Below are 72,089 nucleotides of genomic sequence, written 5' to 3'. Positions count from 1 at the left end.
TTTTGTATTCATCAAGCATAGTGCGAGCCATCTCAGCAAGAGTCCTGTTCTTGCGCTCCACGACGCCATTCTGCTGAGGAGTGTAAGGAGCAGATAACTCATGAGTAATACCAAGTTCATCAAGATAGTCATCGAGACCAGAATTCTTGAACTCAGTGCCATTCTCACTTCTGATGTGCTTGATCTTCACACCAAAGTTGGTTGAAGCCCTCGAGGAAAATCGTTTGAAGACTTCTTGCACTTCATGTTTGTAAGTAACAAGGTGTACCCATGTGTAACGAGAATAATCATCAACAATAACAAAGCCATATTGAGATGCTTCATTTGAGATAGCAGAATAACGATTAGGACCAAAGAGATCCATGTGAAGCAATTCAAATGGGCGAGTGGTGGTCATGATAGTCTTCGCTGGATGCTTGGCCTTGGTCATCTTCCCAGCTTCACAGGCTCCGCATAGGTGATCCTTGAGGAATTTGACGTTCTCGATGCCAATGACATGCTTCTTCTTCGCAAGCGTGTGCAAATTCCTCATGCCTGCATGACCAAGTCGTCGATTTCAGAGCCAGCCTTCTAAAGCTTTTGCAAGTAAGCACACGGCTGGTTGTGGTCCTGTAGATAAATCAACAATATACAGGACTCCTCTCCTAAAGCCTTCAAAGACTTTGGAATTGTCAGCTTCCATAACCACAACACAACGGTACTTGCCGAAGACAACAACCATATCAAGATCACAAAGCATTGAGACAGACATAAGGTTGTATCCTAAGGACTCAACAAGCATGACTTTGTCCATGTGTCGATCCTTTGTAATCGCAACCTTACCTAGACCCAATACCTGACTTTTTCCTTTGTCAGCAAAGATGATATGCTTCAGATGCAACGGTGATAATGGAGCATCCATCAATAGATTCTTGTCACCAGTCATGTGGTTTGTACATCCACTATTGAGGACCCACTCAGTGGCTTTGGGTTGATCATCCTTGGCACCCTTTGCCATGAAGCAATAGGTGGGAGCGTAGTCATCATCGCCTTCATCAGCCTTGTTGGTGAGGTCATTTTCTTCAGTGTTGAAGATAGACTTGCTGACGAATGCAGTAGCGAGAGCAAGGCTCGCCATGCCGGATTCGGACTCCTCAGATGACTCCTCTTCCTCATTTTCTTCACATTCAGCCTCAGAGTCCATTTCCTTGCCAATGAATGCACTGGCCTTCTTGGAGATGCTCTTCTTGTGATATGAAGGCTTGGAGGATTTTGATGATGAGGATTTTGTGGATTTCTTCTTTTTCTTCGCATCATCAGAACTATAATCCTTGTATTTCTTCTTCTTTGATTCCTTTTCCCACTGAGGACAATCTTGAATGAAATGTCCAGGTTTCTTGCACTTGTGACAGAGCCTCTTCTTGTACTCACTGGATGAGGAATCATTGCTCCTTGAGGATCATCCAAGGCGACCACGTCTTGAGAACTTTTGGAACTTCTTCACGAGCAGAGCCAGATCATGGCTCAGTTCTTCGGGATCACCAAGGCTGCTACCAGAGTCTTCATCTTTGAACTCAGATACTGCCTTGGCCTTCAGTGCACATGTTTTGCCATAGCTCGAACCATAGAGATCTCTCTTTTCAGCAAGTTGGAACTCATGAGTATTTAGCCTCTCGAGAATATCAGCGGGATCAAGTGACTTGTAATCAGCACGTTCTTGTATCATCAATGCCAGAGTGTCAAATGAGGAATCAAGCGATCTCAGCAATTTCTTCACCACCTCATGGTCGGTGATGTCAGTGGCACTAAGTGCTTGAAGCTCATTTGAGATGTCAGTGAGGCGATCGAAGGTTTGTTGAACATTTTCATTGTCGAGTCTTTTGAAGCGGTTGAAGAGATTGCGAAGAATATCAACTCGAGAGTCACGCTGAGTTGAGACTCCTTCATTCACTTTGGACAACCTGTCCCAGATAAGCTTCGCTGTTTCCAAAGCACTCACTCTGCCATACTGTCCTTTGCTCAGATGGACACATAAGATATTCTTCGCTTGAGAGTCGAGTTGCTTGTATCTCTTCACATCGGCAGCATTCAGAGAAGGTGTGACTGAGGGAACACCATTTTCCACAACATACCAGAGATCGTTATCAGTTGCTTCAAGATGCATTCGCATCTTATTCTTCCAGTAGGGGTAGTCCGTCCCATCGAAGGTAGGACACCCAGCAGAGACCTTGATCATACCTGCGGTCGACATAACTAAAACTCCAGGCGGTTAAACCAAAATCACACAGAACAAGGGAGTACCTTGCTCTGATACCAATTGAAAGTGCGTTATATCGACTAGAGGGGGGTGAATAGGCGATTTTTATGAAATTCTTCACTGAGGAATTTGCCGGTGAGGAAATTCCTTAGCGAAGAACTACTAGCAGCAGAATAAGTACTCAACAGTAAACACAACAGAATACAAGCCTAGTCATCATGATGAAATGAAGACAGGCACAGAGTACAAGAAGCGTAATCACAGGATAACACAGGATGAAGACAACCAGACTGAAGAAATTGAACTGAGGAAATTGAGAAAGTCTTCAGTCAAAGTCTTCGAACACAGATATGAACAAACATACAGCACAGTTATGAGGAAATGAAAGGGTTGAGGAAATAGAACCAGTAAGCTCGGTGAAGACAATGATTTGGTAGACCAGTTCCAACTGTTGTCTCAGTTGTACGTCTGGTTGGAGCGGCTGAGTATTTAAACTCGAGGACACACAGTCCCGGACACCCAGTCAAGGACACTTAGTCCAAGACACCCAGTCCTCACTGTATTCTCCTTGAACTAAGGTCACACAGACCTCGTCCAATCACTCGTGGTAAGTCTTCAGGCGACTTCCAAACCTTCACAAACTTGGTCACCCGGCGATCCACAATTCCTCTTGGATGCTCTAGACCATGACGCCTAACCGTCTGGAAGAAGCACAGTCTTCAAAGGTAACAAGCGTCGGATCCACTCAGGATCAATCTCTTTAGTGATGCTCAATCACTTGGGGTTTGTAGGTGTTTGGGTTTTGGGTTTTTGGTTTTTCCTCACTTGATGATTTTCGCTCAAAGTCCTCGGAGGATGGGTTGCTCTCAAATGACAAGTGTCAGTTTCTCTCAGAGCAGCCAACCAGCTGGTGGTTGTAGGGGGTGGCTATTTATAGCCTAGGGAGCAGCCCGACATGATAAGACATAAATGCCCTTCAATGATATGACCGTTAGGTGGATAGATATTTTGGAACAGCTGGCGCAAAGCACAGCAACGGTCGGAATTTTGAGTAGCAAAATCCTCAGGGCTATCATGTTCCTCACTGTGTAGGCAATCCGCACTGGTGAATTCCTAACTCCTTAGTCAGGACAAATTCCTCAGAGACCAGAAGAACTTCGTCTCTGTCACTGAAGAAATTGACTGAACTGTATGAGATTTCCAATGGCTTCACTCGAAGGGATTGGTAGGTGTAGGATTTTGAGTTGAGCATCACATGGAAATTTTTCCTTAGTATTTCCTCGACCCCCTTTAACAGTACGGTGTTTTCTATGACTCAAGAAAGAGAAAAACAAAACAATGAAAACGAAAGTCTTCAAGCTTCATATTCCTCGCATGAATATCAAGTCTTCACGGACACACCAATTTCTTCACTTTCAAAGTCTTCATGAAAGTCTTCAGAAATACCAAAATCTTCAGTCGAAGATATTCATTTTTAGGGGTCGACTTGTCCTGTAAATATCAAACTCCTCATAGACTTATAGACATGTGTACACTAACACACGCATTAGTCCGTTAACCTATAAGTCTTCAATACACCAAAGTCACTAAGGGGCACTAGATGCACTTACAAAGCCTCACTATTAATTGCATATTTTCTAATCTTTCTAATCTTCAAGCGTATTTTCTCCATCTTAATCTTGTGATCATCGACGACATCGGCAAAATGCAACTCCAATTCCATCTTCTCCCCCTCAATTCTTTTCAATATTTGTTTCAAATACTCGTTTTCTCTTTCAACTAAATTTAACCTCTCGACAATAGGATCGGTCAGAATTTCCGGTTCGCATACCTCCTAGATAAAAATATCTATGTCAACTTGATGGGCATAATTTGTCAGAAACACGAAATGCAACAAAATAGTTATAAAAGAAAATATACCACATCCGAATCATAACCCGGACGAGGGCCGGCGGGGACGGATATCAAAACGATCGCACTATGAATAACAAACAACGTACGGGTAAGATAATTATACAAGTAACTATATATCTAAATCACACAAACATGATTTTTTTCATATAAAAAAGATAGGAACAAGAGGCTCACCCCACAAGGTGGTGTTGGCGACAAGACGGTGCGGACGATCGACGGTGGTTAGGACAGAGACGGGAAGGCACTAAGTAAACCACACCTACATATGCAAACTAAGAGTTATTTTGAGCTCAAATTGCATATAAATCAAATAAACTACCACATATAATTCCTCCCAAATTACTAAAACATAAAAAATTAATGACTATATAAAGCATTGCAAAAGCTAATCTAGCAACGAGAGATGAAAGGACAAAGTTTCTTACCTTTGTGATCACTTGAATGGATGGGGGCCTTCAAATCTTAACAAAATTTGGGCAAAATGTGAGATGAGCTCGAGGTAGGAGGGGAAGAACAGAGAGGAGAGGGGAAAGGGGAAAAGCAGAGAGAGCTCGATCGCGAGTGGATGAAGGGTTGATATAGGACGACCTTTAGCACCGGTTCGTGCCACAAACTGGTACTAAAGGTGCTAGAGGGGCCCCAGACTGATAACATCCTGCCACCACTCTCTTTAGTACTGGTTCGTGGCACGAACCGGTGCTAAAGATTCGCCATGAACCGGTACAAATGAGAGCGGCCCAGCTAGCCGTTGGAACCGGCACTAATGGTCACATTAGTGCCGGTTCAATTACAAATGGGGACTAATGAGCTGAATATTTGACCCTTTTCTATTAGTGAGGTCCTGGGTTCCCCACAGCTCCACGTCCATGAAGATATGATCTGGCAGACCACCGATGAAGAGCTCGGCCCGCTGACGAGCCGTCACACCAGGGGCGTGGCACGCCAAGGCCTAGAAGCGGTCGGCGAAGTCCTACGCCATGGAGGCGAAGGGTAGGCGGCCCAGCTCTGCCAGCCAGCTCCCACGTATCGGCAGCCCAAAGCGAAGGAGGCAGAGCACGCGAACACACTCCCATGGAGGCATGCCGCCCTTGTCCTACTCGAGAGCGTAATACCAAGTCTATGCGGCGCTTCGGAGGTGATATGAAGCGAGCCAGGTGCGGTCCGACACGAGCGTGCATTGTCCCTGGAAGAACTGGTCGCACTGATTAACCCAGCTGAGGGGGTCTTCGTTGTCGTCATAGGTGGCAAAGTCGAGCTTGGCGAAGCGCGGCAGTGTGTGTATGGCCGCCGTGGGAGTACGTCTTGTTGGGGAACACGGTATTTCAAAAAAATTCCTACGATCATGCAAGATCTATCTAGGAGATGCATAGCAACGAGAAGGGAAGAATATGTCTACGTACCCTCGTAGACCGAAAGCGGAAGCGTTTAGTAACACGGTTGATGTAGTCGAACGTCTTCGCGATCCAACCGATCCAAGTACCGAACGTACGGCACCTCCGTGTTCAGCACACGTTCAGCTCGATGACGTCCCTCGGGCTCTTGATCCAGTTGAGGCCAAAGGAGAGTTCCATTAGCACGACGGCATGGCGACAGTGATGATGAAGTTACTGACACAGGGCTTCGCCTAAGCACTACGATGATATGACCGAGGTGTGTAACTGTGGAGGCGGGCACCACACACGACTAAGACAAATCTTGTGTGTCTACGGGGTGCCCCTTGGCCACATATATAAAGGAGGGGAGGGAGAGGTGGCCGGCCCTAAGGGGGCGTTCCAGGTGTGGGGAATCCTACTAGGACTCCCCAGTACAAGTAGGATTCCCCTCCTCTTTCCTATTCGGAGTAGGAGAGAAGGAAAGAGAGGGAGAGGGAGAAGGAAAGGGGGGCCACGCCCCCACCCCTTGTCCAATTCGGTTTGGGCAGGGAAGAGGCGCGCGCCACCTCTTGGCCCTTGTCCCCTCTCTCCACTAAAGCCCAATAAGGCCCATTACTTCTCCTGGTGAATTCCTGTAACTCCCCGGTACTCCAAAAAATGCCTGAATCACTCGGAACCTTTCTAATGTCCGAATATATCCTTTCAATATATCGATATTTACGTGTTGACCATTTCGAGACTCCTCGTCATGTCTGTGATCTCATACGGGACTCCAAACAACCTTCGGTACATCAAATAATATAACTCATAATACCAATCGCAATCGAACGTAAAGCGTGCGGACCCTACGGGTTCGAGAACTATGTAGACATGACCAAGACATATCTCCGATCAATAACCAATAGCAGAACCTAGATGCTCATATTGGCTACTACATATTCTACGAAGATCTTTATCGGTCAAACCGCATAACAACATACGTTGTTCCCTTTTGTCATCGGTATGTTACTTGCCCGAGATTCGATCGTCGATATCCTCATACCTAGTTCAATGTCGTTACCGGCAAGTCTCTTTACTCGTTCCGTAATGCATCATCCCGTGACTAACTCATTAGTCACATTGCTTGCAAGGCTTATGGTGATGTGCATTACCGAGAGGGCCCAGAGATGCCTCTCCGACAATTGGAGTGAAAAATGCTAATCTCGATCTATGCCAACTGAACAAACGCCATTGGAGACACCTGTAGAGAATCTTTATAATCACCCTGTTATGTTGTGACGTTTGATAGCACACTAAGTGTTCCTCCGGTATTTGGGAGTTGCATAATCCTATAGTCATAGGAACATGTATAAGTCATGAAGAAAGCAATAGAAATAAACTAAACAATCATAGTGCTAAGCTAACGAATGGGTCTAGTCCATCACATCAGTCTCTAATGATGTTATCCCATTCATCAAATGACAACACATGTGGCTAGGAAACTTAACCATCTTTGATTAACGAGCTAGTCAAGTAGAGGCATACTAGGGACACTCTGTTTGTCTATCTATTCACACATGTACTAAGTTTCCGGTTAATACAATTCTAGCATGAATAATAAACATTTATCATGATATAAGGATAAATAATAACTTTATTATTGCCTATGGGGCATATTTCCTTTAGTCTCCCACTTGCACTAGAGTCAATAATCTAGTTCACATCGTCATGTGATTTAACACCAATAGTGTTACATCTTTATTTGATTAGTTCACATCTGCATGTGACTAATACCCAATGGGTTTACTAGAGTCAATAGTCTAGTTCACATCACTATGTGATTAACACCCAAAGAGTCATCATGTTTTTCTTGTGAGAGAAGTTTAGTCTACGGGTCTGCAACATTCAGATCCATATGTATTTTGCAAATTTTATGTCTACAATACTCTGCACGGAGCTACTCTAGCTAATTGCTCCCACTTTCAATATGTATCTAGATCGAGACTTAGAGTCATCTAGATCGGTGTCAAAAGCTTGCGTCGACGTAAATCTTTACGATGAACTCTTTTATCACCTCCATAACCGATAAATATTTCCTTAGTCCTGTAAGGATAATTTTGACCGCTGTCTAGTGAACTAATCCTAGATCACTATTGTACTCCCTTGCCAAAATTATGCTAAGGTATACAATAGGTCTGGTACACAGCATAGCATACTTTATAGAACCTATGACTGAGGCATAGGGAATCACTTTTCATTCTCTTTCTATTTTCTGCCGTGGTCCGGTTTTGAGTCTTTACTCAACTTCACACCTTGCAACATAGGCAAGAACTCCTTCTTTGACTGTTCCATTTTGAACTATTTCAAAAACTTGTCAAGGTATGTACTCATTATAAATTTTATCAAGCGTCTTGATCTATCTCTATAGATCTTGATGCCCAATATGTAAGCAGCTTCACCAAGGCCTTTCTTTGAAAAACTCCTTTCAAACACTCCTTTATACTTTCCAGAAAATTCTACATTATTTCCGATCAACAATATGTCATTCACATATACTTATTAGAAATGTTGTAGTGTTCCCACTCACTTTCTTGTAAATACAGGCTTCTCCAAAAGTCTGTATAAAACTATATGCTTTGATCAACTCATCAAAGCGTATATTCCAACTCTAAGATGCTTGCACCAGTCCATAGATGGATCCCTGGACTACATCGCTATTAACGATCGTAGGAGCCATCAAGCCTGACGGCGGCGACACAGAGGAACTCTTAGTGAAAGCACCAATGTCGGTGTCAAAACCGGCGGATCTCGGGTAGGGGGTCCCGAACTGTGCGTCTAGGCCGGATGGTAACAGGAGGCAAGGGACACGAAGTTTTACCCAGGTTCGGGCCCTCTTGATGGAGGTAAAACCCTACGTCCTGCTTGATTAATATTGATGATATGGGTAGTACAAGAGTAGGTCTACCCCGAGATCGGAGAGGCTAAACCCTAGAAGCTAGCCTATGGTATGATTGTTGTTCTGTATGTTGTCCTACGGACTAAAACCCTCCGTTTTATATAGACACCGGAGAGGGTTAGGGTTACACAAAGTCGGTTACAATGGTAGGAGATCTATATGTTCGTATCGCCAAGCTTGCCTTCCGCGCCAAGGAAAGTCCCTTCCGGACACGGGAGGAAGTCTTCAATCTTGTATCTTCGTACTCCAGAAGTCCGGCTGAAGGTATAGTCCGGCCATCAGGACACCCCCTAATCCAGGACTCCCTCACCCCTCCCGATGAACAGGATCCCGTTTCGAACGTGGAAGGTCAAACACAAGACCGTTTCCTCCGTTCTGCGGTACGCCAGGCCTCATTTCCATCGCATGTTCCGTCCAAGCCCTCCCGATGAACACGACGCATTCCGTTGCCTCCCCATGAACATGACGCATTCCATTTCCTCCCCATGAACACGACGACGACGCTGTTTCTCCGTTCCGACCCAGCCATGTACACGAGCCCTGGCCGTACGTATGCGCGAGTAGGCGTTCGAGACCCCGCCCGTATGTACACATACGTGGGCGTATTTTATTTCATGCACCCTGGCCGATGTACGTACGTGTAAATGCTACGTGCGCGCCTCTACATCGACCAGTATGTACGTACACGTTCGCGACCAGAATGACAACGCTACGTACGCTTCGACCAGGTGGGTCCCGACTGTTAGGCACTTCCTTGCCTGTGAAGATGTAGCTGGTCAGTCCCAGCAGTCAGGGGGCGAATCGTTTTTTTTGCCCGGACGCACTTCCTTGCGTGCGAAGATTTAGCTGGTGGGTCCCAGCAGTCAGGGGGGAACGTTTTTTCACGAAATACAGTGGCCCGTCTGGTGTGTCCCAGCTGTCAGGTGGAGGAATCATTATTTTTCGCGTAATAAGGAGGCACTTCCTTGCTGCGACCGTGGACCCAGCTGTCAACCTCTCCACGTACAGTCCACGTCCGATGGAAGTCATTCCTTGACCACGTTGACCACGCCGCGCCGAGAGCACCAAGGCGGTGGACGACGGCGAGGCCTAGGAAGGGGACGACACGGAGGCAGGGAAGACTCGGCAGTTGTTTCCACGCGGAGGGGAGTACGACTGTACGAGGGTTTACTGGTTTGTCTGTCGTCGCTGGAGAATAATAGCATGTGTGGGTGAGTAGAGGGATGGCTAGGCCAGCGATGGGAGTACGATCGGGCGGTGAGGCCTGCGCGGCAGCACAGCCGGCCACGAGGAGGAGGGAGCAGGCAGTCCCGCCGGCGCTTGTTTGAGCGGCTGGAGCAGGAAGAACAGAGATTGAAGAAGCACGACGGCCGTTGGATGGACATCCAACAGTCAGTGCTTGTGCGTCACCCTTTTTTTAGGAAAGCCTCAAATCTGTGGAAAACAGCATACAGCCCATCTGCCATTATTTCTAATAATTTACAGCCCATTTGCTAATTCTTAAGGTTTTTTCGAGCATATATTCTTTTTGTTAGCATTACAGCCAATATTGTGGGAACGGTTAAAAAATTATACGAAATTTTGCATATTTCGGTGTGGTCCGAACTGTTTTTAATCCCGAAATTTCGACTCACATTCAAACTGATTTTAAAAATAAATGTATATCAATATAAAATCCAACAAATTCTCCACGCATAAAAATTAATGTAATTTAAAATCTTGAAATGAAAAAAAAGATATTTGAAACTAATTGCCGTTTTGATGTGTTTTAAAAATGTACAGCCCATTTCTCATTACTGATGGGCCATTTTCTCGTCCAGCCGAATGAAAGCTCTCCTCGCCTTGAAAGATTTGCAGCCCAACAGGTCTGACAAAGCGACTTTCTTGGCAAATCACAAAAAAACTGGGCTGTGGCCATGGACCCAGCTGTCAGCCTCTCCACGTACAGTACTCTTCCGATGGAAGTCGTTCCTTGACCACGTTGACCATGCCGCGCGGAGAGGACCACGGCGATGGATGACAGCGAGGCCTAGGAAGGGGACGACGCGGCAATGGAAGCCCGCGCGGAGAGGACTACGAGGCTTCACTGGTTCGGCTGCGGTGTGGGGCTGCCGTCGCCGCAGGGCCTGGCCAGCGGTGGGAATAGTAGGGGGTGGTGAGGCCTCTGCGGCAGCACAGCCGGCCACGGGAGGTAGGAGCATGCGGCACGACCGGCGCTGCTTTGGGCGACTTGAGCAAGAAGACCAGAGGTTGAAGAAGCACTACGGCCGTTGGATGGACATCGTACGGTCACTGGAGCTAGAATCGTTCATATTGACTAAGTTGACAAAGACCTTCGTCCCCATCAACTTAGTAGGCCCACAAGTCAGCCTCCCAGCAAGGTGGGTCCCAGCTAGCCGGGGGAGTATTCATTTTTTTGTGCGTAATAAGGAGGCACTTCCGGTGGTTCCGAGCTGACAGCGGGGGGAACATTTTTTCGCGAAATACGATGGCCCGTCCGGTGGGTCCCAGCAGTCAGGGGGAATCAATTTTTTTCGCAAAATACTGGTGGCCCGTCCGGTGGGTCCCCGCTGTCAGGTGGAGGAATAATTATTTTCCACGTAATAAGGACGCACTTCCTTGCGGCTGCCGTGGACCCAGCTGTCAGCCTCTCTACGTAGAGTACTCTTCCGATGGAAGTCGGTCGTTGACCACGTTGACCACGCTGCGCCGAGAGCACCAGGGCGGTGGACGACGGCGAGGACTAGGAAGGGGACGACTTGGAGCCGGGGAAGACGCAGCAGTGGATGCCCACGCGAAGAGTAGTATGACGGTTCACTGGTTCGGCTGCAGTGTGAGGCTGCTGTCGCCGCAGAATAACAGGGGGTGTGGGTGAGTAGAGAGATGGCCAGGCCAGCGGTGGGAGTAGTAGGGGGCGGTGAGGCCTCCGCGGCATCACAGCCGGCCACGGGAGGCAGGAGCACGCGGCACGATCGGCGCTGGTTTGGGCGGCTGGAGCAAGAAGACCAGAGGTTGAAGAAGCACTACGGCCGTTGGATGAACATCATACGGTAACAGGAGCTAGAATCGTTCATATTGACTAAGTTGACAAAGCCCTCCGTCCCCGTCAACTTGGTAGGCCCACAAGTTAGCCTCCCATTATGCTGGGTTCCAGCTGGCAGGGCGAATATTCATTTTTTTGTGCGTAAGAAGGAGGCACTTCCTTGTGTGCGAAGATAGCTGGTGGTTCCGACATGTCAGCGGGGGGCACTTTATTTCGCAAAATACAGAGGCCCTTCCGGTGGGTCCCAGATGTCAGGTGGAGGAATCATTATTTTGCGCGTAATAAGGAGGCATTTCCTTGTGTGTGGCCGCGGACCCAGCTGTCAGCCTCTCCACGCACAGTCTACTTTCGATGGTGTCGTTCGTTGACCATGTTGACCACGCCGCGCCGAGCGCATCCAAGGTTGTGGACGACGGCGAGGCCCCGGACAGCAATGAGCCGGAGATGGGAAGACGCGGGAGTACAATCGCAGATAGAGAGGTGTACGAGGGTTAACTGGTTCTAGTGCGGTGTGGTTCGGCAGTCGGTGGAGAACAACAGGAGGTGTGGAGGGGTGGGGGGATGGCATGGCCAACGGTGGAGTAGCGCTTCACAGCGAAGCGTGCTAAGCAAAGCTGGCAGCAGCAGGAGGCGGGAGGTGGTCCCGGCGGCGCTGGAGGAAGAAGACGAGAGATTGAAGATGGATGTCGGTCGTTGGATGTAAATCCAATGGCTAACATGTCAGAATCATTTGTTGACTAAATTGACAACGACTTGCATTGGCTTCGACCTATTGGTCCACATTTCAGCCTCCAAAAATGTGGCACGTATTCAACCCACTTTTTCAGAATTTACAGTCTTTTTTTCCGCGGTAGAATTTATAGTCAATTTGATCTTTTTTTTGAATTACAGCCAATAGCTGGGCTGGGTGAACAAATAATGTAGCGTCCATGCGGCCCATTTATTTTATTTCCTGAAAAATTACAGGCCATTTGCACTTTCTCGAAATACACGATTTTGCTGGGCTGATTCTATTTATAATGTTGGGTTGGGCCAGCAATGTTATCAAAAATAAAAAGGGGTTGAGCATTTTGTTATAAATATATTTAAATAATAAGTGATGTTATTACATTCGTCCTTAAATCTTACCAAGCTTTTGTACACAATCACTAGGATTTTCGTGCCAAAACAATCCAGGATTTTATTTGTTAAGAAATTGTTTTTATAAGTTAATAAGATGTGGGATATTGTTTTCTTACATATGTAAGTATATGTTAAATATATGATGACAATAAAAAATAATATATAATAACATATTAAATATATATTTTTAGAAAAACAGGGAGCATCTCCCCGGTTCCATTGCTGAGAATGAAACCACAACATATTCTGATACAACAGCTCAAAGAGCAGTTCGAAAGCAAAGGTAGAAAAGCTACAAACTAGGGGGGTGGATGAACAAGTTCTCTGAATAACACAAATCACCCAAGCGGTGCCAAAGGCAGAGCGGATAGAGCACTCAAATGACACAAGGAGGGTCCAGCGAAGCCTTCATGGTCTTCAGCCGAGGGGCCGTGTCAGCCTGCGGCGACCAGTAAGCAAGCAGAGACACCGGGCTCGAAGGCGTAGCATGGTGGATGTCCCTCTTTTTCGGCACCAGGTGCCCATCATCTTCATCAGAGATCTTGAGACGAGCCCACAGGTCCAGCCCCAGAGCGGGTCGAGCCTTGTTCAGCCACAAGTGATCGCCAACGGTTTCTGGAGGGATGTTGTTAGGGTTTCCATGAAGCTCATCAACTTGTCCTTTCTGATCCGGAGGAGAGAATCGCCCAGTTCCTCACCATGTTCCTGATCAATCTCGAGACCTGTGGAATGGAAATCCAGGAGGTGTTACTGAAAATCATAGCATTTCTATATTTCCAGAGGCACCAAGGGACAGCTGAGCTAACAGTGTTTAAAAGTGAGCACTTTTTGGTAGCAATCCAGAATCTGGCGACAGATTCAAAGGATGAGCCAATCTGACTAGAGAAATATTCCTCAATGTGGGCCTAGAGATGTTTAGCAACTATACATTCAAAAAATAGGTGAGAACAAGACTCTTGTTCCAAGCAGTAAACACAATCAAGGGGTTTGATGATGTGTCTCTTTCTAAGGTTATCCCTAGTCATCAATTTGTTTTTGGAGAGAAGCCAGAGAAATACATGAATTTTAGGGGGGAACTCTCAATTTCCAGACAGCAGGGATAAACACGGGTTGAACCCCTCTAAAGTTGATAACATGATAGAGGGAGCTGGAGGAATACTTCCCCTTATTGTCCAGCTGCCAAATCAGGGCATCGGGCTCGGCAGTAAAGGTAATGCTTTTGGCAATTTCCTCCAAGTGGAACCATTGTTCCATGAGACTATCACTAAAGTTCCTTCTAAAAGAGAGTTTTAGGCATTGACCGTCCCAAACTTCATTGACACTTTTGTTAAGCTCATTGCGGATAGAGTAAATAGGCCAAAATTGGACTGCTAGGGTGGATGTGCCAAACCAAGTATCTTCCCAGAACCTGGTTCTACTCCCATCCCCTATGTTCCATCTGTAGCCAAATTTCATAGCATGCATAATAGATTTTAATCCTTTCCAGAATCTAGAGGTCTTAGGGTTGGAGGAAGGGACAAAAATATTAGGTTTATTTCCTAGGTATTTATGGGCAATAAGAAGCTTCCAGGGTTTCAAGTCTTCCTCATAGAATCTTTTAATCCAAGACCCTAGAAGACAGATGTTAATTTCTTGGAGGTTAGGTATGCCTAGGCCTCAAAAATCTTTTTTCATAGAAACTAGGGCCCAATTAGCAAGGTGTAGCTTCCTATTTCCCTCAAAATCATTCCACAAGCAATGAGACATCTGAGAATTGATGAGGTTCACTGCCCATTTAGGGAACTTGAAGAAGGAGAGGAGATACACTGGAATGCTAGCCAAACAAGCTTGGATGAGGATCAATTTACCTCTGTAAGAGAGAAGTTTGCCCCTCCACCCAGCAATCCTTTTAATAATTTTATCCAGAAGGGGTTGGATATCCTCTCTCCTCAGTTTATCATAGTGGAGAGGGATACCTAGGTAATTAATGGGGAAGTTACCTTTATTACAGACTACAATAGAGAGGAAGTCAGCTAACTCCTGATCATCCATGTTGATAGGGATGATTTCACTTTTAGAGTAGTTGATTCTCATGCCTGAGACTTGTGCAAACCAGGTTAGAACAGTTTCAGATTGCTAGCATGTGTGGAGTCATTATCTAAGAAAAGGATGGTATCATCTGCATATTGAAGGCAGATGATGCCACCAGGGCAGACCTCGGGACAGAGCCCTGCAATCATACTATGATCGGCAACTTTGCTCAGCATTTTTATAAGAACGTCCACTACTAAATTAAACAAAAGCGGGGAGATGGGGTCACCTTGCCTAAGGCCTTTACCAGCAAGGAAAAAATCACTTTCACAGTTATTTAACTTGACTCCAATAGACCCCCCATGAGTAAGTTGCTGGATCCAACTCTCCTCTATGAAAGGCTTGGAAAAGATCTAAGAGATCATTTTTCACCAAGTCCCAAAAATGCTGGTAAAACAAGAAGGGAATCCCATCAGGACTAGGAGCCCCATCAGGATAAGAGCTAAAAATGGCTTCCTTCACCTCTATCTCTGAAAAGGGGGCTTCTAGCAGCTCATTTTCAGCAGGATACACTTTTTCAGAAGCAAAGAAAAAATTGTTTTGTAGAGAGAATCCAAAAGGGTTTTCTTTCTTAAAAAGGTCTTTGTAGAAGTCACTAGCCACTTTCAGCATCTCATCTACCTCAGTAATATGGCCATTAGGGCCATCAAGGGAGTGAATGAGGGTTTTCCTCCTCCTCTAGTTAGCTACTGCATGGAAGTAAGCAGTATTTCTATCACCCTCCTTGATGTTCCTATCTCTAGACCTTTGTTTGGCTTTGATTTCTTCTTGAAGCCAAATTTTCTTGAGCTCTCCATGGACAAAGTTTAATCTATTAGTCTCAGCCTCAGAGAGGTCAGTGGTTTCTGCCTTATGTATCTTCTAAGATTAGCTTCCTCATTGGAGTTCCACCATTTGGTAGTTCTTCTAAATCTCCTGATTTTGATCAGCCAATTTTCTAGGGGGCAGCTGCTCCCAGTAGGCTCATTCCAGATTTTCCTGACTAGCCCAGTAAAATCTTCTCTAAGCAACCACCACTTTTCAAATTTAAAACTATTGCTCTTTGGAGTTTGGTTAAGACCAAAGTCCCAGAGCAAAGGAGTGTGGTCACTACCACATCTGGGCAGAGCTCTACAACTAGAAAGGGGAAAGAAACTATCTAATTCTGTGTCACAGAAAATTCTGTCAATGGTGGACATAATCCTGGAGCAGCACTTCCAACATATCTAGCAAAACTGTGGGTTTTCCTTCTGACAGGGCAATTCTCAACTTTATGGGTAACCATTTTGCAGATAAAACAACTCTTAGGCTTGACACATTTATCCAAATGATGCCCTGGTTCCCCACAGTTGTAGCACATCACCTCAGAGTATGCCATAAGGCCCCAAGCAGGGGCAGGAGCAGTTTTCTGGATGTCCTATCTCTTCTTCTGCTGATTTTGCCTTGAGATTTCCCACTGATCTGAGAGTCAGAACCACCAGCAGATTGATCTTAGGCAATTACAGGAGCCTGCCCAGATTGTGCCCCCATTTGGGGCGGAGGTGGGCCGTACCACTAACCAACCGGCGCTCCCCCCATTGTGATAGGGGAAATTCATCGGAGTTCCTGGTTCCTTCTCATCCTCCAGCCAAATGTTGTCTCTTAGGAAGCAGAAATAACCACCAGACGGCTCAATTGAAGCAGATTGCAAGCCTAATTTCAATCTTCTGCAGGTTTGGGGGAGAGGTAAGGTAGGGGATCCACCTGCTCCGGCTCCGGTGGCGTGCTGGTGGGCAGGAGTCCAGTCAAGCATTCCCATCTTGCAGCACGGTGTGGATCTCCTGAATTCACTTCTCCTTTCGCCCATCGAACGAACGCAATCGGCGGCTCACTGGGGTGGGGCATCCTGTGCTTCTCCGAGAAATCTCCTTCGAAGTAGATCTGCAGGGCTAGATTCAGCAGCTCCCAATCCACCTGATCATTGCACATCCGAGCATACCTACGCGAGTGAGAGAACGGATTCGGTCCCTCCTTGGCTTCCTCCCTCGTAGCTTCCCTACATTCGTGCATGCACTGGGTCCAGGAGAGAGCGTCGTCGCGGATCCGCATGGCTCGCTCCCTCCATCTCCTCCCTCGAGTCTCCCGCAGCACCGCTGGCGCGACGGAGTCGAGCGTCTAGAGCATCCGCGGGAAGGCTTTGTAGACATGTGGGATATGCATCTTGTACATCTGCCTGTCTTCCAGTCATTCCCCCATGGATATGGCCGGCGACTCCATGGGGCACGCGAGCAGACTTGCTGAGGGGGGCAAGCGCGCCCGGAGTCAGGAGGCGGGGGGTGGCAGCGAGATCTATTTGCCAATTACTCCCGCCTTTCGGTTTATAGGGCTCAATTCAAAAATCTCACCAACCAAGGTAGATGATGAATGGTGGAATACTTTTTGTAGTTTGCAAAAGCACCTAATTAATGCACTTGTTTTCCTCAAAAAATTATGTTTATCAATGCATAAATTGCAATGCATGCATGCATAAAATACATGCATTGGTCAATTTTCTCTTAATACTTGCATGCAATGATTTAATGCACCTTGGAATCTGAACATGTGATGGAAAACAACCAAATTGAGCCTTATAAAATGGAAAAACTAAAATTTTGAGATAAGCCCTATAAACCGAAAAGGAGGGAGTATGTGAACTAAACAGTCAACATATAAAATAATTTAAATATATATAATATAGTTAGAAGGGAAACATAAGTTGGACCTGGCATTCCTATTCTTATATAGAAAAATAGAACAGACCTCTGCGTTTTCTTCAGAAAATACATAAATTGGTCTGCCAAAAATAAAACCTCGGATGGGAGGTCCATAGGCCGGTCGATACATGACGGCCCTAAGAAAATAGAAACAGGCCTATGGACCTGCCATCCAAGGTCGTGGGCTGCGCATGTTAAAAATGAAAGCCTAGACGGGGCAGCCCAAAACCATGTCCAACACTTGTCAAAACTCCGTCCCTCGTTTTCTCTGTGTTTCGCAAACTCGACATTGTGTGGGCATTTTGACTATGCATCATATGAAGATGTGCTATGCATGAATGTTGATCAGCATGATGTTAACTGGCTGGTAGTTCCATTTTCGACCATGAATAAAACTTCCAACATGATGTTAACCCTGTTTGAAAAGGCCGTGTTAATATAAATGTTCTGCCTCTGAAAGTTGCAGTTTCTTATCTGAAACTGAACTTGCAGTTTCTTATCTGAAACTGAAACTTGCAGTTTCTTCTCTGAGAATCACATTGTCTGCACTTTTATACTCCTATGAAACTACATTTTTAAGTGCTAAAAATAGATCTCTAGAATTCATAAAATACTTTATATGCTCAATACTGCAAATCTGAAATTCAGAAGACATTCATATCTGAAAGTACTCTCAAAATACACAACACAAAACACAATTCACAACCTGCAAATACTAACAACCCTAAGCTCCTCCTGACAATTCACAACCTGCCCGACTATTGGGATGGGGGGAGCCCCCTCCTATTCCTCGGTGGCAGACAGCCGCCCCGTGAGAGGATGTGAACGGTGAGGGAGACGATGGCAGGGAAGCGTCGCCGGGCCAACTGCTTTTCTCCTCTTGCAGTTGGGTTCGGTCGACGAAGACTCCACCGGCTCGCTCTGGCAGGACACCCTCACAAACGGCACCCTGTAGATGCTCGATCCTTCAATCTCTGGTGGATGCTCCATCTGGGATCGATACTCCCACCACCGCTCCCTCACGATCGGGTTCGGTGAATCTGTTTGCTCCATGGCCCAGAGGAGCAGCTCTATGTACTCCGGCGCGACTCCCTCCGGGAGTATCGCCGCCTTTTTGCTCTGTTGCAGATATTTGGCAATGGATGTCGCCGTCGACGCTAGTTGGCCCTTGTTGTCAAACCAACACTGTATCTCCAACATCCTAGCTAGCTTCATAGGGTCGCCGTCTGCGATCCTCATGTATCGGTTGTACTCCTCCATCGATCTACTTCTCCACAGCACCTTCACTCGCCGGCGGTGGTTTTTGAATGGAAGAGGAGAGGAGCAGCGCTGGTTTTGGATTAGAACGGGAGAGGAGCGACGCTGGTTTTGGACTGGAACAGGAGAGGAGGGGCGGTGGTTTTGAAATGGAAGAGGAGAGGAGCGGCGCTGCATTTAGATTGGAACAGGAGAGGAGCGGCGGTGGTTTAAGAGGAGAAGAGCGAAAGAGCGGCGCTGGTCTTGGAAGTATTTTTTTGTTGTTTCGCGTATTTTGGGTCAAAGTTTGACCACGTACTGCATTTGACAAGCAAAATGTGAATGCATGTCACCAAAAATTGTATCGGTTGGTTCGTATCTAAATGTACTTTCAAATTATACTCCCTCCATTTTTGTATACAAGGCCACAAACTCATATTATAGGTACCAAGGTAAAAATCAATGCTATGTTTAAGTCAATGTTGCAAGCTAGCTTTGTCACCTTGATTTTCATGTTAATTAATGTGGTTTTTCTCTCCCAAGCACAACAAGCCAACCCTCTTACTCCTCATTGGTTGATTAATGCTGGGAATGCAAGCTAACCTTCCAGCTCCCGCATGCACACAAGGGATATTAATGTCCTTGTGTGCTAGTACGAGGCAGACGCCATCAATTTTGCCTCGATTAATGTTAGTGGCCTTATATAGTTGCAAATTGTAATTTTGAGGCTGGTTGTAATGGGGAGTATCATATACTAGTATAATGCATATGATACTAGTGCATGATACTACCTTCCTAATGCATAGTATCATATATTAGTACCATGTAGTACTTTATTTATTATCATGCATGACACATAGTAGCATAGCATTAATTATGATACGGTATCATGATATGATACTCAACCTCCTCTTTCTTCATTTAATTCTATGACACCTCATCAAAATTGCCTAGTTGGCATGCATGATACTAGCATTACAACCAGCCTGATAGTGGCCTTGTATACAACGTATAACATATATTTTATGTGCGAAAATCATGGTCAATTATGACCCAGAATAAAAGGGAGACTAGTTAATGTGGGGTCGCTTTCTTAATTGAAGGGTAAATTGATTTTGATTTTGATCCAGTCAGAGCGTGCCGGCCCTCTCGTCCAATACTAAATCGCTGCCGCACGCTCCTCTCCCTCTTCTCCATTGCAAAACCACCTCCTCTCCTCTCCATCATCTCCATTCCAAAACCACCGTCTCGCCTCTCCCTCTTCTCTATTGCAAGACCACCATCTCTCCTCCATTTTCTAGACGCTTTGCTCCATGGCGCGGGTGCAATCCATGGATACAAAATTAGTATACTGTATACTATTTAAAAGTCGAGGGCGGGGCTTTTCCTGCGCGGTAGGCGGCAGGGCATTTTCGCCTAGTCGGTTCGACAAAGACGCGAGAAGACGAGGGAGTAGGCTGCTGCAAACGTAGGGATGTGTGATTTGACAGCGAGTTACTGCTGGACAGGTGGGGCCCCGTGATTTGACTTGCCATTATCATTTTAACTGCGGCGCTACGACCGGCGTGAGTCTCCCAGATTCCTGACCACCTCCATACAGGTGCCTCTCCGAATGCTCCACCATGTAGTAGATGATGGCTCTTGCATGAGAGCCCACTTCTCCACTTTTTCCTTGCCTCTCTTTCCTCCACATATGCAAAAATGCCATGTAAAGCGCACTATTGTACTTACTTTTACTTGCTCCTACAGGTGCTTAAGCTTGCCACATAGGCATAAAGTCTGATGTGGCAAGTTAATCAAGAAGAGACAGACTAGTTTGGTGAACCAAGGAAGAAACGGTGCTAAGCGCGTGTACCTAGGTGAAAAGACAATTTTGAGTCTATAGCTAATTAAATGAAGCAAACTTAGCAACACCATTTCATTGGAAGAGGTCACTCCTTGGCAAATGCAATAAATACACGCGCTTAGCACCGTTTCTTCCTTGAGTACGAAGAAAGAGATAGAGAGGAGTAAAAAAACACTTATAGCCAACCTTGTTGTAGTATGAATGACTAGGTGATGACTATGTATGACATGCCAACATCAGATAGCCTAACACACCATGTTAAATCTCCAAGGGCGCGACCGCACGAGAGACGCGACGGTCGTGGTAGGTGCAACCATGATACGGGCTGCTGGCAACCCTTGGATCTGAGATCAAACGGTCGCATGCTAAGTTGCTGAAAATTTGCAGAATAACCCTCCAAGATAGGATATTCACCCATAGGTCTAGAATCACGCCATGCAGCCGTTCGATCTCAGATCCAAGGGCTCTCGGAAGCCCGTATCATGGGAGAATGGAAAGCCACTACCCTGCCGTTCGCACGCTGGCAGTTCCCTCCTACTCGTCCCCGCACGTCCTTCAATACTACGGCGGTTCGCTCCTAGTCGTCCCGTCCATTCACATTACGGCAGTTCCACTAATCCTAACCCTCCTCCCAAATCCATGGCGTCCCAAATCTCCACGATCGGCAATGAGTACAAGGTTAGAACCATCACCGGCGATGAGTTCGACGTCATCTACACCCGTTCTTCCGCGACTGTGAAAGGATGCCTTTCTCGCTTCAGACACATGTTCAAAAACTCAGATGATGAGTGGGTCGTTGGGCTAGATGTTGAGTACACCACAATCCTGGAACGAGAGAAGGATCTAAAGGACGAAGAGAGGAATAAGCCCACCGTGATCCAGGTTTGCGTACATAACGTTTGCTTGGTCTACCACAATGCCATGCCGACGTTGAGTGCCAGGATTTTAAGAACTTCCTCGAGAGCAACCTAGTCAAATTCGTTACTGTAGACTTTGGTAACGACAAAGAAGTCCTGCGTCGCATAGGCCTCGTTGTAGGCAACAACTTCGAGCTCCAGAAGAATCGGCTGGTGTCCTCTCGTCAGCCTTCAATGCTGACCCTGGCAAGAGCCATGGTTCATCCTTCGTACGGTAAACTGGAGAAACCTCATTACACATTTCATCGTCATGCATGGCAGCGGAATGTACTAGATATAGACCACATCCACTATGCTGCAATGGATGGCTACCTTTGCTTCAATATCTACAAGGGTTGGATGAAGAGCAACAGCCAAGTGCGCGGTTCAAGCAAAGAAGTATCGGCCAAGTGGAAGAGGGACAAGGACGAAGTCGAGGACGTGGACGAGGACTCCGAGTAAGGTGGCAGTGTCGATGCTCAAGGTGGTTCTAATGTAGTGTCTACCAGAATAGTTGCAAAGTTTAATTTCAGGTGTGTTTAATTTAATTTGAGGGGTGTGTTGTGCTGAGGCCCCAGCAGAACTATGTTATGTTTCTTCTCGTTACTTTAACTCTTCAGTACGTACATACTAGTATTTCTTACATTTCATCTTTTAGTTGGTATAGTACTACCACTCGTTTCTTCACATTATATACGTACAATATATATGGCCAACATCATATAGCCAACAGTTTAGTTGTCAAAGAATTTCAAGGTGCTTAGTTTTGTCAAAGAATTCCATGATGCTTAGAGGGTGCTTGGATCCAAGGGACTTATTTTAGTCTGACTAAAAATAGTCTCTTTAAGAGGCTAAAGTTCCAAGCACCCCTGACTAAAGAGGAGCTAAAACTAGTATTGAGACTAAAACAATTTAGTCAGGGGTACCCCTACTAAAATGTGGATTAGTCCTCTCTCTACTCATTTAACTCCTCTCCTTTAACACAGGCGAGTTCTGGATTCGAGGGTTTGGAGGATAATAAATGCTCATTAACTTGATTTTAGCCTTTTTAGTATTTGGATCCAAGCATGGGTGAGGCTAGCATGTTTTAGTCCCACTACTTTTAGTCATGGGACTAAAACGTATCCAAGCACCCTCTTAGTTTTATTTGAGGGGTGGGTTGTGATGGACACCATTATTGTGACTAGCCTTTTTAATAGTACTATATGCATATTTTGGCGACGAGCGCTCTCTATATGTACCACCTTTTTTTTAATTTCAAGTTTTGCTCCATGGCGCAATCCATCGATACTACTGATGTACAAAAGTATACATTTTTTAAAAGGCTAGAGGGCGGGGCAGTCTAGCTTGGTCGGTTTCACGAGAGGCGAGGGCCTTTCTGATTTGACGGCTCATTACTGCTGGAAGGCGGGGCCTTGTGATTTGACTTCTCGTATAAATGCGCCGATGACCTGATCGAGGAGGAGCAAAGAACCGTGCGGTATACTCAAGTTTTCCACTGGAGTAGTACTGCGACGGAGGAGCACGAAGCATGGCAGCCCAGTGCCATATGGCAATAAAAATGATCTAATTTGCTAGTCATCTCAATGTTAGCATTGTTCTATTCATTCCCTCAAAAAAACATTGTTCTATTCATGCCTCGCAGAGAACGTGACACATGCGGCGAAACACCCGAAGCAAAAGATGAAACACAGGAGCAAAAGAAGAAGGAAGATTATCACCCCCAAATGATCTAATTCGCCGCGGAGTCGTAACTGCTTCTTCATCGCCTCCATGACCTCCATCTCCTTGTGCGTCTCCTCCGCCATCTTCATCATTGTGTCCATGACGCGGCATTTCTCGACGCGAGCCTTCATCATCTGTTCCACGGCCATATTACGTACCTTGACAGCAGTCGGGTGCTCGATGTGGAGCTTCGCCAACTCTTCCTTCTGTTCCATGGCGAGGGCCTGCAGCATCTTCATCAAGGAACTACTATTCTCATGCAGCTTCTTCCAGCCGGCGTTCTTCTCCTTCAACAGGTTGATCTCGTGGCAGAGCTTCGCATTGTCCTCCCGAAGTCGCAGGATTTCACCGGTCGCCTTCTTCTCCGAGGCAATGCTCTTCTTCAGCAGCATCACCAAGCCGGCGGTCAACTCCCCCTGCTGATTGAGCTCAGCGAGCATGTCGTCGAGGCTCTTCTTTAGCAACTCCATCAAGCCTTGGATGAACTCCTTCTGCTTATTGAGCTGATCGGGCATGCCGTCGAGGGATAACGACTCTAGCTCCGCCGGCTCGCCATGTTCGCCTCTGCGGCTAGGGCGCTCCTGGGAGCCATCGCCTGCCCGTGAGAGATCTTTTGAGGTCTCTGCATGGCGGTGAGCCCTCTCTTTTTTTCCGCAGCCTTGGTTGCCGCTCCCTTGTTACGAGTAGTTCTCGACCTAGAGCTCTGCTCACCGGCCATGGCAACGACGGACGAAGAAGAAGCACTTATGAGGAGGAAAGGTAGAGTGATTTTCGGTTAGGTAGTTCCCCTTTTTATAACCTAAGTACTAGCACTAGTACTAATACATGCATAGTGGGAACACGTTCCGGTTTGGTACGTACTACTAGTAGGTGTGAGCAGGCTTTCGAATGTGATGGGAACAAGGTAAAGATTAATTGATGGTTTTGGTTTCGAGGCCCAAAACGGCTGCTGATGACTTTAGCGGAACATAAATTTCAAGTACTACACTGCTCAAATGTGTAAACATTATGTTACTGTCAAAAATTGGCACAAAATACGAAGGAGACCAATGGAAGTACTACTAGCAACCCACGATTTAACTACTCGCATGCGCGCAGTGGAGTAATAATGTCTTTCTTCTGCCCTCACGTCCACTCAATTTGCATGCCCTGTATTAATTGACCATCAATGAAGTGAACGACTTTACACGCGTCAAATTATCACATGGGGCGGATCTTGGTACAAAATTGCATCCGCCCGTGTACCCGCGTGTTAGTGCGAGGAATGAGTGCGTGCATGGCGTGCGTGCACATCTTCGCTTCATGCATGTACCGCCAGTATGGCTCAGGGAGGACGAGTACATTCTTCTGGAACCAGCAGCACGTCACTGTGATCAATCCACGCAAGGAGGTCGCGACAACGCTTACACATGTGCCACGTGGCTTCATGAACTGTAAGAGAGACACTGTGTAGCGTGCCATTGGTATTCTAATTTACGTGTTTTTCACATACTCGAAGTACTAGTAAGGTACACGTGCATTGCATGCATCAGATTTTGCAACCAAATTATGAATAAATACCACACTACAGCATGTAAGCTCTGAGTCATATATGCCTGATGTAGCCCTTCGTTTATTTCTTATAGTTCATCTCATTCAAAAAAATTAGTTTTTATAAAAAATCTAAGAACACGGAAATAGGAAAAACATGGGATTATAGTGGAATGTCGTCTTGAATCCTACAGGATTGTACGAGTGTTTGATTGTGCATAGAAAAAACGCAAAATTCTTTCAAAGAGGTTTGAGTGGATGGGATGTTTCCTATCAAATCTAGTGCAAATGAATCATATGGAAAAATTCCTATGGTTTACAATCCTACGAATCAAACAACCAAGATAGGAAAAATTCCTAATGATTAGAATCCTCCAAAATTCCTTTGAGAATCCTTTGAATCAAAGAAGCCCTTAATCTATTTTATGATTTATGGAATTTTGCATTGTAAAGCATAAAGTAAAAACAAATAATGGCAATTCAACTAGAAAAAAGTTTGGACAGTTATGATACGGAAGATTCTAGAACAAAAGAGAACCACTGTTGTTTTGAGGTTTGTGCATTATGCTTAAGTTCAACCATGGAGTCTGCTCGATTGTACATGTGGCAAAATCCGGTGGGGGCTAGAAGATGGTGCGAGGGGCTGAGTGGAGGGAGACTATGAAGGAATGCACAAGTGCGAGATCGATATTTAGAGAGAGGGGGCGAACACATGCACTGATGCGCAGTGGCGGAGCCATGAAAAATAAATGAGCTAGGGGGCCAAGCATTGCTAATCCTTTACGAGGAGGGTCAATTCATGAAATTAAACCATTTTTAGCAGCAATTGTCTAATGATCACATTCATATTAGCCTTGATATATAGTGATGTTGGGGGGGCAGGGCCCTTACTGCCCCCTGTCTTCGCCATTGTGCACGCGTCTGAGAGATGAAGCGGAAGGCATGGATGATGAGAGGGGGACGTTGGATACATAATTAATGTGGGTGTATTAGCTAAATATGTTAATCCTATATAAAGAGGTATAGATTGATCGATGTGGACATAGGAAAGAGGGTGAGACCTCATTGGATATATCGATTGATCGGTTTGTGTGGAAAACTATGAAAGACCTAGCTATATACACACATACATAGAGGAACATAGATCGTTGCGCATGAATGCGTGAGAGATAAAGAATGCCCGATATGATGGAGAGGGGGGTTTGTGTTGGTGTGTGCCTTCATGGGAGACCGACCTTAAGAAAAAGATTGCATGCGTGCGATGGATAATGCCAACTGGTAGTGTGTGTGCATGCATGCACGAGAGAAAGTTTGTGGTACAATTATAAAGAGAAGACTAATGTGTGGGTGTAAAAGAATAGCTGAATATGTGAGGTCACAATCAATGTAAAGTTGAATTCAAATATTTGAATAAGATATCCTGATGTTTGAAACCCATGCATGCATGAATATAACGGAGATCTGCGCGGTGTGGTTTGGAAACGAGCATGTTGTAATGTATACACATTGAACAAGGTCAGACTGATTTGAATTTGAGATACCGATGGCAGACATCATTTGGCCACGTCGCATCCGTGCATGGACACTATTCTAATTGGGGATGATGGGCGGCTTTTGCATCACATATCTATATCTATACCCCTATATATATTTTATATTTTATATTTTTTCTATTGTGTGCGGGTAACTTTAACTTTGAAAGATGGTCGTTGGATGAGGCGAATCCGATGGTCCAAAGATGGCAAATTTGAGCACTACTGGCCGTTGGATATCATCTAGATTCCACCAGATTTCGCCACATGTATAATCTAGAAGACTCCATGGTTGAACTTAAGCATAATGCACAAACATCAAAACACAAGCACTTCTTATTTATTCTAGAATCTTCCGTATCAGAATTGCCCAAATGTTTTTCTACATGATTTGCCATTATTTGTTTTTACTTTATGTCTTACGACGCACAATTCCATGAATCTTAAAATAGATTAGCTTTCTTATAAAAACTAGATGATTTTGAATGAAATGAACTATAAGAATTAAACGAACATCTACATCATGCATATATGACTCAAAGCTTGCATGCTATAATGTGGTATTTATTCATAATTTGGTTGCCAAATCTCATGCGTGCAATGCACGTGTACCTTACTCTAGTCTAAATGGTGTTTGTGTGTGTGTTGTGCGTGTTGAGGTGCAAATTGTCTTTTTTGGGTACACGTTAAGCTTGTTCTTCCGAAATTTCAAGCCGCGCCTTGTTATGCCGAAAATTCAAGCTAGTGTCTTTGTCTATCGTGCTGCGAAACTCCTGCCTCTTCAACCCGCGCCTTGTTAGCCCAAAATATTTAAGATATATCTTTGTCTCGTTGTGCTCCGACAACTCCCTCCATCTCAACCCGCGCCTTGCTATTCCGAAATTACAACGCGCGCGAAAACTCCCACCTCCTGTGAAATCCCGACACGCGAAATGCCCGTGGTACCCCTGAACCGAAAGAACCACCTCAAATCGGTGGGGGTACTTTCATAACTTACCCCACATTTCGGACAAGCGCGTCTCTAAGCCATGGTTCCACACTGCCATCCCATCTGCCCACCCATTCGTACACCGAGGCAGCGAAAACCCGCGACGAAACCCCACACCCTACTTCGTCTGCCACCCAGCCGGAGCCTCTTCCCCGACGACGTCGTCCACAGCAACACCTCGACGTCCCTCATCCACCGTACCGGATGAGGATCCGTCGTCGATCTCATCGTCCCGCCGGTTCAGCCACCCCGTCCTCCACCTCCAAGGAGCTGCCCCGACGTTCCCCTCGTCTTTCGCGCCACCTCCATTCCCACACCGCTGTCTTCACCTGCACCACCGGAAGAGCATCATCATCACCGTTTCCTCGGATGAAGCTGCGGCCTAATCGGCGCCACAAAAGAGGTTGTACACTAATCGCCACATTTTCTTCTTGAATCGATCTCACGGTGCTGCCGGTGCTCGGTCCCGAGCCGACACGGTGCGGCTCCATCCACGGCGGCGTCGCCGGCCACTTCCTCCACGGCATCGCTCCCGCGGCGGTGACGTCCACATCAGTAGGACCTGCTGCTACTTTAGCTCTCGCTCGCGCTGCTGCTCTGCTCTTGCTCTCGGTCCCCTGCCTGGTCGGCTCTTGCTATTGCTCTTGCTCGCGCTGCTGCTCTCGCTCTTGCTCTTGCTTGTGATTCTGCTCCGATTTAGCTACACTTCACTCCGATGCCGCCGGGGTGAAGGAAGAATCAGCCGCATCGGGAAGGGGGGCTCGCCGGAGAGATACCCCACTATCTATCTTAGGGTTCAGGATGGGGCGGTGGTCGCCGGCGGTGGTGGGGCGTTGGCGGGGCGGTGGCGTGGGGATCACCAGAGAAGAAGCTCGGCACGGGGGGGCTAGAGGGATGGCCGGGGCGGCGGTGGACCGGCGCGTGGGGAGTGTTTTCGGGGCGGGCGGGGCGGCGCACCGCCGGCCGCGGGCGGCGGGGGGCTGCTGTTTGGCCGGCTCAGGGGGGTGGTGTTGGGGAACGTTGCAGAAAACGAAAATTTTCCTACTCGTTTCACCAAGATCCATCTAGGAGTTCATCTAGCAACGAGTGATCGGATGCATCTACATACCTTTGTAGATCGCGAGCGGAAGCGTTCGAAGAACGGGGTTGATGTAGTCGAACACGACGTGATTCAAATCACCGGAGATCCTAGCACCGAACGGACGGTACCTCCGCGTTCAACACACGTACGGAGCGGATGACGTCTCCTCCTTTCTTGATCCAGCAAGGGGGAGGAGAGGTTGATGAAGATCTAGCAGCACGACGGCGTGGTGGTGGATGCAGGGCGTCACAGTAACAGGGCTTCGCCGTGTACTACGAGGGAGAGATGTAACAGGGGAGAGGGAGGGAGGCGCCAGGGGCTGGTGTATCAAGTCCCTCCTCTCCCCCACTATATATAGGAGGGACAAGGGGGGGTGGTGCGCCAGCCTAGGAGATCCAATCTCCTAGGTGCGGCGGCCAAGGGGAGGTTTCCCTCCCCCCCAAGGCACCTAGAGGTGCCTTCCACCATTGGGACTCTTCCCTTAAGTGGAACCCTAGGCGCATGGGCTTTTGGGGCTGGTGCCCTTGGCCCATCTAGGCCAAGGCGCAACCCCTACAGACCATGTGGCCCCCCGGGACAGGTGGCCCCACCCGGTGGACCCCCGGGACCCCTCCGGTGGTCCCGGTACAATACCGATAACCCCGAAACTTGTCCCGATGGCCGAAACAGCACTTCCTATATATAATTCTTTACCTCCGGACCATTCCGGAACTACTCGTGATGTCCAGGATCTCATCTGGGACTCCGAACAACATTCGGGTTACTGCATATACATATCTTCACAACCCTAGCGTCACCGAACCTTAAGTGTGTAGACCCTACGGGTTCAGGAGACAAGCAGACATGACCGGGACGACTCTCCGGTCAATAACCAACAGCAGGATCTGGATACCCATGTTGGCTCCCACATGCTCCACGCTGATCTCATCGGATGAACCACGATGTCGAGGATTTAATCAACCCCGTATACAATTCCCTTTGTCAATCGGTATGTTACTTGCCCGAGACTCGATCATTGGTATCCCAATACATTGTTCAGTCTCGTTACCGGCAAGTCACTTTACTCGTACCGTAATGCATGATCCCGTGATCAACCACTTGGTCACCTTGAGCTCATAATGATGATGCATTACCAAGTGGGCCCAGTGATACCTCTCCGTTATATGGAGTGACAAATCCCAGTCTCGATCCATGTCAACCCAACAGACACTTTCGGAAATACCTGTAGTGCACCTTTATAGTCACCCAGTTACGTTGTGATGTTTGGTACACCCAAAGCACTCCTACGGTATCCGGGAGTTACACGATCTCATGGTCAAAGGAAAAGATACTTGACATTGGAAAAGCTCTAGCAAACGAACTATACGATCTTGTGCTATGCTTAGGATTAGGTCTTGTCCATCACATCATTCTCCTAATGATGTGATCCCGTTATCAATGACATCCAATGTCCATAGCCAGGAAACCATGACTATCTGTTGATCAACGAGCTAGTCAACTAGAGGCTTACTAGGGACATATTATGGTCTATGTATTCACACGTGTATTACGATTTCCGGATAATACAGTTATAGCATGAATAAAGACAATTATCATGATCAAAGAAATATAATAATAATACTTTTATTATTGCCTCTAGGGCATATTTCCAACAGTCTCCCACTTGCACTAGAGTCAATAATCTAGTTACATTGTGATGAATCGAACACCCATGGAATTCTGGTGTTGATCATGTTTTGCCCTAGGGAGAGGTTTAGTCAACGGATCTCCTATATTCAGGTCCGTATGTACTTTACAAATCTCTATGTCTCCATCTTGAACATTTTCACGTATGGAGTTGAAGCGACGCTTCATGTGCCTTGTCTTCTTGTGAAACCTGGGCTCCTTGGCCAGTGCAATAGCCCCAGTGTTGTCACAAAAGAGTTTGATTGGCCCCGACGCATTGGGTATGACTCCTAGGTCGGTGATGAACTCCTTCACCCATATTGCTTCATGTGCTGCCTCCGAGGCTGCCATGTACTCCGCTTCACATGTAGATCCCACCACGACGCTCTGTTTGCAGCTGCACCAGCTCACTACTCCACCATTCAACATATACACGTATCCGGTTTGTGACTTAGAGTCATCCAGATCTGTGTCGAAGCTAGCGTCGACGTAACCCTTTACGACGAGCTCTTCGTCACCTCCATAAATGAGAAACATTTCCTTAGTCCTTTTCAGGTACTTCAGGATATTCTTGACCGCTGTCCAGTGTTCCTTGCTGGGATTACTTTGGTACCTTCCTACCAAACTTACGGCAAGGTTTACATTAGGTCTGGTACACAGCATGGCATACATAATAGAACCTATGGCTGAGGCATAGGGGATGACACTCATCTCTTCTATATCTTCTGCCGTGGTCGGGCATTGAGCCGAGCTCAATTTCATACCTTGCAAAACAGGCAAGAACCCTTTCTTGGACTGATCCATTTTGAACTTCTTCAAAATCTTATCAAGGTACGTGCTTTGTGAAAGACCTATGAGGCGTCTTGATCTATCTCTATAGATCTTGATGCCTAATATATAAGCAGCTTCTCCAAGGTCCTTCATTGAAAAAATCTTATTCAAGTAGGCCTTGATGTTGTCCAAGAGTTCTATATCATTTCCCATCAAAAGTATGTCATCTACATATAGTATGAGGAATGCTACAGAGCTCCCACTCACTTTCTTGTAAACGCAGGCTTCTCCATAAGTCTGCGTAAACCCAAGCGCTTTGATCATCTCATCAAAGCGAATGTTCCAACTCCGAGATGCTTGCACCAGCCCATAAATCGAGCGTTGGAGCTTGCACACCTTGTCAGCATTCTTAGGATCGACAAAACCTTCCGGCTGCATCATGTACAATTCTTCCTTAAGGAAACCATTAAGGAATGCTGTTTTGACGTCCATTTTCCATATTTCATAATCGTAGAATGCGGCAATTGCTAACATGATTCAGACGGACTTTAGCTTCGCTACCGGTGAGAAAGTCTCATCGTAGTCAACCCCTTGAACTTGTCGATAACCCTTAGCGACAAGCCGAGCTTTATAGATGGTCACATTACCATCCGCGTCTATCTTCTTCTTAAAGATCCATTTATTTTCTATGGCTCGCCGTTCAACGGGCAAGTCAGTCAAAGTCCATACTTCGTTTTCATACATGGATCCTATCTCGGATTTCATGGCTTCTAGCCATTTGTCGGAATCCGGTCCCGCCATCGCTTCTTCATAGTTCGAAGGTTCACCGTTGTCTAACAACATGATTTCCAAGACAGGGTTGCCGTACCACTCTGGTGCGAAACGTGTCCTTGTGGACATTCGAATCTCAGTAGGAGCTTGATCAGAAGTATCTTGATCATCATCAATAACTTCCTCTCTAGTCGGTGCAGGCACCTCAGGAACATTTTCTTGAGTTGCGCCATTTGCCGGTTCAAGAGGTAATACCTCATCAAGTTCTACTTTCCTCCCAATTACTTCTTTCGAGAGAAACTCTTTCTCCAGAAAGATTCCGTTTTTGGCAACAAAGATCTTGCCTTCGGATCTTAGGTAGAAGGTATACCCAATAGTTTCTTTAGGGTATCCTATGAAGACGCATTTTTCCGACTTGGGTTCGAGCTTCTCAGGTTGAAGTTTCTTGACATAAGCATCGCATCCCCAAACTTTTAGAAACGACAACTTAGGTTTCTTCCCAAACCATAATTCATACGGTGTCGTCTCAACGGATTTCGACGGAGCCCTATTTAAAGTGAATGCGGCAGTCTCTAAAGCATAGCCCCAAAAAGATAGCGGTAAATCGGTAAGAGACATCATAGATCGTACCATATCTAATAGAGTGCGATTACGACGTTCGGACACACCATTACGCTGAGGTGTTCCAGGCGGCGTGAGTTGTGAAACTATTCCACATTTTCTTAAGTGTGTGCCAAATCCGTGACTCAAGTATTCTCCTCCACGATCTGATCGTAGAAACTTGATTTTCCTATCACATTGATTCTCAACCTCACTCTGAAATTCCTTGAACTTTTCAAAGGTTTCAGACTTGTGTTTCATTAAGTAGACATACCCATATCTACTCAAGTCATCAGTGAGGGTGAGAACATAACGATAGCCACCGCGAGCCTCAACACTCATTGGACCGCACACATCAGTATGTATGATTTCCAATAAGTTGGTTGCTCGCTCCATTGTTCCTGAGAATGGAGTCTTGGTCATTTTTCCCATGAGGCATGGTTCGCACGTGTCAAATGATTCATAATCAAGAGACCCTAAAAGTCCATCTGCATGGAGCTTCTTCATGCGTTTGACACCTATGTGACCAAGGCGGCAGTGCCACAAGTATGTGGGACTATCATTATCAACCTTACATCTTTTGGTACTCGCACTATGAATATGTGTAGTAATACGCTCGAGATTCATTAAGAATAAACCATTGACTATCGGAGCATGACCATAAAACATATCTCTCATATAAATAGAACAACCATTATTCTCAGATTTAAATGAGTAGCCATCTCGTATTAAACGAGATCCTGATACAATGTTCATGCTCAAACATGGCACTAAATAACAATTATTGAGGTTTATAACTAATCCCGTAGGTAAATGTAGAGGTAGCGTGCCGACGGTGATCACATCGACCTTGGAACCATTCCCGACGCGCATCGTCACCTCATCCTTCGCCAGTCTCCGTTTATTCCGCAGCTCCTGCTGTGAGTTACAAATATGAGCAACGGCACCGGTATCAAATACCCAGGAGTTACTACGAGTACTGGTAAGGTACACATCAATTACATGTATATCAAATATACCTTTGGTGTTGCCGGCCTTCTTATCCGCTAAGTATTTGGGGCAGTTCCGCTTCCAGTGACCCTTCCCTTTGCAATAAAAGCACTCTGTCTCAGGCTTGGGTCCATTCTTTGACTTCTTCCCGACATCTTGCTTGCCGGGCGCAGCAACTTCCTTGCCGTCCTTCTTGAAGTTCTTTTTACCCTTGCCCTTCTTGAACTTAGTGGTTTTATTCATCATCAACACTTGATGTTCCTTCTTGACTTCTACCTCTGCTGATTTCAGCATAGCAAATACTTTAGGAATGGTCTTCACCATCCCCTGCATATTGAAGTTCATCACAAAGCTCTTGTAGCTTGGTGGAAGCGACTGGAGGATTCTGTCAATGACCGCGTCATCCGGGAGATTAACTCCCAGCTGAGTCAAGTGGTTATGTAACCCAGACATAGTGAGTATGTGCTCACTGACAGAACTATTTCCTCCATCTTACAGCTGAAGAACTTATCGGAGACTTCATATCTCTCGATCCGGGCATGAGCTTGAAAACCATTTTTCGCTCTTCGAACATCTCATATGCTCCATGTCTCTCAAAACGCTTTTGGAGCCCCGGCTCTAAGGTGTAAAGCATGCCGCACTGAACGAGGGAGTAGTCATCAGTACGTGTCTGCCAAGCGTTCATAGCATCTTGGTTCTGTGGGACGGGTGGATCACCTAGCGGTGCTTGTAGGACATAATCTTTCTTGGCAGCTATGAGGATGATCCTCAGGTTCCAGACCCAGTCCGTATAGTTGCTGCCATTGTCTTTCAGCTTGGTTTTCTCTAGGAACGCGTTGAAATTGAATACAACGTTGGCCATTTGATCTACAAGACATATTGTAAAGATTTTAGACTAAGTTCATGATAATTAAGTTCATCTAATCAAATTATTAATGAACTCCCACTTAGATTAGACATCCCTCTAGTCATCTAAGTATTACATGATCTGAGTTAACTAGACCGTGTCCGATCATCACGTGAGACGGACTAGTCAACGTCGGTGAACATCTTCATGTTGATCGTATCTTCTATACGACTCATGCTCGACCTTTCGGTCTTCTGTGTTCCGAGGCCATGTCTGTACATGCTAGCCTCGTCAAGTTAACCCTAAGTGTTTTGCATGTGTAAAACTGTCTTACACCCGTTGTATGTGAACGTAAGGATCTATCACACCCGATCATCACGGCGTGCTTCGAAACGACGAACTATAGCAACAGTGCACAGTTAGGGGAGAACACTTCTTGAAATTGTTGTAAGGGATCATCTTATTTACTACCGTCGTTCTAAGTAAACAAGATGCAAAACATGATAAACATCACATGCAATCAAATAATAATAGTGACATGATATGGCCAATATCACATAGCTCCTTTGATCTCCATCTTGGGGCTCCATGATCATCCTGTCACCGTCATACTCATCGACATGTAAGTTGTGATTCCTTGTACAATAGCATGAACATCTCATACATCACATATAGACCATTCATCATTCATCACAACTTTGGCCATATCATACCACAAAGCACTTGCTGCAAAAACAAGTTAGACGTCCTCTAATTGTCGTTGCAGGTTTTACGTGGCTGAAGTAGGGTTCTAGCAAGAACATTTTCTGACCTACGTAAAAGCCACAACGTGATTTGTCAACTTCTATTTACCCTTCATAAGGACCCTTTTCATCGAATCCGCTCCAACTAAAGTAGGAGAGACAGACACCCGCCAGCCACCTTATGCATCTAGTGCATGTTAGTCGGTGGAACCGGTCTCACGTAAGCATACGGGTAAGGTTGGTCCGGGCCGCTTCATCCCACAATACCGTTGAAGCAAGATAAGACTAGTAGCGGCAAGTAAGTTGACAACATCTACGCCCACAACAAATTGTGTTCTACTCGTGCAAGAAGAACTACGCATAGACCTAGCTCATGATGCCACTGTTTGGGGAACGTTGTAGAAAACAAAAAATTTCCTACTCGTTTCACCAAGATCCATCTAGGAGTTCATCTAGCAACGAGTGATCGGATGCATCTACATACCTTTGTAGATCACGAGCGGAAGCGTTCGAAGAACGGGGTTGATGTAGTCGAACACGACGTGATTCAAATCACCGGAGATCCTAGCACCGAACGGATGGTACCTCCGCGTTCAACACACGTACGGAGCGGATGACGTCTCCTCCTTTCTTGATCCAGCAAGGGGGGAGGAGAGGTTGATGAAGATCCAGCAGCACGACTGCGTGGTGGTGGATGCAGGGCGTCACAGTAACAGGGCTTCGCCGTGTACTACGAGGGAGAGATGTAACAGGGGAGAGGGAGGGAGGCGCCAGGGGCTGGTGTATCAAGTCCCTTCTCTCCCCCACTATATATAGGAGGGCCAAGGGGGGTGGTGCGCCAGCCTAGGAGATCCAATCTCCTAGGTGCGGCAGCCAAGGGGAGGTTTCCCTCCCCCCCCCCAAGGCACCTAGAGGTGCCTTCCACCATTGGGACTCTTCCCTTAAGTGGAACCCTAGGCGCATGGGCTTTTGGGGCTGGTGCCCTTGGCCCATCTAGGCCAAGGCGCAACCCCTACAGCCCATGTGGCCCCCCGGGACAGGTGGCCCCACCCGGTGGACCCCCGGGACCCCTCCGGTGGTCCCGGTACAATACCGATAACCCCGAAACTTGTCCCGATGGCCGAAACAGCACTTCCTATATATAATTCTTTACCTCCGGACCATTCCGGAACTACTCGTGACGTCCGGGATCTCATCCGGGACTCCAAACAACATTCGGGTTACTGCATATACATATCTTCACAACCCTAGCGTCACCGAACCTTAAGTGTGTAGACCCTACGGGTTCGGGAGACTAGCAGACATGACCGGGATGACTCTCCGGTCAATAACCAACAGCAGGATCTAGATACCCATGTTGGCTCCCACATGCTCCATGATGATCTCATCGGATGAACCACGATGTCGAGGATTTAATCAACCCCGTATACAATTCCCTTTGTCAATCGGTATGTTACTTGCCCGAGACTCGATCGTTGGTATCCCAATACCTTGTTCATTCTCGTTACTGGCAAGTCACTTTACTCGTACCGTAATGCATGATCCCGTGATCAACTACTTGGTCACCTTGAGCTCATAATGATGATGCATTACCGAGTGGGCCCAGTGATACCTCTCCGTTATATGGAGTGACAAATCCCAGTCTCGATCCGTGTCAACCCAACAGACACTTTCGGAAATACCTGTAGTGCACCTTTATAGTCACCCAGTTACATTGTGACGTTTGGTACACCCAAAGCACTCCTACGGTATCCGGGAGTTACACGATCTCATGGTCAAAGGAAAAGATACTTGACATTGGAAAAGCTCTAGCAAATGAACTATACGATCTTGTGCTATGCTTAGGATTAGGTCTTGTCCATCACATCATTCTCCTAATGATGTGATCCCGTTATCAATGACATCCAATGTCCATAGCCAGGAAACCATGACTATCTGTTGATCAACGAGCTAGTCAACTAGAGGCTTACTAGGGACATATTATGGTCTATGTATTCACACGTGTATTACGATTTCCGGATAATACAGTTATAGCATGAATAAAGAAAATTATCATGATCAAAGAAATATAATAATAATACTTTTATTATTGCCTCTAGGGCATATTTCCAATAGGTGGAGGTTGAAGATGAACCGCAGGCCCTTGATTTCGTATCCAGCGGCTGCAAAAATGACTGACCAGAGATAAAAAAGTCAGTCGACCGACGTGTAGCCTCACCTTGCTAGTGCGTTTAGTTTCTACAGCAAAATTCAGTTTCGACGGCAAAATTCAGTTTCGATAGTTAAGTTCAGTTTCGATAGTTAAGTTCAATTTCGACAGTTAAATTCAGTTTCGACAGTTAAGTTCAGAGATGAGCGGCTGATGTTTTTTACATCTAGCACTTCGTGGTTATGTATTTTATGTCATGTATTGGAGATGCTATTAGAATTCCACTCAGGTTAACGTTGTTCATTGTCTCTCTTGTCCTGCTTTAGCCTCGGTGTCGTACAACTCACCGGAGTTGCTCCAACGATGAAACCCTCCATCACAACGGAGCAGTACTTCGGGCTCCATCTCCAGACGCCTAAGATCTTCTTCCCCTCCTCCGACAGCCAAGTCAGCCGGAGCATGCTCACCGGCCAACCCAATAACGTTGAGATCGACATGGCTTCGCCAAAGAGGTTGTACACTTGTTGCATCTCTTTTTTACTCTACATGTTATATATATTGTCCACTGAGCACTCGTAGTAAGAGGAAATACGATTATTTTATCCAACTATATGACAAGCAGTGAGGTACCAGGCAACTTAGCTATCCGTGATGGACTCTCTTGAATGCCATCATTATTTATCTCTACGCGTTTGAGCTGTGCATTTGTCGATGGGCCTGGGAGTTGAGCAAGTATGGCAGTGGCTTGGGTCCAAAGTAATAGAAGTAGCACAAAAACATTTTTTTAGTGTAGGATTTTCCTTGCTCAAGCCTGCCTACTAGAATCGCCAATGCTTGAAAGGAAAAGTGAATGAAAAACATCGGAATTGGAAAGTTTCCTATGGTACTACTTTTCATGAATTTTGTGCAAAGGAATGGAGCAAAGGAAAACTGTAGGATTTGTTCCTTTAGTGTCTCCTTGAAAGAAAAACCGTAGGAATTCTAATTTCCACTTCTCCTCCTTTTCATATTCCTATTCATCAAGCACAAGACTAAGAGATAGTAGCATAATAGCATTATAACCATACATTTTCTTGTGGTTTGACTTAATCTCACCATGCTTTTTTGCATCCTGTGATCTTCCAATTATTGTGAATCAAACAACCAGATTGGCAGAAATCATGTGTTTTTAAATTCTCTGTTTTGCACGTGCATTCCTATCTTATTCCTGTCTATTTCCTATCCCTGCATTGTTAGAATCCTCAAATTCAAACAAGCCCTTACTCAATTACTTCTGTTACAGATATGTGTCAAAGAAAACCTTGTGTGGTTTGTCCTGCTCCTGTGGCGCTGTGTTCCACCCCAGCTCAGCTGCTCCAACGACGGAAGGGTTCACCACAGCAGGGATCCGCTCTCCAGACTGTCTTTCGCCGCCTCAGATCTTCTTCCCCGCCGCCGGCAGCCACGGCAACTGCATTACCATCATCAACTGAGCAGATGACCTTGAGGACTACACGGGTCCGCAAGAGAGGTCGCACTCTTCCGTGTCTTCTTACATTATGCGTCTCTTAATATGATGACATGCTACATTATCGTCGTGTTCACCTATTAGACTCCGAGTCAGGTCCAAACTAATGCTGAAACTTGAGTTTTTAAATGGTTGTGGGGTACATATTGGGGCAGCAATCAGTACTATCTGTCTACTATCTGGTTAATCTCCGGTGTCTACTATGAGTTTCATGTTGGGTGCAAACAAACATTAAAGGAGCCATTATCTGTATTTTTAACTAAAGCTATTATTTGCCTACTATCATTGGTTTTGGGTCTATCCACAGTTTGCTACCATCACTCTGGATTTGTGCATGCACTCCTTACATAATCTCACTATGTTTTATTCCTATGCATGCTAGTTATTGTACACAATGGAACTGATCATGTAGAGCAAAAGAGACGAGCCTTGCGTGGCAATAAAATTTCATGCAGACATCGTTCCATGGTGGGCGCAAAGGCAGCCCCCCTCCACCCATTTTGGATCGTAATCAAGAGGAAGATAATTTTTATGAGGGGGATTTAGAAGGAGAAGACCACTCCTATTTACCCCATGAGGTCTTCGCTCTAACTTGGCATCCTGATGTTGGTAATATCATGCATATGGTGCCTTGCATTGCTTACTGTATACAATAAAGATGTCATCTGCTTAGTTTAGACATGCTTTGTGTCAATGCCATCTGTTTAGTTTCTTTATCGTATATGTGAATCATGCAATGCCATCTTGTCTAGCCAGGCATCATATATGTGAATTTTGCAATGCCACCCTAGTTAGCCAGTCATCTTATATGTGAATTATATCATGCCATCATTTTTTTATTACGTGTTAAATTTGTCAACAATTTTAGTACATTCAATTACTCTTCCTGTGCATCAGCCATTTGGCACGGTCATGGAAAAATCTGGAGTGGAAACAAGGTCTTCAGAGCAGACAATGCTATCTGACGAAGCGCATGTCTTGCTGGTTACCAATAGCTCCTCAGAGGAGGATTCAGAGATAGATGACCAGTCATATTCCCCCACCGCCCCCCCACCCCGAGGTGCATGCCCTAACTTGGCAGGGTTATGTTGCTCATATCATGCGTATGGTATCTTGCATTGCTATGTCATTTGCTTAGTTTAGACATGCTTTGTGTGAATGCCACCGGTTTAGTGTCTAATTACCATATATGTGAATTATGCAATGTCATCTTGTTGCAAGACATTATATATGTGAATTATGCAATGTTATCTTGTTGCAAGGCATTATGTATGTGAATTATGCAATGCCATGCTATTTAGGCAAGCGTCATATATGTGAATTATATCATGCCGTCCTTTTTCTTGTATTTATCATTGCTTTTGTCGACAATGTTTGTATATTCAACTGCTCTTCCTGTGCATCAGCCATTTGAATTGGTGATGGAGAAATCTGGAGTGAAAACAAGGTCTTAAGAGCAGACAATGCTACCTGCTGAAGCAGATATCTTGCTGGTTACAGATAGCTCTTCAGAGGAGGATTCAGAGGCAGATGACCAGTCCTATTATCCCCCTGAGGTGTATGCTCAAATTTGGCAGGGTTATATTACTCATATAATGCATATGTTGTATTGCAATGCTTAGTGTTTACATCATATACACAATATTGAATGCCATCTCCTTAGTTGACACATCATATATACGATTGCCCTCTGCTCACTTCCTTAGTATATAAATCATATATTTGAATTATGTCATGCCATGATGTTTACATAGACAGCATGTATCTGAATTATGGCATGCCAACCCATTTTCTAAAGACATAATATAGTTATATCATCTCATCCTGTTTACATAGTCATCATATTTAAATTATGTCATTCTATCCGTGAATTATATCATGTCATCATGTTTCCATCGACGGCATGTTTGTGATTTATGGCATGCCAACCACTTTAATAGACACATCGTATAGTTATATCATGTCATCCTGTTTACATAGTCATCATATTTTGAAGTATGTCATTCTATCTTGTTTAGTTAGCCATCATACATGTGAAATTGTGTCATGCTATCATGTTTAATTAGCCATCATATATGTGAAATTATGTCCTGCTATTCTATTTGCTTAGACAACATAAATGTGAATTATTTCATGCCCTGTTTTCTTCCCTACTATCCATTGCAACTGTCTATCTTACAATGTTTGTACATTCAATTACTTTTCTTGTTTATCAGCCTTTTCAACTAGAGGGAGTGATGGCAGTATCTGTGGGAGTAAAAACACGGTCTTCAGAAAAGATCGTGCTAACTGTCGATGCAGATAGAACCACGGTTGTACTTGCCCAAGAACCACCCCCACCACACATAACCCACACTCATACAGATTGTACCCCTACCCAGTTGGATAGAGAACCAGCTACACCCCTTCTAACCCCAACCCCAGCAGATAGACACCCAGTTCCCGTTGACACATCACCGTCTCCACCATAGAGCACCCAAACACGAGCAGTTAGTAAGGCAACTACAGTGCCCAAATCACGAGGACCACCACTCCGAACCCGAAGTAAACGCTTAAAGGAGAAGAAGAATTGTTCTCAGATTAGGTTCTGTAGCTATGGTTCATACTATTTTGCTCTTGCATCACTGTATTTACTGATACCAACTAATTTCAAATTTGAAGGATGCAATTGAAACTCCAATGGCGCAACAGGTATGTTTCAAACCTGTTTCTTCAACGTGTTTGGCTGTTTGCTGTTGTAACTTGCTCTATGTTGATTTCAGTTTCAATTGAATAAACAATTATGTTCTCATGCCATGCACATTACAAGTGTTGTTATTGCTGTGTAGTTTCCCACACTTATATTCTGTCTATGCTGCTTTGTCTTAAATAGATATAATTCAAACTGTATCTATCTTGATTTGGCAACATAAACTAGAATGATATAGACCATACAGTGACCATACTACATAGATATATCTTTGTTTCATGTTGTTATCCTGTCCACCTTACTACTGAACTGGTTTACCAAAATGAGTTTCATATACTACATTGTAAACCTGAGATGTGTTTGTTTGTTTCTCTTTTAGAACACGGATAAAATATTGGAGAAGAGTACCCTGTTATGCAATGGTAAAGGAAGTAATGCAAATAAGGTTCAAGATAGTGAGACATCCCTATTGGTCTCCAAGAAAGTTGATGAAAACTATATTGAAGACACTGAGACAACCCCAAAGTCCAGTCTTGATGTAGTGTTCGAGTTACTGGCTACCACTGCTGGCACCAGCTCTTCGAACTCATTGCCTGAATCAGTTCGTCTTCTTGAGTCTCAACTTCAAGTTGAAATACATCGATCATATGTTATGCGACAGGAAGCCGAAGGACTGAGGAAGTCCCTGCAGAATTCAGATGCATACTTTCTGGTGCAACGGCAAGCGCTGGAGGACTTAAGTGCCAAACAAGAGAAAGTTAATAAGCTTGCTAAGCATCTTGCCAGCATTATGGGTACCCAGGATATTGTTTCTTGAGCTCTTCTGAAGTGGTTTCAGTTCTGGACTTGTTTTGCTGTGGCGTTTATATGCTGCTGTGTTCCCTATATTTGCACCGGTGGCAAACTTTGATGCCCAGTGGATGTAATATGTGTAATAGCCGTGATAGCCTAGTGTAAGTTGATTGCTTATTTATTTCCTTGTTGTCTTGTTTATTTTTTTGCTTGTAGTCAGTGCAGTTCTTTTTCTGCGGTTTTCTAGTGGCTGCAATAACCTATTTTTTAAAACTAGGCTGCAATAACCATGGGCTAATATTTACTGTAGTGACACTGGGCCTCCTATGGGCCGTAGAAACAATGGGCCTTCTATGGGCCGTATAAACAGTGGGCCTTCTACGGGCCGTAGAAATAGTGGGCCTTCTACGGGCCGTAGAAACAATGGGACTTCTACGGGCCGTATCATCAATCGGCCTTCTACGGGCCGTATCATCAATGGGCCTTATACGGGCCGTATGATCGATTGGCCAAACATGGGCCAAACAAACTGCATTCTGGCCGTAAATGGGCTAGAGTTGGAATCGTCCGTTCATGGGCCGATGATAACGTGCCATCGTTAATAGGCCGTATTTGATGACGCTATGAAAATGGCCCAACGTATTAACGGACCACAAACGGGCCGACTGTAACCACGGGCTGAATTTGGCCCACAAGCAGAAAATGACAGTAATGGGCCATAAGTAAACGAATGCTGGAAATGAGCCCAAGAATAAATGGGCTCTGAGAAGGCCGAAAGATAACATGGGCTGGAGACGGCCCAACGGAATAACGGGCCATTAATGGGTATAAAGTGATACACTGTTCATTACGGGCCAGTTTCACCACGGGCCATTAATGGGTGTAAAGTGATACACTATTCATTAAGGGCCAGTTTCACCATGGGCCGTTAATAGGCCAAGAGTTACATAGGGGCTCATATGGGCCGAAAGACGTCATGGGCCATACATGGGCCAGAAGTGAAAACGGGCTGGACTCATATTGGATGGCCTAGATGATGCTACTGGGCCTAATTCGGATAGGGCGTAACGGGCCTTGGGTTAGCGGGCTGTAAATGGGCTATATGCGAACAGGCCGTTAACAGGCTTTCCATGGGCCGGCCCGCCACCTTTTGACCAAGTCAAACGGGCCGGCCTTTTCACAGGAATGGGCCTCTGTTGGGCCGTGCCACGTGTCAACGTATCATAGGCGCCTTCTGTCCAATGAGTGGATGACATCTATCCAGACGATGAGCCGACACGTGTTTCCTCCAGCCAATGATGATTTTACACATGGAAAATCCCCATTGGTCGGGGCTGTTAACGGGTTATCGGATCCAAAAACCGACCCGATAGCTTAACGGCGTTCCGTTACGGTGGATGCCACGTGTCGGTCACCCTTGACGAAAGCACTTCTGTGACGCGCGATTTATCGTCATGGAAGTGGACGCTTCCGTGATGATAATTTTGGTAATGTCATGGAACACTTCTATGACAGCACAGGTATGACTATCTTGATTATGTCATAAATTTGTCATGGATGTACATGCATGACAAAAAACGCGACCTACTGTGACAAACATGTATCATCACGGAAGTGTTTTTTTTGTAGTGCAAGTTGGTAATCAGAGCCATCCCCGACTTAGGAGCCCCCTGCTTGATCGAATCGCTGATGCTGTTGAGTCTAGAACAAAATGTTTTGAGTCTTAGGAATATATATATCGGAGAGTAGGATTATTTTTACCCCTCGGTCCCTTCGTTTCTCTGGTGAGGCCTCCTAACGTAGAGTTTGACTCTTCTCTCCTCAAATTTCACTAAAAAGAATTTAGGATCACGCGGGTATCTTGGAATCGTTCCGATGGTTTTGTGACGAGAACATTGTTCTTGGTGCCTCCTGACATTTAGGGGTTGTGGCAGTGTCCCGGGGAGTTGAACTCCGAGGTGTTGTCGTCACAATTTTATCGTTGCAGTTCTGTAATACCGGAGTTCGCCGACATCGAAAATCTCTTTTATGCAGTTGTTGGTGAGATAACCTCGACGCCACCCAGTACTGGGGCGGGAGTTAGGGAGTATTGCCGTAACTCGTATAACGGATGTTTTTCGAAGGTTGAGGTAAATGATTTCCGAATGTTTCTTGGTTATGTGTTGAAGGATGGATACAGCTGGATGTAGGTATTGTTAGTTTGGGTGAGATATTATGCTTTCCATGTATCCCCAACACCTGATTGCATAACCAGAAAGTTTCGGGAGTTTATAAGTGGGAATTCAAGTAGCTCGTAGGAATTCTTTCCAACAGACACATGATACGATATGGGATCTGTCATATGTTTGTTTTTGGCTTATTCTGCAAGCCAATCCTTTGTTTTGTTTTCAGTTATGGTATTCGAGTTGCTTCGAAGTCAAGTGTTGATTCCATACCTTTTATAAATGTTGTTCTCATACTTCTATGTGAATACCAATCCTTCTTGATCATCGACGTTGTCATGTTAATTCTTTTTCAACCAGCGTGTTTCTCTTCAAGTGGATCCGATCATTTTCAACATTCGCAAGATCAACTGTAAGTATTCTCAATGGTGTTTGTTTCATTCGTCCCAAGTTGTCTTTGTTTTTCCCGCCCTCCCACCCTTTTTCTTCAAGGATTCAGATTTCTTAATCAAGTATCCATTTTATTCATGTGAAGTCTCTTCGCTCTTTTCAGTCAATGTTCTTATCCGGTGATTCTCATGAAGATACTAAGGAAGCCTCAAGTTCGTCACTCTTCACTCGTTTTCTTCTTCGGTGGATTAAATTCAAGCTTTGTCGATCATATCTTTTCCTCGTTTCAAATGCTTTCTCATGCCGGTGCACCTCATTATGATTCCACTTCTCGCCATTCAATTATTCCGGAGTGCTGAAGATATCTCGAAGATTCGTGTTTCCACTCTGCATTCGTTCAAGCTCTTTCGAGGTTGTTATCTCTTTCAGGCCATTTAATTAAACCGGTGCAATCTCTCCTTCAAAATCATTTCCAACGGTGTGTCTTTTGAGTGGGCCCTAACCCACAGGTCTTTTCCCAGGATCTTACCTGACTATTCTAATTTTCTCGGAATTATTCTCAAATTCATTTCAAAGTTTGACGTAAGAATGATTTGTCATCAGTCAAATGTCTTTCTCCAAGATCTATCAAATTCTTTTCGTTGTTGGTTCAACCTTTCTAATTTTCATTCAGGAGTGCCTCAACAAATCATGGTGGTGTTTCTCGTCGTCATTCTCGCGTTCGTGAAGACCGAAGAAGAGTTTCTCTTAAATCTTGCTCCATTCTCTTCAAGAATCATGGTTCTAGCATGATGTCATCCTCTCATAATTATTTCCGATTGTGAGAATTCTTTTCACCCATCCGGAGCAATTCAGGAGTCTTTTCAGTTTGATTCTCCGGAGCCCATCATCTCAGAATTATTCATTCCAGCTTTCAGCTCTCGTTCTCCAAATCTTACCGGTGCATCATTCAAATATTCTTTAATCAGCTCGTGATCTATTCATTCTCATGTATCTAAATTCCTTCAAGTATCTTCATTTGTTTTCCAATTTCCCAGTGAATTGTGCCTTTGCTACGTTCATTTTCAATTCTTACGGTGGTTTGTTCAAGATTTCTCTTCCTTGGTTTTCATATCAAATTATTCGTTGTTTCAATCCTTCCGGTGGTTCGTCAAAGACATTCTCAAGTTTGCACAATATTTATCTTAATCCTTTTTAATGAGAAGAAGTAGTATGCCAAATCTGTTGCTTGTCATCAATCTAAATTGGTGAAGGATGAGCATAATGTAATTCTTATTCTTGTTTCATCCAAATGATTCAATTCCTTATTCCGGAGGTTCATCAAAATTCTTGTTTTCAGTTGTTCATCTTTCTTTCCGGACTCCCAAGTTTTCTCGGTTATGTCATTGTGAAGCTCCATCTAAATCATTGCAAGGATTCACCTTGTGTTTTCAACTTCTCTTTCTTTTTTATCATCTTTTTATTACCAGAGTTCTTCATGGAGGCTCTACATGGTGGTTCGTCAAGGATTCCTTTCATTCTGCAATTGTCCTCAAGATTTTCTCTCGAAGTTAAGATCCGCCAAGCTATACTCTCAAATAAACATGGTGTTCAACACATGTCATTTTCAGGAGTTCAAGCATTATTCATCTTGCATTCCGAAGTGCAATTCTTTCATATCTCATCTTTTGAGGTGGTGTTATGTCATTCTTGACAATTTCTCTTTGTTGTTTCACAATTCTCAAATGTCAAGAAGGACATATTCTAAATCCATCATTTTCTCTTCGTTCAAGAGACCTTTCAACCAATTAATCTCTTCGTTGGAGTTATCTTGGGTTATATTTCACCTAAAGCCTTCCCTAAGGAATGTTGCTACTGTGGTGCTTATCAATAATCCAAGTTTCTTCCTATTCTCGCGATGAAAGAAGTTTTCATCTCTTCGTTTCTCCCAAGCAAGCAATTGTTTTTGTTAGTGGCAGAATTTCACCTCATAATTTTGAGAAGTTTTTCCTTAAGCCCACCACAAGTTTTCTTTGTTTTCGTTGTCTGTTTTCCAACAACTCCGTTCGACCCTTCTCCTAAAGATGCTTTTTCAAGCTCATTTGAGGTAGAAGATGTTGTGTTCTTCTCCGATCCTTTAATTCCATTCTTTTATTTTTCCGGATGCTTTGTGATGTTGTTCTATTCAACCCATCATCTCATTTTTGTCAAAGATCATGTTCTTTCCTTTGCTTATCCATTCAACCGGAGTGTAATCCCCTCTTTTCAAGTTCTTCCCATTTTGTCAAGTTTTGCCTCCCTTCACAATCGGAGTGCCGTCTGAAATCTTTCTTACCACTTGTGCCATTCTTTCAATAGTTCCGGAGGCAGTCTGTTGTTCATTTCATCAAGCATACTCTCATCTTGTCAAGTTCATGTTCAATTCCTTCCATTTACAGTCGGAGTGCTGTCCAAATTATATCATTCTTATTCTTTCTCTATCTTCTTTAACCAGAGTATCGTGTTTATCATTCCTCTTCTAACCGGAGTCTCATCCAAGTGCTTTCTTTTTGCCAACCTCATATTATTTACCTTCCTTTTCCAACCGGAGTGTTGTCGTAATGGATCCTTATCGTTCCTTGTACTTCTCATTTTGACCGGAGTGCTTTCATGTACTTCTTGCCCATTGCAACCCCTTTTCTTATGTCTTTCAACCTACAAGGTTCTAGTACGGTTCCTTGTTCCTCTTTTCTAACGGAGTGTTTTCAACTTTGTTCATCTTCGTTGTATTCTTTCTTTTGATTTGTTCAACCTCTCAAGGTTCTTTGGTTTCACTCATTTGTCAAAAAAGCAACTTAGTTTTACCTCTTCCCCTTGCTCTTCCGTTTTCCCCGGTGCCATCCTAGATCTCGGGACGAGATCCTCTTGTAGTGGTGGAGTGTTGTAACGCCCCAAGACCGGAGCTTCAGATGCCTTCCATGTTTTTCCAAGTTTCGTCGTGTGTTTTGTTTGGCTCGTTGCATTCATCTTTGCATCATGTGCATTGCATCATCATGGTTTCAAAACTTGCATCCGTCCGGGTCTCCCAGTTCTTTCCATTGTTCGTTCTGAGCCCAGACACACTTGCATGTGCCCGCGGCACGTCCGAAATATTATTTTATAGGTGGCCGGAAAATGTTCCCGAAATGGGATGAAAGTTGGCGTGCGGTGTTGTTTTTTTGTTAGTAGGTCGCCTGCCAAGTTTCATCGCATTCGGAGTCCGTTTGACGCCCCAACGGTTAACTATAGCGGTAGTATAATCGGTCTATCGTCGGACATTTTCGGTCTCCGGAAACAGTTGCCAGGCTGCACTCATTCCCTCTCATCTCAGCCCAAACCTCCTCTTCATAGCCCACCAACCCCCCCCCCCTCCGACCGGAGCCATCAGATCGCGATCAGAGGGTCCAAAAACCCCTCCTAACCTCCTAACCCTAGCCACCTACCCTATATAAACAGCCCCTAGTCCATTTTTGGTCAAACCTAGCTCTTCCCCTACCCCTAGACCCCTTTCTCCGCAGATTCGCCGCCTCCAGCCGCAGCCAACCCCCTCCTCCTCAATTTCCGGCGCCGCCCAGCCGCTCCCTGCCACTTGGCACCGCCGCTCCCGCGCCCCGGACCAATCCGGGCGTGCCACGTCGCCACCCCGCACCTGCCAACCACTCCCACGCCACCACCTCGCCTCCCCAACCGGCTTCCCCCACCGCAGGCCTACCAGGCCCGGGCGCAGCCCGCCTGGCCCGAACCGCTGCCGCTCCCGAGCGCTCTGCTCGTTCAGGATCGGGAGAGCCTCCTGAGCTCCTCCCGCTCGATCTGGGGCATCCCCGCGCCGGCCGAACCTCCTCCTCCTCCTTACCTCGTCGCCGGTGAGCGCCGTCGTCGGACAAGCCGACCAGGCCAGAACCCCGCCGCCCTGCTCCTTCCCTGATCGTCTCTTTCTCCTCCTCCCTCTAACCTCTCTCTCTCTCTGCCACCATGTTCAAGGTCCCCCATGGTCGCCGGATCTGGGTGTCGCCGCCGTCTTCCTGCCCGTTTCCGGCCTCCCCTGCCGCTGCCTCGCCCGGACCAGGTGGATCCGGCGAGCTCTTCGCCGCCGCCGTCCGCATCGAGCTTCTGCTCGATCCCTGCTGCGGGAATGAGTCGAGGAGAGCCTGCAACCGCGTTGACCGCTTCGGTCAGGTCCGGTGGGCCGCGCTGCTTCCCCGTCGGCACAGCGCGCCCCTCTCCCAAAGCCCAGCTGCGGCCTCCTGCTTGGCCCAGTTCCAGAGTCGGCCTCTGGGCCCCTGGTGAGCTGCCCCCCCCCCTATCCAACGCACTGGGCGCAACATTATATTCCGCGCCCGTGCTCCTGTTCCAGTTCCGGCCCGCGTATGTTTTTTTCCAGCGCCTGGGATTTTGCTATTTAATCTAGTAAAATAGTTTTACAGTATAGCCCCTAAACTTCATGCATATCATATCTCACAAACCGTGCATCAGAATTAACACAAACTTGATATGAAAAATGCTTAGAAATTCATCTAGTTTCATAATATGCAACTTTCAACCATGATAAAAAAATGTTTAAAATGTTGTTTGTGTTTATTTTGCATATTGCCATGCTAAAATGCTTTATTTCATATCTAAATAACCGTAGCTCCAAATTTAATAATATTTATATGTAAATGAGGTAGAAAAATTGCATAGATTAACATGATGTACTTACTTTGCATGTTTAACAACAATAAAAATATGGTTTAGGGCAGAACAGTACCAAATCCATAATTTGCACATGAGGGTTTTCTAGAATTGTTGTTTGTTGTTTCCAGCCTCATTTAAACTTGACTAGATAGTTAATTTAATTATGCTTCACCTCTTGCCATGTTAATCAACATTTAATATTGTTGGGTACATAAACGAGATCGAACTAAATAACTTGAATGTGGTGTTCCATCAATATGCAACTCGTTGCATATTGAGCTCCACTTAATTTGTAGTATTGTTTGTGCACTTTGCCATGCCATGCCTCATTAAACCGGACATGCATCATACTTGGTTGTGCATCATGTCATGTTTATGTGATGGTTATTTACCATGTTGTTTGCTTCTTTCCGGGTTCCTTCTCTCATTAGCTTCGGTTCTGTTCCGGAGTTGTGAGGTTCGTTCAACTACGTCCGTTTGTATTCTTCATGGACTCATTCTTCTTCCTTGCGGGATTTCAGGCAAGATGACCATACCCTCGAAATCACTTCTATCTTTGCTTGCTAGTTGTTCGCTCTATTGCTATGCCGCGATACCTACCACTTGCTATATCATGCCTCCCATATTGCCTTGACAAGCCTCTAACCCACCTTACCTAGCAAACCGTTGTTTGGCTATGTTACCGCTTTTGCTCAGCCCCTCTTATAGCGTTGCTAGTTGCAAGTGAAGATGAAGTTTGTTCCTTGTTGGAACATGGATATTGTTGGGATATCATTATTATATCGTATTTACTTTAATGCATCTATATACTTGGTAAAGGGTGGAAGGCTCGGCCTTATGCCTGGTGTTTTGTTCCACTCTTGCCACCCTAGTTTCCGTCATACCGGTGTTATGTTCCTTGATTTTGCGTTCCTTACGTGGTTGGGTGTTATGGGAACCCCTTGACAGTTCGCTTTGAATAAAACTCCTCTAGCAAGGCCCAACCTTGGTTTTACATTTGCCTAACAACCTATAACTTTCCCTTGGGAGTAATTAACCCGAGGGTCATCTTATTTTAACCCCCCAGGGCCAGTGCTTCTCTAAGTGTTGGTCCAAACTAGAGCACCATGCGGGACCGTCCCTTGGCAACTTGGGATATGTTGGTACCTGTACACTTAGCTTATCTGGTGTTGCCCTGAGAACGAGATATCTTCAGCTCCTATCGGGATGTTGGCGCATCGGGCAGTCTTGCTGGTCTTGTTTTACCATTGTCGGAATGTCTTGTAACCGGGATTCCGAGACTGATCGGGTCTTCTCAGGAGAAGGAATATCCTTTGTTGACCGCGAGAGCTTGTGATGGGCTAAGTTGGGACACCCCTGCAGGGTTTGAACATTCGAAAGTCGTGCCCGCGGTTATGGGCAGATGGGAATTTGTTAATATCCGGTTGTAGAGAACTTGACACTTAACTTAACTAAAATGCATCAACCGCGTGTGTAACCGTGATGGTCTCTTTTCAACGGAGTCTAGGAAGTGAACACGGCTCTTGTGTTATACTTGAACGTAAGTAGTTTCAGGATCACTTCTTGATCACTTCTAGTTCACGACCGCTGTGTTGCTTCTCTTCTCGCTCTCATTTGTGTATGTTAGCCTACATTTTTGCTTAGAGCTTGCTGCAGCTCCACCTCATCACCCCTTTCCTACCCATAAGCTTAATTAGTCTTGATCTCGTGGGTGTGAGACTGCTGAGTCCTCGTGGCTCACAGATACTTCCAAATAGTTGCAGGTGCCGACGATACCAGTGCAGATGACGCAACCGAGCTCAAGTGGGACCTCATTGAAGATCTTGTCTGTTGTGTTGTTTCATTTCCTGTCGATCAATAGTGGAGCCCAGTTGGGATGATCGGGGATCTAGCATTTGGGGTTGTCTTCTTTTATTTTGGTTCCGTAGTCGGACCTTTGATTGTATTCTGGATGATGTATGTTTAACTTGTATTTGCGTGAAGTGGCGATTGTAAGCCAACTCTTTATCCCTTTCTCATTTAGTACATGGGATTGTATGAAGATTACCCCTCTTGCGACAAACCTACCATGCGGCTATGCCTCTAAGTTGTGCCCCGACACGTGGGAGATATAGTCGCATTGTGGGTGTTACATGGTTCTAAGCCGTAAAGCATGGTGCACTAAACTATCAAGTAGTCATCATACCGAGCTTTGCCAAACGTTCATAACGTCAACATCTACTCCTGCAATAGGTCTGTCACCTAGCTATGCATCAAGGACATAATTCTTCTGTGCAGCAATGAGGATAATCCTCAGATCACGGACCTAGTCCACATCATTGCTACTATCATCTTTCAACTTAGTTTTCTCTAGGAACATATCAAAAATAAACGGGGAAGCTATACGCGAGCAATTGATCTACAACATAGATATGCAAATACTATCAGGACTAAGTTCATGATAAATTAAAGTTCAACTAATCATATTACTTACGAACTCCCACTTGGATAGACATCCCTCTAGTCATCTAAATGATCACGTGATCAAAATCAACTAAACCATGTCCGATCATCACGTGAGATGGAGTAGTTTCCAAAGGTGAACATCACTATGTTGATAATATCTACTATATGATTCACGTTTGACCTTTCAGTCTCAGTGTTCCGAGGCCATATCTGCATATGCTGGGCACGTCAAGTTTAACCAGAGTATTCTACATGTGCAAAACTGGCTTGCACCCGTTGTATGTGAACGTAGAGCTTATCACACCCGATCATCAAGTGTTGTCTCGGCACGAAGAACTGTCGCAACGGTGCATACTCAGGGAGAACACTTATACCTTGAAATTTTAGTAAGGGATGTTGGGGATCGTTGCAGAAACTAAAAAAAATTCTATGCATCGCCAAGATCAATCTATGGAGAGACTAGCAACGAGAGAGAGGGGGTGTATATTCATAACCATGAAGATCGTGAAACGAAAGCGTTACAAGAACGCGGATGAAGGAGTCGTCCTCGCAGCGATTCAGATCGCAGTTGATTCCGATCTAAGTGCCGAACAACGACGCCTCCGCATTCAACACACGTACAGCCCGGGGACGTCTCCTCCTTCTTGATCCAGCAAGGGGGAAGGAGAATTTGGGGTAGAACTCCGGCAGCACGATGGCGTGGTGGTGGAGCTCGCAGTTCTCCGGCAGGGCTTCGCCAAGCTGAACGAAGGAGGAGGTGTTGGGAGAGGGAGGGCTGCGCCTTGGAAGTGGTTTTTCTGCCCTCCCTCCACCCCACTATTTATAGGGTGAAGGGGGAAGGGGGGCGGCCCCTCTAGATGAGATCTAGAGGGGGCGGCGGCCAAGGGGAGGGGGCTTGCCCCCCAAGCCAAGGGGGGCGCCCCTTTTAGGGTTCCCCCCAAACCCTAGGCGCATGGGCCCTAAGGGGGGGTGGCGCCCAGCCCACTTAGGGGCAGGTTCCCTTCCACATACAGCCCATAGGGCCCTCCGGGGCAGGTGGACCCTCCCAGTGGACCCCCGGAACCCCTTCGGTGGTCCCGGTATAATACCGATAAACACCCAAACACTTCCGGTGACCGTATGATGACTTCCCATATATAAATCTTCACCTCCGGACCATTACGGAACTCCTCGTGATGTCCGGGACTCCGAACAACATTCGGTAACTGCATACTATTTTCCATAACAACTCTAGCATCACTGAACCTTAAGTGTATAGACCCTACGGGTTCAGGAATCATGCAGACATGACCAAGACATCTCTATGGCCAATAACCAACAGCAGGATCTGGATACCCATGTTGGCTCCCACATGTTCCACGATGATCTCATCGGATGAAGCATGATGTCGGGGATTCGATCAATCCTGTATATAATTCCCTTTGTCGACTGGTATGATACTTGCCCGAGATTCGATCGTCAGTATCCCTATACCTTGTTCAATCTCATTACCGGCAAGTCTCTTTACTCGTTCCATAACACATCATCCCGTGATCAACTTCTTGATCACATTGAGCTCATTTTGATGATGTCTTACCGAGTGGGCCCAGAGATACCTCTCCGTCACACGGAGTGACAAATCCCAGTCTCGATTCGTGCCAACTCAACAACACTTTCGGAGATACCCGTAGTGTGCCTTTATAGCCACCCAGTTACGTTGTGAAGTTTGGCACACCCAAAGCATTCCTACGGTATCCGGGAGTTGCACAATCTCATGGTCTAAGGAAATGATACTTTACATTAGAAAAGCTTTAGCGATGAACTACACGATCTTGTGCTATGCTTAGGATTGGGTCTTGTCCATCACATCATTCTCCCAATGATGTGATCCCATTATCAACGACATCCAATGTCCATGGTCAGGAAACAGTAACCATCTATTGACTCGTTGATCAATCAACGAGCTAGTCAACTAGAGGCTCACTAGGGACATGTTGTGGTCTATGTATTCACACATGTATTATGATTTCCGGATAACACAATTATAGCATGAACAATAGACAATTATCATGAACAAGGAAATATAATAATAACCATTTTATTATTGCCTCTAAGGCATATTTCCAACTGTCTCCCACTTGCACTAGAGTCAATAATCTAGTTACATTGTGATGAATCGAACACCCATAGAGTTCTGGTGTTGATCATGTTTTTCTCGTGTAAGAGGTTTAGTCAACAGATCTGCGACATTCAGGTCCGTATGCACTTTACAAATATCTATGTCTCCATCTTGAACATTTTCACGAATGGAGTTGAAGTGACGCTTGATATGCCTGGTCTTCTTGTGAAACCTGGGCTCCTTGGCCAGGGCAATAGCTCCAGTGTTGTCACAGAAGAGAGCCATCGCGCCTGACGCATTGGGAATAACTCCTAGGTCGGTAATGAACTCCTTCATCCAGATTGCTTCATGTGCTGCCTCCGAGGCTGCCATGTACTCCGCTTCACATGTAGATCCCGCCACGACGCTCTGTTTGCAGCTGCACCAGCTCACTGCTCCACCATTCAACATATACACGTATCCGGTTTGTGACTTAGAGTCATCCAGATCTGTGTCGAAGCTAGCGTCGACGTAACCCTTTACGACGAGCTCTTCGTCACCTCCATAAACGAGAAACATTTCCTTAGTCCTTTTCAGGTACTTCAGGATATTCTTGACCGCTGTCCAGTGTTCCTTGCCGGGATTACTTTGGTACCTTCCTACCAAACTTACGGCAAGGTTTACAGCAGGTCTGGTACACAGCATGGCATACATAATAGAACCTATGGCTGAGGCATAGGGGATGACACTCATCTCTTCTCTATCTTCTGCCGTGGTCGGGCATTGAGCCGTGCTCAATCTCACACCTTGCAATACAGGCAAGAACCCCTTCTTGGACTGATCCATATTGAACTTCTTCAATATCTTGTCAAGGTACGTGCTTTGTGAAAGACCAATGAGGCGTCTCGATCTATCTCTATAGATCTTGATGCCTAATATATAAGCAGCTTCTCCAAGGTCCTTCATTGAAAAACACTTATTCAAGTAGGCCTTTATGCTTTCCAAGAGTTCTATATCATTTCCCATCAATAGTATGTCATCCACATATAATATGAGAAATGCTACAGAGCTCCCACTCACTTTCTTGTAAACACAGGCTTCTCCATAAATCTACGTAAACCTAAACGCTTTGATCATCTCATCAAAGTGAATGTTCCAACTCCGAGATGCTTGCACCAGCCCATAGATTGAGCGCTGGAGCTTGCATACCTTGTCAGCATTCTTAGGATCGACAAAACCTTCTAGTTGCATCATATACAATTCTTCCTTAAGGAAACCATTAAGGAATGCCGTTTTGACGTCCATTTGCCATATCTCATAATCATAGAATGCGGCAATTTCTAACATGATTCTGACGGACTTCAGCTTCGCTACGGGTGAGAAGGTCTCATCGTAGTCAACCCCTTGAACTTGTCGATAACCCTTAGCAACAAGCCGAGCTTTATAGATGGTCACATTGCCATCCGCGCCCGTCTTCTTCTTAAAGATCCATTTATTTTCTATGGCTCGCCGATCATCGGGCAAGTCTGTCAAAGTCCATACTTTGTTTTCATACATGGATCCTATCTCGGATTTCATGGCTTCAACCCATTTGTTGGAATCCGGGCCCGCCATCACTTCTTCATAGTTCGAAGGTTCACCGTTGTCTAACAACATTATTTCTAGGACAGAGTTGCCATACCATTCTGGTGTGGAACGTATCCTTGTGGACCTATGAAGTTCAGTAGTAACTTGATCCGAAGTTCCTTGATCATCATCATTAACTTCCTCTCTAGTCGGTGCAGGCACCACAGAAACATTTTCTTGAGCTGCGCTATTTTCGGTTCAAGAGGCAGTACTTCATCAAGTTCTACTTTCCTCCCACTTACTTCTTTCGTGAGAAATTATTTCTCTGGAAAGGATCCATTCTTGGCAACAAAGATCTTGCCTTCGGATCTGAGGTAGAAGGTATACCCAAGAGTTTCCTTAGGGTATCCTATGAATACGCATTTTTCCGACTTGGGTTTGAGCTTTTCAGGTTGAAGTTTCTTGACATAAGCATCGCATCCCCAAACTTCCAGAAACGACAGCTTAGGTTTCTTTCCAAACCATAATTCATATGGTGTAGTCTCAACGGATTTCGACGGAGCACTATATAAAGTGAATCCGGCAGTCTCTAAAGCATAACCCCAAAATGATAGCGGTAGATTGGTAAGAGACATCATAGATCGCGCCATATCTAATACAGTGCGATTACGACGTTCGGACACACCATTACGCTAAGGTGTAACAGGCGCCGTGAGTTGTGAAATAATTCCACATTTCCTTAAGTGTGTGCCAAATTCGTGACTCGAATAATCTCCCCCACGATCTGATCGTAAGAACTTTATTTTCCTGTCACGTTGATTCTCAACGTCATTCTGAAATTCCTTGAACTTTTCAAAGGTCTCAGACTTGTGTTTCATTAAGTAGACATACCCATATCTACTCAAGTCATCAGTGAGGGTGAGAACATAACGATAGCCACCACGAGCCTCAACTCTCATTGGACCGCACACGTCGGTATGTATGATTTCCAATAAGTTGGTTGCTCGCTCCATTTTTCCGGAGAACGGAGTCTTGGTCATTTTGCCCATGAGGCATGGCTCGCACGTGTCAAATGATTCATAATCAAGAGACTCCAAAAGTCCATCTGCATGGAGTTTCTTCATGCGTTTGACACCAATGTGACCAAGGCGGCAGTGCCACAAGTATGTGGGACTATCATTATCAACCTTACACTTCTTGGTATTCACACTACGAACATGTGTAACATCATGTTCGAGATTAAACAAGAATAAACCATTGACCAGCGGGGCATGACCATAAAACATATCTCTCATATAAATGGAACAACCATTATTCTTGGATTTAAATGAGTAGGCATCTCGCATTAAACGAGATCCAGATACAATGTTCATGCTCAAAGCTGGCACTAAATAACAATTTTTGAGGTTTAAAACTAATCCCGTAGGTAAATGTAGAGGCAGCGTGCCGACGGTGATCACATCGGCCTTGGAAGCATTCCCGACGCGCATCGTCACCTCGTCCTTCGCCAGTCTCCGCTTATTCCGCAGCTCCTGTTTTGAGTTACAAATATGAGCAACCGCACCGGTATCAAATACCCAGGAGCTACTACGAGTGCTGGTAAGGTACACATCAATAACATGTATATCATATATACCTTTGGTATTGTCGGCCTTCTTATCCGCTAAGTACTTGGGGCAGTTCCGCTTCCAGTGACCGTTTCCCTTGCAATAAAGGCACTCAGTCTCAGGCTTGGGTCCATGCTTTGGCTTCTTCCCGACAGCTTGCTTACCAGGCGCGGTAACTCCCTTGCCGTCCTTCTTGAAGTTCTTCTTACCCTTGCCTTTCTTGAAACTAGTGGTTTTATTGACCATCAACACTTGATTTTCCTTTTTGATCTCCACCTCCGCTGATTTCAGCATTGAATATACCTCAGGGATGGTTTTCTCCATCGCCTGCATATTGAAATTCATCACAAAGCTCTTGTAGCTACGTGGGAGCGACTGAAGGATCCTGTCAACGACCGCGTCATCCGGGAGATTAACTCCCAGCTGAGACAAGCAGTTGTGCAACCCAGACATTTTGAGTATGTGCTCGCTGACAGAACTATTCTCCTCCATCTTACAACTGTAGAACTTGTCGGAGACTTCATATCTCTCGACCCAGGCATGAGCTTGGAAAACCATTTTCAACTCTTGGAACATCTCATATGCTCCGTGCTGCTCAAAACGCTTTTGGAGCCCTGGTTCTAAACTGTAAAGCATGCCGCATTGAACCAGGGAGTAATCATCACTACGTGACTGCCAGGCGTTCATAACGTCTTGAGTTGCTGGGAAAACAGGTGCTTCACCTAGCGGTGCTTCAAGGACATATGCTTTCTTGGCACCTATGAGGATAATCCTCGGGTTACGGACCCAGTCCGTGTAGTTGCTGCCATCGTCTTTCAGCTTGGTTTTCTCTAGGAACGCGTTGAAGTTGAGGGCAACATTAGCATGGGCCATTTGATCTAAAAGACATATTGCAAAGTTTTAGACTATCTTCATGATAAGTAAGTTCATCTAATCAAATTATTTATTGAACTCCCACTCAAATTGACATCCCTCTAGTCATCTAAGTGATACATGATCCGAGTTAACTAGGCCGTGTACGATCATCACGTGAGACGGACTAGTCATCATCAGTGAAGATCTTCATGTTGATCGTATCTTCTATACGGCTCATGTTTGACCTTTCGGTCTTCCGTGTTCTGAGGCCATGTCTGTACATGCTAGGCCCGTCAAGTCAACCTAAGTGTATTGCGTGTGTAAATCTGGCTTACACCCGTTGTCTGTGAACGTTAGAACCTATCACACCCAATCATCACGTGGTGCTACAGAACAATGGACCTTAGCAATGGTGCACAGTTAGGGGGAACACTTTCTTGAAATTATTGTGAAGGATCATCTTATTTATGCTACCGTCGTTCTAAGCAAATAAGATGTAAAACATGATAAACATCACATCCAATCAAATAGTGACATGATATGGCCAATATCATTTTGCTCCTTTTGATCTCCATCTTCGGGGCGCCATGATCATCATCGTCACCAGCATGACACCATGATCTCCATCATCATGATCTCCATCATTGTGTCTTCATGAAGTTGTCTCGCCAACTATTACTTCTACTACTATGGCTAACGGTTAGCAATAAAGCAAAGTAATTACAAGGCGTTTTCAGTGACACGCAGGTCATAAATAATTTAGACAACTCCTATGGCTCCTGCCAGTTGTCATACTCATCGACATGCAAGTCATGATTCCTATTACAAGAACATGATCAATCTCATACATCACATATATCATTCACCACATTCTTTTGGCCATATCACATCACATAGCATACCCTACAAAAACAAGTTAGACGTCCTCTAATTGTTGTTGCATGTTTTTACGTGGCTGCTTCTAGCAAGAACGTTTCTTACCTACGCAAAACCACAACGTGATATGCCAATTTCTATTTACCCTTCATAAGGACCCTTTTCATCGAATCCGATCCGACTAAAGTGGGAGAGACAGACACCCGCTAGCCACCTTATGCAACTAGTGTATGTCAGTCGGTGGAACCTGTCTCACGTAAGCATACATGTAAGGTCGGTCTAGGCCGCTCCATCCCACGATGCCGCCGAATCAAGATAAGACTAGTAACGGCAAGTAAATTGACCAAATCAACGCCCACAACAACTTGTGTTCTACTCGTGCATAGAAACTACGCATAGACCTAGCTCATGATGCCACTGTTGGGGATCGTTGCAGAAATTAAAAAAATTCTACGCATCACCAAGATCAATCTATGGAGATACTAGAAACGAGAGAGAGGGGAGTGTATCTTCATACCCATGAAGATCGCGAAACGGAAGCATTACAAGAACGCGGATGAAGGAGTCGTACTCGCAGCAATTCAGATCGCGGTTGATTCCGAGCTAAGCGCCGAACAACGGCGCCTCCACATTCAACACACGTACAGCCCGGGGACATCTCCTCCTTCTTAATCCAGCAAGGGGGGAGGAGAAGTTGGGGAAGAACTTTGGCAGCACAATGGCGTGGTGGTGGAGCTCGCAGTTCTCTGGCAGGGCTTCGCCAAGCTCAACGGAGGAGGAGGAGGTGTTGGGAGAGGGAGGGCTGTGCCTTGGAAGTGGTGTTGCTGCCCTCCCTCCACCCCTCTATTTATAGGGTGAAGGGGGGAGGGGGCCGGCCCCTCTAGATGAGATCTAGAGGGGGGCGTCGGCCAAGGGGAGGGGGCTTGCCCCCCAAGCCAAGGGGGCACCCCCTTTAGGTCCCCCCCCCAAACCCTAGGCGCATGGGCCGTAAGGGGGGGTGGCGCCCAGCCCACTTAGGGGCTAGTTCCCTTCCACATACAGCCCATAGGGCCCTCCGGGGCAGGCGGACCCTCCCGGTGGACCCCCAGAACCCCTTCGGTGGTCCCGGTATAATACTGATAAACCCCTGAACACTTCCGGTGACCGTATGATGACTTCCCATATATAAATCTTCACCTCCGGACCATTCTGGAACTCCTTGTGATGTCCGGGATCTCATTCGAGACTCCAAACAACATTCGGTAACTGCATACTATTTCCCATAACAACTCTAGTGTCACCGAACCTTAAGTGTGTAGACCCTACGGGTTCGGGAATCATGCAGACATGACCGAGACATCTCTCTGGCCAATAACCAATAGCAGGATCTGGATACCCATGTTGGCTCCCACATGTTCCACGATGATCTCATCGGATGAACCACGATGTCGGGGATTCGATCAATCCCGTATACAATTCCCTTTGTCTACCGGTATGATACTTGCCCGAGACTCGATCGTCGGTATCCCTATACCATGTTCAATCTCGTTACCGGCAAGTCTCTTTACTCGTTCCGTAACACATCATCCCGTGATCAACTTCTTGATCACATTGAGCTCATTTTGATGATGTCTTACCGAGTGGGCCCAGAGATACCTCTTCGTCACACGGAGTGATAAATCCCAGTCTCGATTCGTGCCAACTCAATAGACACTTTCGGAGATACCCGTAGTGTGCCTTTATAGCCACCCAGTTATGTTGTGATGTTTGGCACACCCAAAGCATTCCTACGGTATCCGGGAGTTGCACAATCTCATGGTCTAAGGAAATGATACTTGACATTAGAAAAGCTTTAGCAGACGAACTACACGATCTTGTGCTATGCTTAGGATTGGGTCTTGTCCATCACATCATTCTCCCAATGATGTGATCCCGTTATCAACGACATCCAACATCCATGGTCAGGAAACCATAACCATCTATTGATCAACGAGCTAGTCAACTAGAGGCTCACTAGGGACATGTTGTGGTCTATGTATTCACACATGTATTACAATTTCCGGATAACACAATTATAGCATGAACAATAGACAATTATCATGAACAAGGAAATATAATAATAACCATTTTATTATTGCCTCTAGGGCATATTTCCAACAAGGGATCATCTCATAATGCTAACGTCGTACTAAGAAATAAGATGCATAAAGGATAAACATCACATGAAATCAAAATATGTGACATGATATAGCCATCATCATCTTGTGCCTTTGATCTCCATCTCCAAAGTACCGTCATGATCTCCATCGTCACCGGCATGAAACCATTGAAAGGATCGATATGGTTGACTAGAGGGGGGGTGAATAGGAAACTAACAATTTTTAGCTTTTCTTTAGCAATTTAAACTTTGTATCAAAGTAGGTTGTCTAGATATGCAACTAGGTGAGCAACCTATATGATGCAACAAGGATAGGAACACAAGCAAGGAAGATATATGAAACAAATAATCTTGCACAAGTAAAGGCATGACATAACCAAGAGTGGAGATGGTGGAGACGAGGATGTGTTGCTGAAGTTCCTTCCCTTTGAGAGGAAGTACGTCTCCGTTGGAGCGGTGTGGAGGCACAATGCTCCCCAAGAAGCCACTAGGGCCACCGTAATCTCCTCACGCCCTCACACAATGCGAGATGCCGTGATTCCGCTATTGGTGCCCTTGGAGGCGGCGACCGAACCTTTACAAACTAGGTTGGGGCAATCTCCACAACTCAATTGGAGGCTCCCAGCGACACCATGAAGCTTCACCACAATGGACTATGGCTTCACGGTGACCTCAACCGTCTAGGATGCTCAAACACCCAAGAGTAACAAGATCCGCAAGGGATTAGTGGGGGGAATCAAATATCTCTTGGTGGAAGTGTAGATCGGGGCCTTCTCAACCACTCATGAGCAAATCAACAAGTTTGGTCGGCTAGGGAGTGAGATCGGGCGAAAATGGAGCTTGGAGCAATAATGGAGCTTAGGGGTGGAAGAGGTAAGTCAACGGGGAAGAAGGGGACCCCTTATATAGTGTGGGAAAAGGATCCAACCGTTACCCACCAACCAGCCCGAGGCCAGCGGTACTACCGCGCCTGGCCAGCGGTACTACCGCAAGGCCGCGCGGTACTACTGCTTGCAACCAAGCGGTACTACAGTACTGACCCACGGTACTGCCGCAACCCCAGCAACAGAAAAGATAAACAGACGCGCAGGAGCTGGGGGCGGTACTTCCGCACGCACGGTACTACCACGCCCCCCATGTGGTACTACCGCGAGGCAAAAATCCCAGCCAGGGGGGAAGGGAAACTTCCGTGCCTACTTCCGCAAAAAACGAAAGTAGCAAAAACCCGACACAGTAGTACTGCCGAGGGGCGGTACTACTGCCTGACTGCATAGCGCGGTACTACCGCTCGGCGAAAGCGGTACTACCCTGGGCACCTGCGGTACTACCGCGCCACCGCGCGATACTACCGTGGATGCCTACGGTACTACCGTTGTCCTGGGAGCAGTACTACCGCAACCAACAACAGCAGCCAGACAAGGGAGGCAAGAAAACGGAGGAAGCTCCAAGGAAAAAGGAGGGGACAAGAAGGAGACGTGTACGTGATGATTCCACCCAAACCTTTCCAACGCGGACCCCCTCTTAATAGTACGGCTTTCCTACGACTCAAATCCACCAAAAAGAAACGTAGAAAAGATGTCGTCTTCATCAGTCTTCGAGGGGCACCCAACCGTCTTGTGCCTAGCAATGAAGTGTCTGGAATACTCACGGCACACGATTAGTCCGCAAATGCGTTGTCATCAATCACTAAAACACTTAGGGATAAATATGCCCTTACAATCTCCCCCTTTTTGGTGGATTGATGACACTACGGGATTTGCACAAAGAAAATAATATTAAGTAAATGCAAACCCCTCCTCTCTATAATATAGATGGGCTCCCCCTAGATGTGTGCCACCTAGATGAGTGCTTTGGACTGCACGGCACACGAATACTAGGGTCAAAGATCCCTCTATATTATAGAGACAAGGAATATCTATCACTAGACAAGATAGCACACACATAAGTTAACTACGATAGATAAAGTGCATACGTCTTACACCATATGTAGGAAAGGTCTCGAAAGCACAAACCAAACAAGAGCAACCAAGCACAAACGAGGTCCAAAAGACAAAGCAAATAAATGTACCAACCACGACACAACGCAAATCCCTACACTCTCTCCCCCTTTGGCATCGAGACGCCAAAAAGGCAGAGAGGACACCTACACACACGGGGTGGCTCAGGTAGAGAAGTCGCCCCACTGCTCCTCATGCTCCTTGTCAGACTCAGCGGCGGGGATAGTCTCCTCGGGGTCATCCTCTGAACTGGTCCACTTGTATCCCTGCTTTGACATCCAGGCAGCCTCAGGTGTGATAACGTCCTCAGACCCGCCAGACACATCCTCTCCAAAGAGCCTCATAAACTTCTTGTCACGGCAGCGACTCTCCTTGTCTGCCACATGAGCCCTGTACTGTCCCTTCGCCTGCATGCAGAAGAGAGTCTTCATCTTGTCCTTTAGCTTCTTGGCCCATGACGGCTCAGAGGAAGGAGTGGTGGACCTAGCAGCACGGTCCTCAACAACATTCTCAGCAGCAGCAGCCGCCTCCTCACCAGCAGCCCTCCTAGCAGAAGAGGCCTCAGCAAGGGTAGTGATGTTGGCCCAGTTGGGCTTGACGCGGAGGTTGATGGACTCATGGCGAATCCAGTCTGGAGCAAGGAACTCATCACCCGGGTACATCTTCTCCCAAGTGGTGGAGAGCAGCAGAAACAGGTACGGTCCATAGATAGGTACCTTGCGAGTGAGCACCGCAAACCGAAGGTCACACCACATGATGTGCGAGACATCAAGTGGCTGAGTCTGAGAAGAACGTGCCTCTGCACACAGGAGCAACATGTCCACTAGATATGCATGGACCTTGTCCTTGTCGCCAATGCGTGGGAACAGAGTGTTGCGGAAGATGCGATGCATGATATCCAGAAAGGAGTTTAACACCCAAGTTGACTTGCCATTGGGGAGCACCTTCTCAACAAGGAAAGGCTAAAGCAGGTTCTTGTTGGCAGACTCAGAGTTGGCATGGGGGCTAACACCAACGGGGGTGTGAAGCCCGTCATCAGGAATGTGCACCAGATCCATGAACTCTTTCCATGTAGCAGACAGCTGACGGCCATTGGTCATCCAGGTCATCCTCCGCTCCTCCCCGGGATGAAAGTACACTGAGGCAAAGAACTGACAGATGAGCTCAGGGTCATAGTCATGGTGAAAAGAGATCACGAGCTCAATAGCAAACTGCTCCACCAAGTCCAGAGCCTCTCCAAAATAGTCACGAAACTTGTCCTTCCGCATGTGATGCATGTCTATCCACTTGACCTCCACGAAGGTATTCTGCTTGCTCTTGATCACATCCAGATATATGAGAACATGTTGCTTGTTCCAGAACATCTCAATGCCTCTGAGCACAGCCCGAGGAGTCACATAGGGATTGACCCTCCGGCGTTCGACATACTCAGAGACAGAAATCTCGTCCATGCCCTTAGCAGGTTCCTTTTGCTTGTTGGCAGTGGTCTTGACATTGCGCTTGGGGGCATTGGAGCCCTCTGGGGCTTCATCTTGGGGGTTGCGCAGACGCTTGGAGCCAGTGTCACGACTGGGATTGGAACGGCGAGAGCCACCACCTGAGACACAAAACGCAAAACACCCACAACAGCCAAGAGGGATTAATGCAAAGACCACAACAAAGCAAGTGAAACAAGCAGAAAGCACACATGATAAATGCCTAGAGAGAGATTTGATCCCTACGGTAGTACTGCCAAGTGCTGCGAAGCTAAGATAGTAGTACTGCTCTTATGCGCGGTAGTACCATGCAAGGTCATGGTAGTACCAGGTCTAGGAGTGGTAGTACGACCTTAGCGCCTCGGCTAGCGCGGCAGTACCGCGTCTGTAGAGCGGTAGTACCGCACGAGCTAGCACGGTAGTACCGCACCTGACAGGCAGTAGTACCGCAAGAGCGGTAGTACCGCACATCAGACACGGTAGTACCGCACCGCGTCAAATCTGAACAGGTTCAAATCTGAAAAAAGCCTGCGAAACCACGGCGGTACTACGGTTGGACAAAGCTACCACAAGACAGCATATCAAGTATGATTCCTACGCATCACGACTCTCCTACATCCTACTCTTGCATAGATTTGGCCTAAAATCACAAGAACAACAAGTTTCTCCCCAAAAACCTAGAAGTAAGAGAACAACCAAGAAAAAGAGGGATTTGGGGAAAAACCTTGGTCCATGGCAAGAGGAAGTGGTGGGGAACGATCCCACCGGCCGGAATCCGAGGAGAGTGGCCGGAGACGGAGATCCGGCGAGGGCCTCCGGCGCCGTTCTTGAGCGAGAGAGAGACGTGGGGAGAGAGACAAATGAATGGGTATGGGGAGTTGGAACTCCCCTGCCCGAGTCATAACCCCCACGCTCCCTCGACTGCACGGTAGTACTGTGCCCCGACGCGGTAGTACCGCCCGGCGCGGTACTTCCGAAGTACCGCACCTGAGCGGTAGTACCGTGCTGTGGTGCGGTAGTACCGTGCCTCCCAAAGCGGTAGTACCGCGGCCAGACGCGGTAGTACTGTGAGCTCAAGAAGATGCACGTTTCGAGCACACGAAAAACTGGATCTTTGCACAAACACTCCGAGCCAACACGACACCACAAGACCACGCAACGCACAAAGCCAGAAAGGCACACGACAAACGAAACAACCACGAGACACCACCTCTCCAAAGAGAGGGCGGTGGCCGTAGCCACCTATGTTTGAGTCAATTGGTATGGCACCACGAAGAATTATCCTTGGGTCCATGACCAAAACTCGTCTTTGAAACACAAGTACCATCAAACATGGCTAATGTGAAAGACTTGATCGATTTATGCATAATGGGGGGAGGGAGAGTTCATTGAGATAACATCACTCCCCCTATGTCCATGCCTACATCTAAATAGGACAACACGTTGAGTATGGTGGGGTGTGCAAGGGTTCAAGCAACATTGCTCGAATCAATGATATTTAGCTCATGCCTTAACTCGCGAAATCTTGCTTCATCCAAGGGCTTTGTGAAGATATCTGCAAGGTTATCATGAGTGTTGACATAGTTGAGCTCGATCTCTCCTCGCCTAATGTGATCCCGGATGAAGTGATACCGAATCTCAATATGCTTCATCTTGAAGTGTTGCACCGGGTTGAGAGAGATCTTGATGGCACTTTCATTGTCACACCAAATAGGCACTTTGTCACAAATGACACCATAATCCTTTAAAGTTTGCCTCATCCATAAGAGTTGTGCACAACAACTACCGGCCGCCACATACTCCGCTTCGGTGGACGAGAGAGACACACAACTTTGCTTTTTGGAAGACCAACTTACCAAAGAACAACCAAGAAATTGGCACCCTCCGGAAGTGGACTTCCTATCCACTTTGTCTCCCGCCCAATCGGAATCCAAATACCCTACAGGCTTGAAGTTTGCTCCTCTTGGGTACCATAGGCCAAAGTTTGGGGTATGAGCCAAATATCGAAAGATTCGTTTGACCGCCACATAGTGACTTTCCTTAGGTGCGGCTTGAAAACGTGCACAAATTCCCACACTCAACATGATATCCGATCTAGATGCACAAAGGTAAAGCAAGGAACCTATCATGGAGCGATATACCTTTTGATCCACCGCTTTACCATTGGGATCTATGTCAAGTTGGCACTTGGTGGGCATGGGAGTGGAAGCCGGCTTGACATCACTTAGCTTGAATCTTTTGAGCATGTCTTGAGTATATTTGGCTTGATTGATGAAGGTTCCTTCTCTTCTTTGCTTCACTTCGAATCCTAGAAAGAACTTCAACTCTCCCATGGAAGACATCTCGAACTTTGAGGTCATGAGAGCGGCAAATTCCTCATTGAAAGCTTTGTTAGCGGAACCAAAGATAATATCATCAACATATAATTGGCACACAAACAACTCCCATTTGACCTTCTTAGTAAAAAGAGTGGGGTCGATTAGCCCAACTTCGAAACCATGGTCTTGTAACAACTCGATAAGGTGGTCATACCATGCACGTGGGGCTTGTTTAAGGCCATAGAGTGCCGTATCGAGTTGATACACATGATCGGGAAAGTAGGGATCCTCGAACCCGGGGGGTTGCTTGACATACACCAATTCATTAATGGGACCATTAAGAGAAGCACTCTTCACATCCATTTGTTATAACTTAAAGTTATGATGAGAAGCATAGGCAATCAACATGCGAATAGATTCAAGACGAGCAACGGGAGCAAAGGTTTCACCGTAGTCGATACCCTTGACTTGGGAGTAGCCTTGTGCTACTAAACGAGCCTTGTTGCGAATGATAATCCCATGGGCATCTTGCTTGTTTTTAAATATCCACTTAGTTCCGATGACATTGTGGTTCCCCGTCGGTCTTGGCACCAATCTCCACACTTTGTTGCGCTCAAAGTTGTTGAGTTCTTCATGCATGGCATTGAGCCAATACGGATCTTCTAGCGCCTCATAGACCTTGTGGGGTTCCACACAAGAGACAAATGCATGATGCTCACAATAATTTGCTAATTGTCTACGAGTGCTTACCCCCTTTCGTAAGCTTCCAAGCACATTTGTCATGAGATGATCCTTGGTGGAGAGCTTGGAAGCAACCTTGGCGGAACGACGCTCTAATTCCTCCTCGGGGGTGAGACGAGGAGTGGTCACTTGATCATCTTGAGCGTCGTCTTGAGCTTCTTCTTGTTCTTGAACTTGCTCGGAGGAGAGAACTTGACCTTGGGCATCACTAGATGTGTCAACACCGTCTTGAGCGTGATCTTGCCCTTGGTCATGTTCTTGAGGATGAGGGCCTTCATGTTGTTCTTCGGAAGCGTGTGGGCCTTGGGTTGGTGATGGCTCCGCTTGAGTGGAGCTTTGTCCTTCTCCTTCGGCCACAAGGGGTTCCTCAATGGGTAGGATAAAGCCAACACCCATTCTTCTTATGGCTTGGGGAGGAATTTCATCACCTACATCACAAGTGCCACTTTGCTCCACTTGGGAGCCGTTATTCTCATCAAACTCCACGTTACACGTCTCCTCAATAAGTCCCGTGGATTTATTGAGTACACGGTAAGCATGAGAGTTTGTAGCATAACCAACAAATATGCCCTCATAAGCTCTAGCCTCAAATTTAGACAACCGAACACCTTTCTTGAGAATGAAACACTTACACCCAAACACCCAGAAGTACTTGAGGTTGGGCTTGTTACCGGTGAGTATCTCATATGGAGTCTTGTTCAAGCCCTTGCGGAGATAGAGCCGATTGGATGCATGACACGCGGTGTTGATGGCTTCGGCCCAAAAGTTGTATGGAGACTTGAACTCCGCCATCATGGTCCTTGCTGCATCCATCAATGTCCGGTTCTTCCTCTCCGCAACACTGTTTTGTTGAGGGGTGTAAGGTGCGGAATATTGATGCTTGATCCCCTCATCACTAAGAAATTCATCCAAGGTGTAGTTCTTGAACTCGGTCCCGTTGTCACTTCTTATTGTCAAGATCTTTGCATTGTACTGACTTGTGCTTCATTTGCAAAGTCGATGACTGTTTGTTGGGTCTCGCTCTTCCTCTTGAAGAAATACACCCACGTGTACCTTGAGTAATCATCCACAATCACCAAGCAATACTTCCTACCTCCAAGACTATCGAAGGATGGAGGCCCAAAGAGATCCATGTGAAGGAGCTCCAAAGGCCTCTTTGAATAAATGATAGTCGTGGGAGGGTGAGCCTTCTCATGTAGCTTTCCTTCGATACAAGCACTGCAAGCACGATCTTTAGCAAAACTAACATTCGTTAGTCCACGGACATGGTCCCCCTTGAGGAGACTTTGCAAAGATCTCATATTGACGTGGGCTAAACGGCGATGCCAAAGCCATCCCACATCAACTTTAGCCATTAGGCACGTCGCGGTCTTAGTGGGTCGCTCCAAAAAGTTAATCACATATAGACCGTTCTCAACATGCCGAACAAAGGCTACTTTAAGAGTCTTGCTCCACAAGAGGGCCACGGTATCGATATCAAAGAAAGTGGCAAAGCCCATGATTGCAAGTTGACAAACAGAAAGTAAATTGTATGCAAGGGACTCAACAAGCATGACCTTCTCGATCGTGAGATCATGAGAGATGACCACCTTGCCAAGTCCCAATACCTTAGAAGATGAGGCGTCACCCCACTCGACATTGGTGGGCATAGATGGGACCTTGTGCACGTCCACCACCAAGTCCTTGCTTCCGGTCATATGATTTGTAGCTCCGCTATCGAGCAACCATGATCCCCCACCAGAAGCAAACACCTACAAGAGATCAATGCTTGGTTTTAGGTACCCATTTTGTAATGGGTCCTTTGATGTTAGTAACAAGGGTCTTTGGAACCCAAATAGACCATTCGATGTACTCATGAAGAGAACCAACAAATTTGGCATAAATATGCCCATCACTAGCACGGCATAACACATAAGAAGGATTAAAATCGCCGGCTTTGTTGGGAGGGGTGGCATTTCCCTTCTTGACATTGCCGCCCTTTGCAATGTTCTTCTTCTTCTCCTCGGAGGCACTCTCTCCCTCCTTCACAAAGGTTTGCATGAGAGGAGGAGGTCTTTTGGTCTTGTCATTCTTCTTCTTGTTCTTGGAGTCGGGCACATACCCAACCCCTTCCTTGGCCACAACTCCCTTTTGGTTGATCAAGAGATCGTTGAGGTTCTTCTTGCCTTGTATGCAAGTCGCAAGACCTCTCTCAAGTTGCCCCTTTAGCTTAGCGTTCTCCTCAACGAGATGCACATGCTCACAACACGGGTTAGTAGCATTTGCATTATCAATTAACATCATACGAGGGAAAGTGGCCTTTTCCTTGGTTAGCTTTACTTGAAGTTGATCATGCGACTCTTCGAGGCTAGCATGAGCACCCTTCAAGACCTTGTGAGCCTTGTCAAGTAGATCAAACTCCTCTTTGAGTCTAGCAAAATCAACCTCAAGTTCGGCCTTCTCGGAGTTTAGCACATGAGAAGCAATGAGGACATGATCATAATCTTTCTTTAACTTAGCATGATCAACGTTGTGTGACTCCTCAAGAGCCAAACGAAGACCACACTCTTCCTCAAGAGCATTGGAAAGATCCAAAATCTCATCGGCATAGTCACGACTATGCCCTTCCATCTTAGTGATGGTGTTTTCGTGAGCCTCGATCATGTCATTGGCTTCACCAAGTTGTTCCAAGAGAGCAACAAAGTGCTTCTTGGATTTTCCCTTGAGTTTGCCCATAAAGGCCGCAAACTCATTAGCCTCCATATTATCTTCCTCAAGTTCATTAATGCTATCCGTCGGAGAAGGATGATTAATGATGGTAGTTTTGATGTTGGGGGTTACCTTGTTGGTGGCTTTAGCCATGAGGCACTTGGCGGTGATGCTCTCATTGGGTGAGTCGAAGAGAGACACCCGTGGAGTCGTCGCAATGGCAACGGAGGCCATGGCAACCGACTCATCACTTTCATCATCGTCATCATCCTCATTGTACTCTTCTTGTACCACCAATGCCTTGGGAGGAGTCTTCTTGGTGAAGTTGCTCTTGTTGGGGAACGACTTGGCCTTGTCCTTTCGGATGAGCTTGCCACCATTGTCTTCCCTCTTCTCATACGGGCATTCCGCAACAAAATTACTCACGTTGCCACAATTGTAGCAAGTCCTAACACGTTGCTTGCTCTTCGTGCCACTTGAGTTGTTTTTGCTAAAGTTTGGCCTCGAGTTTTTCTTGCTCCAAAATTGCCTTGAAGCAAGTGCCATGTGTTCATGATACGCATACTTCGTATCTTCGGGGTTGCTCTCCTCTTCTTCCTCTTCTTCTTCTTCAATGGTGAGCTTGGCCTTCAACGCAAGGTTAGGCTTCTTTGCCCTTTGAGAACGAAGCACCGCATTATCGGCGGTCTTGTCCAAAATGTTCATGGCCACAAACTCATCCAACACTTCGCTTGAGGACAAAGTGTGGAAGTCCGGTCTTTGACGAATGACAGAGGACATGGCCTTGTGATAGGGCATCATTGCCTTGAGGAATTTGCGCTTGGTCCAATTGTCATCCGTGTCCTTGCTCCCATGATCTCGTAGTGAGACCGCGAGTTTGGTTACTCTCCGATAAAGCTCACGAGGTTCTTCATCTTCTTTCATTGCAAACTCATCGGCCTCATCTTGCACCACTTCATAGTTGGAGCGTTGAATGCTTGCGCTTCCCCGGTAGAGAGAGACAACCCAATGCCATGCATCTTTGGCCAAGGCGAAGGGACGAAGATGAGGTAGGTCTTCGGATGGAATTGCATCTTGAATGATGAAGAGAGCATTATCATTGAATTGATTGTCCGCGGCTTCTTGAGGAGTGAAGTTGCTTGGATCATGTGGATAGAAACCTTCTTCAATGATTCTCCAAAGGTTAGTGTTCACATGATTTAAATGCCGTTTAAAGCGGTAAACCCAAGAATCAAAGTCCTCATTTTTCACAATGTTAGGGGGAGGACCGGCATGATTCAAATGAGTGGAAGGAACCGGTCCACCATAAACAAGTGGTGGTTCCACATGGGCAAAGATGTTGGTGCCATTCTTACAACTAGAAGAAGGAGCCTTTTCACTACTAGCTTCCCCCCTTTCGGGGATAGCATCCGTCACCTTGTTGGCGGGGTCACCCACTTTTAACGGTGCGGTGGATAGTTTAAGCCCCTCAAGAAATTTAGTAAACATGCTTTCAACTTCGGTCGTCATGGAGGTTTTCAATGTCTCCAAGGCCACATTGAACTCCTCACGAGAGACCGAGGTTCCCCCATCGCCCGTAGACGAGATCGGATTCACACCGGAGTGTTCCTCCACACCGTCTACGGTATCAACCGTAATCTTTGGACGGTAAAGTCCTTAATAAAGAGACGACACTCTGATACCAATTGAAAGGATCGATATGGTTGACTAGAGGGGGGGTGAATAGGCAACTAACAATTTTTAGCTTTTCTTTAGCAATTTAAACTTTGCATCAAAGTAGGTTGTCTAGATATGCAACTAGGTGAGCAACCTATATGATGCAACAAGGATAGGAACACAAGCAAGCAAGATATATGAAACAAATAAGCTTGCACAAGTAAAGGCACGAGATAACCAAAAGTGGAGACGGTGGAGACGAGGATGTGTTGCCGAAGTTCCTTCCCTTTGAGAGGAAGTACGTCTCCGTTGGAGCGGTGTGGAGGCACAATGCTCCCCAAGAAGCCACTAGGGCCACCATAATCTCCTCACGCCCTCACACAATGCGAGATGCCGTGATTCCACTATTGGTGCCCTTGGAGGCGGCGACCGAACCTTTACAAACTAGGTTGGGGCAATCTCCACAACTCAATTGGAGGCTCCCAACGACACCACGAAGCTTCACCATAATGGACTATGGCTTCGCGGTGACCTCAACCGTCTAGGATGCTCAAACACCCAAGAGTAACAAGATCCGCAAGGGATTAGTGGGGGGAATCAAATATCTCTTGGTGGAAGTGTAGATCGGGGCCTTCTCAACCACTCCCGAGCAAATCAACAAGTTTG

Source organism: Triticum urartu, chromosome 1A (assembly GCF_056163025.1).
Source record: "Triticum urartu cultivar PI428250 chromosome 1A, HENAU_Tu73, whole genome shotgun sequence".
In the NCBI taxonomy this organism is placed as follows: Eukaryota; Viridiplantae; Streptophyta; class Magnoliopsida; order Poales; family Poaceae; genus Triticum; species Triticum urartu.
The sequence above is the reverse complement of the archived record's forward strand: the minus strand, read 5'-3'. Positions refer to the sequence as shown.